The 51,156-nt window shown below is 43.5% G+C and overlaps 1 protein-coding gene and 2 pseudogenes across 1 annotated transcript; 2 read left to right on the top strand and 1 right to left on the bottom strand.

The window, feature by feature from the left end:
* Positions 1-12,941: 12,941 nt before the first annotated feature.
* Positions 12,942-33,330, bottom strand: KCNS3 (potassium voltage-gated channel modifier subfamily S member 3). Its single transcript, XM_077750951.1, has 3 exons — positions 33,234-33,330; positions 26,461-26,652; positions 12,942-14,954 (listed from the first exon to the last, which is right to left on the bottom strand). Exon 3 carries the CDS (start codon positions 14,893-14,895, stop codon positions 13,420-13,422), a length of 1,476 nt encoding a protein of 491 aa, XP_077607077.1. The 5' UTR covers positions 14,896-14,954; positions 26,461-26,652; positions 33,234-33,330; the 3' UTR covers positions 12,942-13,419.
* A 7,819-nt stretch (positions 33,331-41,149) lies between these two features.
* LOC144220719 (10 kDa heat shock protein, mitochondrial pseudogene) lies at positions 41,150-41,459 on the top strand (annotated as a pseudogene).
* A 1,290-nt stretch (positions 41,460-42,749) lies between these two features.
* LOC144220715 (10 kDa heat shock protein, mitochondrial pseudogene) lies at positions 42,750-43,059 on the top strand (annotated as a pseudogene).
* Positions 43,060-51,156: the final 8,097 nt, after the last annotated feature.

Genomic DNA, 51,156 nt, shown 5'->3' with positions numbered 1-51,156 from the left:
TTTTTTTTTTTTTTAGAAGCCTTTTCTTGGGAACTTTTATTTTTATTTTTATTTATTTATTTATTTATTTATTTATTTATTTTAACAAATAGTTTATTGTAAGAATTCATTCTTATCTTCTCATGTTTCTCATCTTTCTTTCAGAGAGTTCTGATCAAAATTAGTGGCTGGGGTCAGAGCATGTTCTCTGTATGCTTCCCCAATATTTTGGTGGGGGATGAGGTGGGGTGTTACTAAATAAGTAAACAAATAAATAAATGGATATGACCTGTATCTATACTAACAATCGATACCATTTACAGAGCACTTGCTGTTCACTAGGTAAGGTGCCTAGTGCTTTTCACGTAACCCTCCCAATAACTAAATTGGATGGACTTCATCATCCCCATGTGACTGATGGGGAAACTGAAAGTGGACGTAGTTACACAGGTCACTCAGCTAGTACGTGATCTGAATCCAGGATTACAAAACCCCGTCCCCACCAAATTCTGGCTTTTTCCTAGAACATGCAAAATGTGTACCTGTGTGCCTACAGACACTCTATAGAATAGCAAAAAGTAGAAAACACCAGAATGTGACAGCAATTGTAACCAGTTGCCCTGACTTCTTCAGGGAAGTCCTCGTGTTCAAAGTCTCCTTCCTGGAACTCAGGCATGGGAAAAATGGCTTTCTGCTGCTCCATGGCCCATCTCAAGGCCATTTCCCAGCTCAGAACCACCAATTGACTGAATTGCACATCTCTTGAGAATTCACAGACAGAAATGATGAATGCCCACAGAGACCTCAAACACACTTCATGCCTCAGAAAGGGGTGGCAGTCACACCTCATGTCCTTCCAGACTTCAGACTCATGAAAACTAAGCCACCACGGGAAAATAAACTTGTCTATAGCCTTCTCTGGTAATGCTTGTTTTCTCAAAACTGGCCCACAGTTTGGATGTATGGGTCATTTTCCTTCATCATGACCGTGAAAGCTGGCTGAGACTATCAGCAAGCAGAAACCACTTTCATGCCAATAGACAGAACAGAGAGGGATGGCACTGTGGTGCGCAGATACTATGTGCTTCTCTGGCCAACTGCCTGCAGTCCCACAATCCAGGATTCTTTCAGGGAAGGAGTTCTCAAGCCTCTTGGGTCTTTGTGAGGCTTCTCTGAAAATCAAAATGCCCTTGGAAGGACAGAAGGTTAGGCTGAGCAGGATTCATCCCTGCCCCCATTTTCCTTTAATCCTAATTTTTAGCTTTGACTAATCTCCTATGAGAAAGGGGTAAATGATAGGATGGGAAGTGTGCCAGATGATAAGATAGGGAGGAGTTGGAGGAGACAGTCTGTGCCCAGAGCCAGTCCCACCTTCTGCCCTCTTATTCAAGCCCGCGTGCAGTAGAGATGATGAGGCCATGATCTGCTGAGCACTCACCATCAGGGTCCTGACATAGAGATCCAAAGATTCCTTTGTTCATAGAATCAATTGTTTTCCTTCACTCGTTGGACAAATATCCACTGAGGACCTATTATCCACTCTTTAAAAACCCACAGTCTAGTGGAGAAAGAGACACTTACATACACATTTTATAATGTGATGGGAGTAAATACAGCAAGATATAGATAAATGATAGATGATGGATGAGAGGGAAGAAGAAATCCATTTAGGAGCATTAAGTTTAGTTCTTTTATTTTCAAGGATGAGGACGTTAATTCTTGAGCTGAATCATAAAGGATGAATAGGAGTAAACCAGTAAGATGTTGGGAGAGAAATCTTTCCAGAGAGAGAGAGGAGTGTTAAGCAAAGACATGGAAAGTCAGTACTCTGTGTGTGAGTGTGTGTGTGTGTGTGTGTGTGTGTGTGTGTGTGTGTGAACATCATTTTTAGTGGGAAGGTGAAGCGGAAGTGGCAGAAGTCATGTGAGTAGAGTTATGGAGTCAGAACTTCACTCTTGGACAAAGGGTACAAGCTATGGACTGAGAGCGATAGCGACACCAACAAAGAGAGGAAAGTCAGTGCGGACCGCGAGAAGGAAGATGAGAAGCCTGTCATGATGGTACAGATAGGAGATGTCAACAATTATTCAACAAACCTGGATAAACTGTGGCCACATCACCAATTTTCTTCAAAACAAAATCCACTCATGTTCTCAACTCTCCATTAAGTGTGTAAGTAAGCAACGTCTCTCCATTTTTTACTATGATATTGACTGAAATTCTGATCTCTACATCTGCAGGTCATAAGTATTCATACCCTAAGGAAATGGAGAGGAAAAATCAATAAACAATAACCAGACAGTTTGGAGAGTTGCCTGTGGCACATGACTAGTAAACAACTGAGCCATGATTGGAACCCAGACTGTATAGCAAGTCAGTGCCATTTATGGTGGAGGACCTCACCTCAGCTCTGACACAGCATAAAATGTTCACCCTTATTTCACTCTTCAATGACTTCTGACTTAGAGAAATCTCTCCTGATCCAAAAGGACTTCTATACCCACCCCCCCAGCTCGCAGTGACTTTTCTTTCCAAGAGGCCCTTTATATTTGCAGTCCAGACTATGCGATCCCCATATATTAGTCTGATATTATTTCATGACTGTTATGCATAACCCCACATTGAAATTCTAGATTCGTGAGAGTACAGAGACCTTTTGGGAGACAATTCATGCTCCCAAGATAAGAAACACAAGAAACCCAGGAGTTATCTTCATTCTGAACTACTTTTTCAAGGATGTTTGTAGAGCAAACAGCCTTGGAAGATAGAGTGTCCCCAGATATTGCTTTCCAGAACAAGGGGCAGAACGCTTACTGTTCAGTATAATAAAGGTCATATCAGCCTCTAGAGTGAAGGACAGATATGCTTGCTTCCCATTATAAAAGATCAGTGTTCCCTCAGCTCAGGTGTCCCCTTCAGGCCCATTTTGCATCACCATATGGTGAAAGGCTCAGGGAGGAGGTATAAAAGCCGATTATCAAGTTATTACCATTGCTGCGACTGATAACTGCCCTTTGTCTCCGGCCCAGGAATCACGTGTCCTCAGCTAGCATCCATGAATATACGGCAGACTAACTTGTTACCATGCAAGCAGCGTAAATTTCAGACCCTTCACAATTGTCAACATGATCATGTGGAAAAGTTCTCCAGTCTTCTCCCGGATACACAAGTGTCTTCATCGCAGAGCAGGGCCCCAACGATAACAGCAATGTTGAGAAATAAGAAGCAAACAATTCTCGGCACTCAAATTTGGAAGTCATACTGTTGTATGTTTTTAAATTCAGCCACTTGAGATCCTCAAAATCTTGTCAGTTAAATTTCTAAATAACTATTAGTCATGGGACTTAAATTAGTCATGAGTCAGTGTACTATAGTCATTGAGAGCATGAATTCTGAGGTCAAACCAGGTGCCTGGATTCAAATCCTAGCTCCCTACTTATTAGCTGTGTGACTTTGGGCACGACTTAGAACCCCTCTGTTTTTTAGTTTTCTCAATGGTAAAATGAGGATGATAGCAGCACCCTACCTCATGGGGTTGTCGTAAAGATTAAGTGGGTGAATTCATATAAGGCACCAATGCCAAGCACATGTGTAATATTATCATTGTACAGCTGCCATTCCAAATACAGCAGCATTTTTCAATGGCAGCTAAACATCTTTTAAAACTCCAGCTTTATTAGATCAGCTGATTGTACACATTTCCTGAGACAGGCTGAAACATTTAACCATCAGAAATGAAGGACACACTGGTACAGCTCTATTGTAGAAGTCTGATGCTCAGTGAGGGATAGAAACCTTTGCCAAAACTTTCATGGACCATGGTGATGACTGTCAGCACTCAAATACTGCATTCATGAAACAGTTATTTTAGGTCCATATTGTTGTTAGAATCCCCCGTTGTTTGCAGACAATATTGGATTCACGAAGGTCAAGTTGCTTAAAATCTCCCAAGGCTCAGGTGTCTCCTGCCTCGTGATGCATATGATCAACAGAGAAAGATGAAAAGGTCTGTACCAGCAATCAGTCAGGGACTCAAGAGGCTGATCTTGACCTCAGAGCGGCATTGGCATTTAATATCACACTGATGGACCACTATGAGTTTATTATCAGGCAAAGCACAAGGTGGAGAGCAAGGAGATTGTACATCTGAATCATCTGGTTTACTATTCATGCTACTCAGATTCACTAAATAGTTATCAAGGCTTTGGTTCATCTTATATAATGAACACTTAGCCAAGAGTGCCATATTAGGGAACAGAAAGAGGAGGAAACTAATTTACTGAGCACCTACTATGTGTCCTTAATGTGCATTATCTCAACCTGTTTGGGCTGTATTAGCCCTCTTTGAATAGTTGAGAAAAGAGAGGTTTCAGAGAGGTTAAGTAACCTGACCATAATCAAAGAGAAGTAGATGGTGAGGACAGCCCCTGAACCAGGCTCTGTACTCCAAGGCCTATGCTCTTTCCCTACCCTCTCTTGGGCACCCTAGCCCCAGATGTCCATTCTATCACACCATGAGTTTCCTGTGTGAGCAAGAGAGCTGTGTCCTTTCCACCCATATATCTCCGATACACATATATCTCAATATGCCTTTAAGAATTTTTTTGTTGAAAAAAAGAAATTGGACATCTGGAAAAATCATAATAAAAAATCGGGTTTCTGGAGGGAAATTACCATGAGTAAGTGCTCAGGGATCTTTTCTATCATGCTGGGAAGCTGCCACAAATATAAGGGGCTTCATGGACTTGTGTAGAGTCCACAAAGTCCTTTGTAGACAAGTATCTGATCAGGAGGGAGGGCATTTATACTGGAGGAACCAAGAATGCACAAAAGAAGGTGGTCTGTTTAGAGTCCTGTTATACACCATGCAACCTAGCCCATATCTTAGGTTTGACATGGGCTCCCAGTGCTAGCTGAGAACTCTCGCTATGAGATCTGGAATGAAGTCCGATCAGGCCTACATTGATCACCCAAGCTCATGGACTTCAACAGTCTGAAATGTCCAGGGGTCTCCTTGCAGGGCTTGGAGCAGGTGGGGTTGAACCAGATGGCTGGTGTTTGGGGTTGCCCTAAGAGGTTGGTGGGGATAGACATTAAACATGGTCTGAAATGAGGAGACACATAGACTGAGGGTGTGAGGGTAAACTGGAGTAAACAACAGAGAGATCATTTGCCGAGACCCAAGGGCAGATGGTGGACAAAAGTGAAAGCTGAGAATCAGCAGCCAGATCATACCCAGACCAACTGGAAGTTGGAAGGGAGCAGTGAAGAGGACCTGGGTCCCTGGTTGCCAACACCATGAAGGGCTGGGAACTCACTTCAATGGCCGGGGGAGGTGGTCAATCTCTCTCAGAGGTAAAGAGTATAGCCAGTATGAACCTTTCTTGCCTCCATCTCCAACAAAGCCAAGCTACCCCCTTGAGAGTCTAGAAAGGACTCAAAAGTGCTGATCTCTACAGCACCCCCAGCAGCTGGGGGAAGACATGCTTGAGATGGCTCTGAATGCTCTCTCTGGCAAGGCAGTAGGAGAGATCAAAGTGAGAACTGAGGGTCCTAAGCTCATCTTCCATGTGACACCATGCGCCGGATACCTGGACACCTGGACTCTCCCTTGGCTTCTGGAATCTGCTGGGGTTGGCCAGGGATGGATAGGCCAAGCATCTGACCCAGAGCATTATACTCTGTTCAGTGCATGATTAGCAGTGCACGTGCTAGAGTCATCACCATCTACGGAGAGAATCCCTCGTGGCAACAGATTTGCTGACAGAATTTATGAATCCATCATTAGCTGTTCAGAACCGATGCGGCTATTTCTTGCCAGCACTCAGGAATGAATGCATGTGCTGTGCATGCTGACAAACAGCTTTTACAGTTTATAAATACCATAGCACGTGCTCCCTACTCCAATGGGAATATATCCGGTTTGGCTGCTGCAGACAAGGCACAATTTCATCGGATAATTACTACTGGAAAAGGAGCCCTGTATGTGCTTCATACATCTGGCCTTACAGCACCATGGAACTTTTCCATAAAATGTATATTCACGTTGGTACTTGGCAGGATTCATTTAGAAAGAAAGCTGTGTTCAAATAAAGCTACACAGCGCTTCAGGAACCAAATGTTCTGTTCATTGATTTTCTTTTAATGATGCAGTAAAACTCATCGTAGACACGAGGGTCGTTGCTTCTTCTCTTTGTCTTTCCTCTCAAGGAAAGAGGGCCTCATGATAGCTTCTTCCTATGAAGTGTTTCTAGAACATATGCGAAGCAGTTTTATATCCTCACAACTATGATCTTGCTGTTCTCTTTTCATACACTGAGACCCTGAGGCTTAGAGAAGTCAGATGGCTTCCCCAAGCCCATTCAGAGAGAAATACACAGATCTGGGATGCAGACAAAGATATTCTGCCTCCAGGTCCTGTGCTGTTGCCTCTCTTTAAATCCGTTGCGTCGCAGTGATGTTTTCTATTTTCTGGAAACGTTTGCAATCCACTTAAAAGTTGCTCTCACATTAAATGTGATTCTTCTATTTTAGATTTATATTTCTTAATTTTGAATTAGCTTCATGTCTTTTCACACAATAATACTTCATAAATTACCCTTCTCCTAACACCTGTAAATATCTTGACAGTCATCAAATTCTGTCTACTTTCACTAGTGTATTGCAATCAGACAGAAAAATACTTGGTCCTACATGAGTACTACCTGAGATAAGCCTAAAGGAATCTTGCATTACAATTACATATGGAAGACCATTCATGGAGTGTGTACGGTATGCCAGGCGCGGCACCAGACATTGTACAGAGAGAGCCAATTTAATCCTTACACTATCCCTGTAAGAAGGTCGTTTTCAACCCCAAATACGGATGACAAGACTGAGGGTCAGAGAGATTAAAGAGCTTGTCTATGATCACAGACAAAGCTAGGATTAGAATTCAATTCTGTTTGACGCCAAAACCCATGTTCTTATCCACTCTTCCTTTTTCCCAATCAATTCGATGCATTTGTATTAGCATGCCGTTAAAATTAAGGCTTCTTAGTAGCTGTGTGCCCTTGGTGAAGGAAGATGAATATTGATCCCTGAAGATATCCAGGTCCTAAACCCTGGAACCTGTGAAAGTCACCTTATATGGCAAAAGAGACTTTGCAGATATGATAAAATTGGAGATCTTGACCTGGGGACATTAACCTGGATCTTAAATGTAATCACAAGTGCCTTTAGAGGGAGGCAGAGAGAAGTGTGACACAGAAGAGAAGGAGGCAATGTGACCACGGATGCAGGGACAGGAATGATGTGTCCGTAAGCCAAGAAATGTAGGCAGAGGCTGGAAGAAGCATGGGACGGACACTATCCCCCAGAGCCTCCAGAAGTACAGAGTCCAACAGCACCTTATTTCAGCCCCTGGAACTCAGTTCAAACTTCTGCCTCCAGAACTGAGACAATAAACCGCTGTTGTCCCAAGCCACTGGGGGTTTGTGACACTATCTCAGTAGCCATAGGAAACTAATACTCAAGAATGTCATTTAAACCCTCTACTAAAACACCTACCTCACTTGGATGTTAGTAAACTTGGGTAACACCTAATAAATATCTTCCTTGCTTTCCTGGGAAAAACAAAAAGCAAATACAGGTCTCAAAGCTGGGATTCTTCAGAGCAAGAGAAGAGAGTACAGAATGGAAACCCACAGGTTTGAGGAGCACAGACATCCCTTGTTCTGGGGCAGTTGGCAACTGCTTCTACCTTCTGTGAGCATGGTGAGAAGACAAATGAATTTTTAAGCACCGTTGGCAACACTTCGCTTAAAAGTAAACTGTAAGGTGTGTTCTCTCAGCCTCCAGAGATCTTTAAAAACTGAGGAAATAGTATTCTGTCTCAGCAAATTTGAGGGTCTCAGCAGAAATCATTTCCATTACTCCTTGAGGCTCCCTGCTTGTCTGTGAAGCTTTAATACATAATTTGTGGAATTCTTTTTACCTGAACTGGATGTTCAGAAATGCCAAGTAACTGGAGCATAGCAATTACGCAACAGCTTCTGAGACTAGATATTTGATACTATTAAGAAATTTCTGGGGTGCATGGGTGGCTCAGTCGGTTAAGCGTCCAATTTCAGCTCAGCTCATGATCTCACAGTTTGTAGGTTCGAGCTCCACATTGGGCTCTGTGCTGACAGTTCAGGGCCTGGAACCTCCTTCGGGTTCTGTGTCTCCCTCTCTGTCCGTCCCCCCCTCCCCACACTCATACTCTATCTCTCTCTTTCAAAAATAAACATTACAAAAAATATTTTAAAAGAAATTGTTAATTTGGGGCCACCTGGATGGCTGTTGGTAGAGCATACGACTCTTGATCTCGGGGTTATAATTTCAAACCCCATGTTGGGCAGAGTTTACTTAAAAAAAAATCTTGGGACACCTGGGTGGCTCAGTCAGTTAAGCTTCCGACTTCGGCTCAGGTCATGATCTCACAGCTCATGTCAGCTATGCTGACAGCTCAGAGCCTGGAGTCTGCTTCAGATTCTGTGTCTCCTCTCTCTGCCCCTCCCCTGCTCATGTTCTGTCTCTCTTTCTCAACAATAAATAAACCTTTAAAAAAAAAAAAACTTCAAAAAAGATCATTAAACATCGTTAGTTTAATTAATGGTATTGGATTTGTGTTTAGAAGGATTTTTTTTTTTAAAGATGCTTACTGGACTACTTCTAGATTAAATGATACACCAGACATTTGCTTGCAAAATAAACTGGAGAGGAAATGAGTTGAGCAAGAGAGGAAATGAGCTTCTAATGAGTTGAAAATGTTCACATGTGACAGGCACGTGTAGTTCCGTGATGCTATGCTTGTAACTTTTGTATATGTTTGAAATATTTCTAATAAAATGTAGGCAGGGAAGGAGGCAGGGAGGGAGGAATGCACTGGGCTTGTGGTCCAGCCTGGCTTTAGTCTCTCTCTCTATGCCTCTAGCTGCATGGCCTTGGGTGAGTCACTCCTCTTTCTTACTTGTTAAGTGGGGAGGTGGACCAGATGACCTCCCAGGTGCTTCTGAGCTGTCACACTCCTGGCTTTAAGCAGTGCTTAGCCATCCTGCGTGATTTCTCTCTCTCCTTTCACTCCTCCATTCCCCCGTGTTCCTAAATGCTTTGGCATTCTTCCTGAGAAGGGCAAATTAACAGATGCCAAAAATGACCAAACGTTAAGCCACTGGGTAATTTTTAAGCAAATCAATTTCACGGATCTACTGATGTCCAAGAGAACTTTTACCCACTTCACCGTCCAGCGATTTTAGGGGCTTTTACTCCTCATCACCAGATAAAGCGAAAGAAATTACTCTGTAAATGTCTTTAATAACCTGAATTTTAGAGCAAGCCAATTCCCTGTGACCTCAACAACAATAAAACCTCATTGGCTAGGACTCCACTGACAGAGAAGAAGACCAATTCATTGGCAGGTTAAAATCTGATTTTGCTATGTAAATTTACAACGTAAACAAAGTTAGAGGGGAACTAGCCAATTTGCAGAAAGAAAGTAGATTATATAAATGTCAGCGATAGAAAGGATTCTGGTGATTATTACACTTAAATCCAACCTAAGAAAAGAAGCTCAGAGAATGGCCAAGCTGCCTGGCCTCCTGACCATGCAGCTCATTAGCCCTGACGCTGATACCGAATCCCCAAGCTTCCTGATGCCCACTTCCTTAAAGCAGACATGCAGAGACAACCAGTCACAAATTTGCCTAAGAACGTAAGAAATACCTTTTTGCTAACATAAGGCAAACCCTCAATATCACATTGAATCATATGGAAGCTGCTATTATTCTACAGTTTTTTAAAAAAATGATAGAATAATGACAATGTCATATGGTACAAATCATCCTTTTCTGAATGTTAGGAAAAGCTTTTCCAATATTAACCAGAGCACAGAAACCCCAAGACAATGGCACAGCAAGACCCTCTAGATGGGGACAGTACCAACTGCCCCCCAAATTCTAAGTTAAATGTAAAATCAACACATGGGGACAAGCTCAGGCATATACAAAAGCAACTGTGAGTAACACAGGCATGGTTAAGCCTCCACAGGAGAGAAAGGNGTGGGAGGGGAGGGAGGGGGAGAAGAAGCCCCAAAGGCAGAGATTAGCCCTGTCTGTTGCTGGGACTCATCTAGTAGCAGTGAGTGAAGGTTTTTTTCTTAAAACTGAACCAAACTCACCAGGATCTCAGACTTATGTTCCCAAACAGCTCAGGTATCACCTCCTTCAGGAAGCCCTCCCTCTCGCACACACATACACGTACATGGTAGCTGTAGCCCAAAGTCTCCCTGAAGGAGAGACTTTTCTTTTACTCCCGGTGCCCGCCCTGAGCACATGTCCCAGTAAGAACTCAGGGAATGCCAAGTGTTAGCATGGGCAAGTTGAGACAGTAAAACAAATCTGGGGACATGGAAGAGACAAGGGATTTGAAAGAATTAAAAGACAAAACTCTCTCAAAGTGGCCTGGTATCACTCAAAGGGACGCCAACGCCCAGGACTGATCACACAGCGACAGGCAGTGCCAGAGGTAGGTCGATCGGGTTGACTGGCTCCCTCCTCCGCCCTTCAGTCCCCACTCACTGGCCAGCAAACCTGTGCAGTGGCTGTTTAGCGGCCAACTCAACCCTGCGGCAAGAAGGAACCCGCCATCTCACCACCCGAGATGAAAACAGGTGACCTGTATGGACTGTGGGAACACTAAGAGGCACAGACCCGAAAACGCACTGCAGCTTTGTGTCTCTAGAGGCCCAGTGACAAGGCAGGGGTTTTGACTGAAGAGTGTGGCAGGAACTGAGGTGAGAAGGTTCCGGGAGAGAGGCTTCCAGCCAGTGAGCCCAGAGGGAGGCTGCTATCACCACTCACGGCACACGCTGCTGACTGCCCCGGTAAGCCACCATCAGGGAATTAATTCGAGTTATAGGCAGAAACACAACTCCTATTCTGCTCTGACCAGAAAAGCTCAGGTAGAAAGGTAGAAGATTCTAGCTCTCCTTCAGTACCTATCAGCTAAGACATTCCTGAACTCTTGTGCAACCACGGGCTTCCTGCCTGCCAATCAGGCCCAGGGAGCACCCTCGCTGTCTGCTCCGGCTTCAAGGACATTCTAGAAAACTCTGCTCTGCAAACAAATGTGCCTGCTCTGTGGGTCAGGAGAGGACAGGTACATAGCCAGCATTTTCCCCTTTCGACTCACATACTCAGAAAAAGCGGAGTCTGACAGTCTGTGGCTTTGTCTCTTCAGATGAACTCTGTCTTGATGTGTCCTTAAATCTACTCCCCGACACAGTGGAGCCAGAGGCAGTATGGTGCAGTGTTCAAAACACAGGCCCTGGGGTGGCTGGGGGGCTCAGTTGGTTAAGGGTCCGACTTCGGCTCAGGTCATGATCTCACCGTTCGTGGGTTTGAGCCCCGCATCGGGCTCTGTGCTGACAGCCAGCTCAGGGCCTGGAGCCTGTTTCAGATTCTGTGTTTCCCTCTCTCTCTGACCCTCCCCTGCTCCTGCTCTCACTCTCTCTCTCTCCCTCTCAGAAATAAATAAAACATTAAAAAAATAAAAAAATAAAGAAATAACACAGGCCCTGGAAACTTCCTCAGCACAACTCCATTATTCACTGTGTGCGCTGTGCTTTTCTTGCAAACCTTGGTTTCCTCATCTTAAAATGCAGACAGAAATAAACCCTTGCTGATAGCGATGTAAGCAATCAGTGAGATTATACAGGCGGGGCGCTTACGTAACAGCTGGTTATCATTATTGCTATTATTACTATTATCATTACCATTACCAATGCCATTGCTGTTACTATTACTATCATTACTAGTACTATTGCTGTTACCATTACTAATTACTATTACTATTACTATACAAGCAGCCTTCAGCTACTTCACCACTAATTGGGAAATCTTTAATAAAACCGGATCCCAAATTCTATTGCTATACTTCAAAACTATATTTATGCCAACATCAAAAGGCATTTTGGGGAAAAGAAAGATTTTTCAAACGGGCAGGGGTGACACACATAAATGAATAAACCTCCAGATTCAAAAGTGGCTGTAAACCCTGCTCAGTTATATCTGTCTCAGAAGCCACAGCAACGTTAAGAGAAGGGATGAGTCAGAGTTATCTTCATCAGATAACCTACAGGCAACGTCCTTCTTTCAATGAAATGTGTCTACAGACAGGAAGTAGGATAATAAATCCAGGCGGCTTTTCCATTCAAAAAGATCTCAGGGAAAGGACTCTGTCTGACAGCATGAGTTAGAGTCACCATATATCTCCAAAATTAAGATTTTCACTAAATTCTCTCCACATGGGACGGAATTGCTCTGTCGCTGCTCTGGAAATGAGTATGTACGCCTTCCTTCATTGTGAGGGGCTTTTACAGAAGATGCAGACAGTACCGTCTCGAAGGCTATTTTTAAATGGTGGTTCATTTTATAGCTCCTGGCGTAGCTTTTTCCGGTGATTAAGGTTTCACCCCTCAGGCCATAATGAATCACATCCGTGTGTGTGGGTACCATTTCTCCTTTCTTCCTCTCATGGAATGTATCTCTGCCTGTGAATGTGGAGGTTTACTCTGCTCTGCATAATTTTCGGGTGATGAGGTTTTATCTGAACAGGAGAAATTATAAAATACAAAATATACACTGGAACGTATCTGTAAGGGCACATGCTTCATTATATATGCCAACTTGAGGATGTCCCAAATCTGTACACATTTCAGGAATATTCACTGGACGGCACGGTCTCATCATGGACATGATCCTTCTGCCTGCCACCTACCATCAATGTACTGAACAAAAGAACTAGCCCAGTGTAGATGTATATCCAACATTCAGAAACTAACAGAAAGGACTCTTGATCTCCAAAAAGAGCAGTTCCCTTCCAAACCAAGTTTGAACATCCTGCAATACATTTACTTGACATAAAAACATACAACCAAGACATTCTCCATACTGAATTAGGCAAGTTTATTAGGCTCCTAATTTCCATGTCTAGAACATGAACATGGATTTACATGCATTGTCTCGTTTTGTGGATCTTACATGCATGTAGTCTTCAGTCAGCTGGGCCTCTGATTCTACTTGTCAGTAATTTACAGTTAGCTCAATGTGAGTAGATGACAAACACAGGATGATACATAAGCCGTAGCAATAAATCCCACCCAATCCCATTTACCTTTTTTTTTTTCCAAAATCATATCACAACTTTCTCTTGTAAAAAATAAATTTCAGAACAAGGCATTTAATTCACTTTACTGAGAAAAATAAAGAAGATTCTATCATTTGGAGCAATGAATGTCCAACTATGGCTGAAAGGTACACCCTGAGAATTAAATTATTTTAACGAACCCATTGAGGTTTATAAAGCTGTGTTAACCTAACATCAGGAAGGGACACAAGATACAGGCACAAATGTCCCTGCTCATTTTGCGCTGCAATTCTCTAAGGACGCCGTGTTATAAACATCCTCGTTGTCTTCAATGCTTGACGCATCTGTAGAATCGGGATCGCTCACCACAATTCCCACAGAAGATAGACTGGTAATGAAGGCGTGCATCCGCTGGGCATAAATATCCCTAATGTTAAAGTAAGGTAGCTCATGACACTTCTCTGGTGGGTCTTCACTGCACTGGTCTACATCAATGTCCTTCTGCTTCTGGTAGTACTTGGAAAACTTGTTGAAGATAATGGTGATAGGGAGGGCCACCACCAAGATGCCACAGATGATGCACGTGCTGGCGATAAGCTTCCCGGCCAAGGTGACTGGGTGCGTGTCTCCATAGCCCACAGTAGTCATGCTGATGGTGGCCCACCACCAGCAGATGGGGATGCTGGTCAGGCTGGACGTGTGCTCGTCTTTCTCCACAGAGTAGATAAGCACAGAAAAGATGGAAATGCCCACAGAGAGAAAGAGAAGCAGCAGCCCAACTTCATGATAGCTGTGTCTCAGGGTGGCACCTAGGGACCGAAGTCCTACTGAGTGCCGGGCAAGCTTGAGGATTCGGAAAATCCTCATAAGCCTGAGGATCTGGACCACCTTGCCCATGTTCTCAATGTCCTCACTCTCTTCCTCCTTGGTGTCTACAGCCAAGGTGGCATAGAAGGGGATAATGGAGACGAAGTCAATTATGTTCAGAGGGTTCTTCCAGAATTTCTTTTGACAGGGAGCAGCAACCAGCCGGATGGCAAGCTCGCCAGTGAACCAAGCAATGCACGCGATCTCCACACCTTCCAGCACAGGGTCATCCACCTCCCCCTCCTCGTTCTGGAACTCCGACATGCTGTGCACACACATGGCCACAATGGAGGCCAGCACCACGCTCAAGGACGAGATGGCAATGAGCTTGGCAGACAGGCAGTAGGCTGGGTTTTCCATTCGAATCCAGATCTTCTTCCGGAGCTGACCAAATCGTAGCTTGTCAAACTTCTCCAGCTCCTTCTCAAACAGGGACGACTCTTCAAAGGAGGTGTCGGTACTCACGTCATTGCTCTTCTGGTCCCAGTCTTTCTCATGGTTTTCCTCCTTGCGTTCCTGGTAGCGATTACTGCAGCAGGAATCGATGAAGAGCTCATTAATACCCCAGTACTCGATCTCCTGGCAGAACGAGAATATGCACAGTTCCTCCATGACATGCAGCTTCCCCGTGTAATAAAAATTCAGAACATATCTGAACAAAGAGGGGTTCCGATCAAAGTAGTACTCCTTATCGGCCACACTATAGTCATCGCACAGCTCCAGGATGGCCTCTTCCGAGTGGCAGGTGAGCAGTTTTCCGAGTCTGGTGTGAGGAAACCGCAGGAGGGTGCTTTGGTCGACGGACTGCTTAAAGCCCCCCACGTTCAAGTTGACAAGTTCCTCATCTTGTCCAGGGCGATGGAAAAACTCACCAAACACCATGGTGGATACAGGAGGCAGGGAGCTGGATGGGAAGGGAGATGAGGAAGTTCACGCTGCACCTGGAAAGAGCACAAGACGGCATTAGCGCTGCCCCGTCGTGCCGTGCCAAGCTTATTTTTAATCTGCCCTTTCCAGGATGATGGGCTACGTGAAGAGCAAAGCAGGAAATGGAATAAAAAGGAATACAGCATTATGCATTTTAACTAGAAGAAAATGAACACAAAACAGATTATTCTCCAAAAAATACAGTTAATAGATCCATTTTTTGGGAAAAAGAAGACTGACGTCTAATTTTGATGAAACTTCGTTCCTATTTCTCTATTTTTTTTTTTTTTAGGATCCAAAATTCAGCTACCAGCCCCCAAAAAGCAACGCATTGTGGATCACTTACACAATACAAGCAACTCCAGCCTCAACCACGAGGCTCCCGCATTTGGCAATGCTCAGTTCAGACGCGATAGGCTGGCTGTAGTTCACCTCTTCCTGTGCCCAGGTCTCCGTCACACATCCTCACAAACAGTTCTCTCCTCTGCAATGACCCTCGCCCCCAACCCACACAAGACTGGGGGCTCGGCTCAGCTATTACAAAAGATGTAGCTTTCCCATCCTGCTCCCATGTTTCACTCCTTTAAGAGAAAGCCCCATCCCTACGTTTGGATGTGGACAATCAAGAGGATATAATTATCTTCCTGTCCTTAAGTTGTCCTTAAGTACCCTACATCTTAAAGATATAGTTACACTTCATGGGATAATGTTTCAGGTATATCCACAAGGAAGAAAGTGACTTGGGGAAACCTCTCTAGTTAATTGAACTATCAGTTTCCTGATACAAAAACACTCCTCTCTCGCCCCTGCTCCTTCCCCTCAGAGACAATTTCCCACACACTCCCAATCGCCCCCTACATACCCAGTCTATACTGGCCCAGCACGTACTGCCTGTTTCTAGTTCTGACACTAATAAGGATGCACCAGGTCCATTTCTCAGGGAGAAAATAATAGATTTTGACTATCACCCAATACAATGATGCTTCTTCAGAGCAAACGGTGCAGATGAAAGAAAGGTAGGAGATTGTCATAAACTAAGTTCCTATGGGGCATTATTAGATGCTTTGATAGAAATGATGCCATTTAATCCTTCTAACACTTTACAGAAGATGTATAGAAAAATGGATATGCAGAGAGGTTGAGTCAAAGATCACAGAATAGGTAAATGGTAGAGCCAGGATTTAAACCCAGATTATATTAACCCAACTCCATGCTACTTCTACTATATATACCCTCTCCCTCACTTTCTTCCCAATTAAAATCCAATAATGCAATGTGGAAAATGCTATAACAGAAACGAGTCAAGCATCGTTGGGCTTATTGAGAAAAGAACAATGACCCTTGTCATTGGTTACATTTGGCTCAAACGTTAAAGGTTCAAGCAGAGTTGACCAGACAAGGAGAATGGGCATTCCCAACAGTGGGCACCGAGGGTTGAGCATAAGCAAGATTGGGAAGAATCTTGTATATCAGTCTACAGAGTCTGGACTTTACCTGTAAGCAACACCACAAAACAATCTCTTTTAAATTTATTTAATTTATTATTTTATTAAGGTTTATTTATTTTGAGAGAGAGAAAGAGAGAGAATCCCAAGCAGGCTCTGCACTGTCAGCACACAGCTTGATGCGGGGCTCAAACCCCACAAACCATGAGATCATGACCTGAGCTGATATCAAGAGTCAGACACTTAACCAACTGAGCCACCTACATGCCCCTAAACAATCAGAATCAATGATTGGACATGGATGTCTTTGCCAGCGGTGACTTAGAAAGACCCCACTAACAGCAGCGTAGGAGTCTGCTTGGGGGGAATGTTCAGGGCCAAGGAGACAGGGCTGCTACAGAACAGGGGAGAGGAAGGGAGAAGACCCCAACTCACAAAGTGGGGGTGTGTGTAAAGAGGAAAGGAGAAAAATCAAAGGAGGTGTTGAATCAGCAGTACTTGGTGATTAGTTTGAAAAAAGAAAAGGAGGGGAAAGTTGAAAAGCAGAAAGAGGAGCGCCTGGGTGGCTCAGTCGGTCAAGCGTCCGACTTTGGCTCAGGTCATGATCTAATGGTTTGTAGGTTCGAGCCCTGCAACAGGTTCTGTGCTGACAGGTCAGAGCCTGGAGCCTGCTTCGGATTCTGTGTCTCCCTCTCTCTCTGACCCTCCCCTGCTCACACCGTCTCTCTCTCTCTCTCAGAAATAAATAAAAAACATTAAAATTTTTTTTAAAAAAAAGCAGAAAGAGAATGTGTCTTCTCCTCTGCAATAAGTGGGTGACATGGGGACAGTATTAGAGGAGGTTAAAAGCTCAGGAAGGAATTTCTTGCCCCTTATGTTTATGAAAAGCCAAGGCTGGGGGGGAGACACGGGACTCGTCCTTTGAAAAGGATGCACTGGAGAACACAGCCTTAAAGTCCGGCCCCTGTCCCCCAGGAGGAAGCCTACAGTCACAAAACATGCATGTACATTTGCTCTCGAGAAGCTAACCGAATGTGCTCTNGAAATAAAAAACATTAAAATTTTTTTTAAAAAAAAGCAGAAAGAGAATGTGTCTTCTCCTCTGCAATAAGTGGGTGACATGGGGACAGTATTAGAGGAGGTTAAAAGCTCAGGAAGGAATTTCTTGCCCCTTATGTTTATGAAAAGCCAAGGCTGGGGGGGAGACACGGGACTCGTCCTTTGAAANTTTCCAGCATCTATTTAACAGCCATTCATTTACTCCTATCCAGAACACATTCACCAGATCGAAGGTATATTTACACATATCTATGTACATTTATGATTATATAGTTATACACTTATAATTTATACATGTAAATATATACATTTATTTATAGATGTAGACATATACACATTTATATATGTATTTATAAATATATAATTAAACTTTAAATACATTAAACACATTAAAGCATTTTCTTTATGCNGACCTATGGTCCGAAAATTAGACTGCATCCTCTGTTAATGAGTCTGTGGGAAAGCAGTTGGGGGGGCAAAGCAGAATGAAGGAGAACCCTTTTGGAGGAGAATTTGACAAGATGTAGCAAAACTTTATAGACATTTACCCTTTGCCCCAGCAATCTCTCTTCCAGAAATCTCTCCCAAAGAGAGACAGACAAAAATTAAAAACACTTGCATAACTTGAAACAATCCAAACAGCCACGAATAGAAGATTGGCCAAATATATATATAGATATTTGCATATATATATATATATATATATGCAATGGAGTGACTTTGAGGATATTACTTAAGTAAAGGGAAAATATGTGTGTGTTCATACATATACATGCATATACATGTGAACACACACACACGCATGCATACATGCTTATGTAAAGCAAAAGTAACAGCCGAAGGATAAACCAAGAATGAACAAAGTGCCTCCCTAGATGAGGAGAGAGGGAACAGGAGATAGGGGACAGTGTTGGAAGCTGGACTTGGGAACTATGTAAATGTTACACATAATTATGAAACAAAAGTAAATTAAAAAAAAAGACCATCCTTAAAAATTTAAACTTACTCTATGTCAAATTGGTCATTAACCTCAGAGATATATTATTCCAAGGGTTTTATTTATTTATTTACACCTCAGAGATATATTATTCCAAGGGTTTTATTTATTTATTTATTTATTTATTTACTTTTGACAGGAAGAGAGCAAGGGACGGACAGAGAGGGGGGACAGAGGATCCGAGGCGGGCTCTGTGCTGAGAGGATGACAGCAGAGAGCCTAATGTGGGGCTTGAAATCATCAACTGCAAGATCACAACCTGAGCCAAAGTCAGATGTTCAACCAACTGAGCCATCCACATGCCCCTGAAGGGTTTTTAAATTTAATTTAATTTCAAAAATCTGACTGTACATCCGTAGGGGTATATACCATAGGACACAGTACAGGAATCTTTAAATATTTTTAGTGTTCATATTGAAATAATTATTCTGAGGGGCTCCTGGGTGGCTTAGTCGGTTAAGCGTCCGACTTTCGCTTAGGTCATGATCTCGCGGTTCGTGGGTTCGAGCCCCGCGTCGGGCTCTGTGCTGACTGCCAGCTCAGAGCCTGGAACCTGTTTCAGTCTGTGATTCCCTCTCTCTCTGACCCTCCCCTGCTCACGCTGTCTCTCTCTCTCCTAGAAATAAAAAAAAAACATTAAAAAAAAAAAGAAATAATTATTCTGAAACTTTTATGCACACATACATGGATTAAAGCAAATAAATGATTACATTAATGTCATCAAGAACCCCCAAGATTTTGAGGGCAAAATAAAAGAAATACAAATATAAAATCAAAGAAATTTAATAAAAACCCAATGATCCTAAATCTGAACTGGAAATATCATTATGGACTGATAATTTAATTTTTCTTAAAAGACAATCTTATTTCAAAAAAAAAAAAAAGACAATCTTATTTCTACTGAAAAAACCTAGAACAGAATGACTAACTCTAGTGGATGCTGTGAAGCATCACTTATATTTCCCCTTTAGAATTGAAACACTCATTCTCACACCTGCTGGAAGCATTAATAGCTAAGGGCTCTCAGTTAAGTCCCTTTTTGGGAATCACCCTCAGCCAAAGAAAGCTTCCTTGCCCAAGGTCACACTCTTTCCCCAGGCAAGTTCACATCCAGTGGCTTGTGTATGGGGGAGCTACAAAAATCCAACATCTTTTTCTCAAGGTGAGGATCCCAGTTCCTGAGTTCCCATAGGATCAGCTAAGATTTCCGCCACAACTCCATCACAGTTCAACTCCCTCCTTGCCCAATCCTACTTCCTTCTATCCCTACTGGTATTGGTCCCAAGGGAGCCTCCCAACAAACTTCCTGCACATAAATCTCTGTCTCAGTCTATTTCCCTGGAACCCAACTGAAGACACCAAATCAAGAGCAAAGCACATCTCGAGTTTGTGCAGATTGAGGCATCAAAATACAACTTCTCACTAAAAGAACAAGGGCTCCTTAGAGAAGTAGCCAATCCCAGGTCTGGGGTAAGAAATACACTAAATAAGCCTGGACTATCTTGTTACATTAGAAAGCAAGGAAGGGAAGGACAAGGGAAGATTCTGGCCAAAGATCTGTATATCAAAAAGAAAAAATCTCCAGTGAACTGAATCACATCAAGTATTAAAATCCTTGAGTTCATAATACTGTTTTTTAAGAAAGAAAGAATACGTTGCTCACCATTGAAGGGTACTAAAGTACCAACTCATTACTCTGGAATGTGAGAAAAAAAAGAAAATCAAACATTTATCTTCTTTTTCTGCATGAATTATACCTTAGGAGAACCAGATAGTAATTAAAGACAGATATTTTTCTTTATAAAAATATTCCAATAATTCAAAAACAATTGTAATAGAAACAAAATAGGACACTAAAAAATATTTATTTAGATTGAAAAACACAGTTTGAAAGTAAAAGCATGAAAACAGTCACCCAAAGAAAGCAGGAATGGCTATCCTGATAACCACACAAAATAAAAATTTTAAGACAAAAATTGTTACCAAAGGAGCATTTTATAAAAATAAAAGTCAATTGATCAAGAAAACATAAAAATGATAAATATAGATGTACCCAGCAATAGAGCGCAAGAATACTATTTCTACTTGTAGATGACATGATCATGTATTTAGAAAATCTTATGGAATATACACAAAAAATGTTATTAGAACTAATAAATTCAGCAATGTTGCAGAATATGAAATCAATATACAAAAATCCATTGTATTTCTGTACACTGGCAATGAGTAAACAGAAATATGAAATTTAAAGAATAATTCCATTTATAGTTGCACCAAAAAGTTATTATTTAGGAATAACTTTAACAAAAGTGGTACAAATTTGTGCCAAAACTACAAAATATTGTTGAAAGAAATTAAAGGAAACATAAATAAATGTATAGACACCCCCAGATAGCAGTACTCCCCAAATTAATCTATAGATTCAACACAATTCCTCTCAAAATATTAGCAGCTGTTTTTTTTCAGAAATTGACAAGCGGATTCTAAAATTCATATGGAAGTGCAAGAGACCCAGAATAGACAAACAATCTTGAAAAAGAAGAACAAAGTCAGGAAACTCATACTTCATGATTTCAAAAGTTGTGACAAAGCTACAGTAATCGAGACAGGGTAAAATTGGCATAGGATAGAGAGGGAGATCAAGGGAACAGAATTAAGAATCCAGATACACTACTGTCAACTGATTTTCAACAAGGATGTCAAGAGAATTCAATGGGGGAAAAAACACTCTTTTCAATAAGTGTTATTGGGACAATTGGATAGTCACGTGCAAAAGAATACAATTGGGATGCCTACCTCACACTACTATATACAAAAGTTAATTTATCAGTGGATCAGAGACCTAAATATAGGTGCCAAAACTATAAAACACTCATAAGAAAATGCAGATATAAATCTTTGTGAGCTTGGACTAAAGTGGCTTCTTAGCTATGACACCAAAATCATAATAAAATAAGAGGAAAAATAGATAAACTGACTTCAAAAGTAACAATTGTGTGCCTCAAAGGGCACTATCAAGTCAAAGGACAAGAATCAAGAAAATGAAAAGACAACCTACATGATGTGAAAATACATTCATAAATAAATTATCAATAATGGTCTAGTATCCAGAATAAAGAACTCTTTCAACTTGATAATAAAAAGTCAAATAACCCACTTCCAAACAGGCAAAGGGTTTCTTCAACAGACATTTCTCTGAAGATATACAACATTTCTCTGAAGATATACAAATGGCCAAAACGTCCATGAAAAGATGGAACGTTGTTCGGCATTAGCGAAATGCCAATCAAAACCAAAAAATAACACTTCACACTACAAGGATGGCCAAAATCAAAAAATAATAATAACATAAGCATTTTAGCATAATGCAAGTGTTAGTGAGATGTGGAGAAATGGAACCCGTAATGTAAAACGGTGCAGCCATTTTGGAAAAGAGTTTAGCACATTTCTGAAAAAGTTAAACACAGAATTACCATATGATTCAACAATTCCACTCCTAAGTATATTTCCAAGAGAACTGAAAACATATGTACAAAGGATACACACTAATGCCCATAGCAGCCTTTATTGATAAAAGCCAAAGAGGGAAAACTACCCAAATGTCCAGGTCCGTTAATTGATGAATGGATAAACAAAATGGTCTATCCATTCAATGGAATATTTGGCCATAAAAAGGAACGAATTACTGATATGACAACATTTTTCATTGTAGATAACAATGTTTTGAAAAGATTATTCTAATGAAGAAGCCAGACCAACACAGGCCACACATTGTATGATTCCATTTATATGAAATTACCCAGAGGAGGCGAACCCGTAGAGACAGAAAGTAGATTCGTGGTTTCCAGGGACGGGGAGAAGACTGGTAGGATGTGACTGCTAACAGGTATGTGTTTCTTTTGGGGATAATAACAATGTTCTAGAATTAGATGACTGTACAACCTTTAGAATATACTAAGAAGACCCCAATCGCGCATTTTTAAAAAGGTAAATTGTATCGTAAACGAAGTATATCTCAATAAAACTGTTCTTAAAAATAGGATTCCAGCTAATAGAGAAGGAATGATAGAATTAAAATGTCCCTATTTTGCAAGTCATCATGAAATGACAGATCTAGGTTGCTAACAACCCAGGTAAAAAGCTGATGGGAAACTTCACAACAGCTACATCAGAATAGCAATACCTGAGCTCACGGAACAAGCCTGCAGTAACAGAGAGAAACAAGACATAATACGCCTCTTGGTGGAAGTAAATACACAACTCCGCAGCATTTCGACAACAGCAACAACAACAAATCAGGCCTGAGTTTTACTGAGAGGCTAGATCTGCCACTTGAATCAAATGGAGATTTCATAGGAACATGTGCAGTGAGTGACACAGCAAAATCCAGACTGTGGGAAACTGTGCGGGACAAACGGCACAGACCAGATAAGTGACATATCAAATAGATCCAATGTGTGGGCTTTGTATGACTCCTGATTTTAACAGGCCAAATGCTTAAAAACATATGAAAAACAGTGACATCTGAGTACCAACCTGATACGTGACAATATAAAAGAATGACTGTTACATTTTCAATGTGCTGATGGTATTGTAAGTATGCTTTTTAAAAGAATCCTTATCTTTTGCAAATATATACTAAAATTTTATGGATAAAATTATACATTTGGGATTCAGTTCAAAGTAATCCATGGGGAGCGACAGAGTTGGGAGGTGGGGGATGGGGATGGGGGAGGTGTATCTTGCTCATACAAGAGATGGCCATGAACTGATCATTGTTGCAGTTCATGAACTGATCATTGTTGCAGTTGTGTGGCGGGTACAGGAGTTGAATGTACTATTCTCCCTATTTTCGTACATGTTAAAATTCTCCATCAAAAGTGTTTCAAGAAAAATTTACCAAGCACCTTTTTGGGCCATGTATTGTGTAGTAAGTGCTTTCATACACACCATTGGTTACCCTGGAATTCCCAGCAACCCATGCAGTAGGAGGCAATGAGGAACCACCAGTGAAGAATCTCCTTTAATTCTCTAACAGTCCTTAGTGGTAGATCTTATACCCCATGTTGCAAAGAGGGACACCTAAGGTGCAAGTTTGGTCAACATTACCCAGCTTTTATGTGGCCGACTCTTTTCACTATGCCTCAAACTATGAGTATTTAAGTGGGAGGCAGGAGGGACTGGCTGATCTTTAAATTCACATAGTTTTTCAACATCCTCATTAAAGAATGCTGTAGTCTTTAGCAGGGGATTTGGTATACGCATGCCGAGGACACGTGCAATCTCCAATCCAACACATCTGGGAGTACAAAAGGCATTTGGCTGCAAAGTTGAAAAATCAACTGCTATTTTTGTTCTCTTTCTCAAGAAGAGCATCGGCTCGCCAAATCGCTCCCCCAGCCTACTATCAACCCAAATTACTCATGGCGAGAACACTATCTACTGTATTTGGCTACCTTGTGCCTCTTGGTGTTTACAAGATTGAAAAGAAAGAAAAAGATGTCAAAAATCCAAGATATTCACCGGCAGCTTAAAAGAGAAACTGCATTGATCTTCTCTCCAAGTGGCACCCTGTAAAAGGCTTTCCAAAGCCATTAACCTCTTACTCACCTCTTCTTAGTCCACTTCCCTCTCTTTTTGCTTTATGCTCTCAAACTCACTTAAAAATACTCTCAGAGCAGTGTCTTTTCAAGGCTGACAAACACATACGCACACAAGTGAGCATGAGTGGCTCTGATAATGCTCTTGTTTGGCTCAGAAAAATAACAAAAGCAGAACAAACCCAAGTCGCTACTTTTATGGGGCAGAACCACTTTTTTCAATCAATTCCACAAATGTAAATAAACACCTAGATTCCTTCTGCCCTCTTACTTGCCCAAAATCCACCTTAATCCTCCTATCAAATTAAAACAAGGCATTTTTCAGAATTAATACTGCCATCTCTTTGGAACATTCTTCTAAGAGCTGCATTTTATCCCATTAAATATAAAAGAAAAATCACTAATTTTTAAAAATGTTTTTATTTATTTATTTATTTTGAGAGAGACAGAGAGAGCAGGGAAGGGGCAGAGAGAGAGGAAAAGGGAGAATCCCGAGCCGGCTCCGAACTTTCAGCGCAGAGCCGGATGTGGGGCTTGAGCTCACAAACCGTGAGATCATGACCTGAGCCAAAATCAACAGGCGGACACTTAAATGACTGAGCCACCCAGAAGCCCCAAAAATCACTACTGTTTCTTAAAAGCTTAGGTCACACTAACTCATATTTCTGCCCGTGGCATGTGAGAATATTCCAAATAAAACCAAGCAGATGTAAGCAGAATTAGAAATCTAAAGTCAATCCACACCCATGAATGGAGGCACCTTCCCTGACCTTCTCTCACAGCAAGCTCCCCATGCACTGGTGTGGGTAACGTGTAAGGAAAAGACAATCGGTACTGACGATGGGCCAGAGAAGACAAGAAGGCGGGGGGAAATGTCAGGGGCACCGCACAGCGCACCCTGTGTGGAACTGGGAATGGAGATGCCAGCGTTCCTTGGTTCAGGCCCTCGTGACGCGGCGTTATCAGAGCCGGCAAAATAGTGCACTTCTGAGAAACAAATAGCTACTTCTGAGACACCTAGAAGGTCATGCCCAGAGCCAGCGTATAGAATACATGAAATTTCAAAGAGCTTTCTGGAAGAGAGGTGGCTCCCTCCACCTGAACAGTCCTATCAGAACTGTGTTCGTTCCCTCCGGACCTCTAGTTAGTGTGGCTGCTCCTCTCCAGGGACCCTGTAATTCGTACAGCTCGTCTCCAAGCAGAGGCCGCTCAGAAGGCTGAGTGATTTAGTGAGACACGTGGCCAGAGATCTGTCCTGTTTGTAAAAAGCAAAGAATCACAGGCGAAAGATTTTCCACCTGGACTGGGAAAAACGTGGGTCGGCAACAAGACGAGAGCCTACCACGAGGCACGTTATGTGGAGGAGCCCACACGTTAGTGGTTGCGCTGGGGGGGGTTCTGGAGTCCAGGGGAGGGGGTTTTAGAGAATCTGAACGCACCTGAGCCAAATTGATAGGTCCCCTCCACCCACTTCCTCACCCCCTCACCTCCTAACAGCCCGCGGTGCACTGTTATCTTAGCATCCACCGTAAGACAGTATAATGCTTTCCCAGCTCTCCTCACCGCCACAGGCCTGACCAGGGCTGTCACTAGCCCCTAAGCCCTTCCAGGGAAGGAACCACGCATTGCTACCTCTACAGTCTCAGCCGTTTCTGCTCATTTCTGCCCATGGTCTAGTGAAAGATACTCGTTTATGGGGAAGAAATAAAGGGCTATCACTGTTTTTGTCAAAGAGCTAGCAGAATGATCTAGACCAGACAAGGTGAAATGAAATGCTTCCAGCCGCCAAACAAGTAAGTTAAACAAATCAAGTGGGCTGGCTGGGACTCTGGTGAACTCTCCAGAGACAGAGACTACTGAGCACCAGAATCCTTTGTGGGAACAGAGGGCCAGGCTCCAGAAGAACCCGGAAATCCTGATTTTTATGTGGGATAGCTCGTTTAATTAGAGTTGATCCAGCATGTTCTCAACGTTACTTGGCTCCAACAACATGTGCCTCCATGCCAGCTCCTTCCGATAAGCCCCCAATCTGTGGCCTGAGCCAGACGTATCAACCCAGCTCCACAGCCAATTTTAAACCAGACTGACTTAAATGGACACAAATGGAATCTTATCATAATAACAGTAGTGCTACTTTCTCAAGTCTGAACTATCAATGACAAGAGGGGAGGTGGGCAATGTGGGCTACAGATTCTTCCAGAGCTGGCTTGATGCATCCCCCAAAAGAATCCAACCTATGTCTTCCCAGGCTGGCTCTCTCCCTTCCTCCTTCAGTCATGTGCCCCAGCTGCCAGTGAATTTGAGTCAGAATCGCCTCCCCGGTGTCTGACCTTCATTTCTGTCACTACACTGTAAGGCTCATTCTCCCCTCCCTTTGATAAGTAATGGGGCCAGAGAAAAGATCGGTGGCAGCTCTTACCTTTGTGGTGTCGATGTCACACTCTCTGCCCTCATCCTGTCCAGTGGAATGTCCATCATCATCCAAGAAGCTCCGCCCTTCTTCCCTCGCAGGAATGTGTGGTGTACATAGGCATTTAGTGGCCAAAAAGAAAGGAAGAATCCTGTTCTCTGGTTGTATGGGCCAAAGCAATCACTGGGAAATCACTCTCACCTGCCGAAGAAACCATAGGTCAAGTTTTAGTTCCAAGGAAGAAACACACCAACATGTTCTATCTCAAACTCAGCAATCTGGGCATTTCACTGATTAGACCCATATCTTAGAGGCTCATCTCATCTTAGGAAGTGGGCGGTCTTCTCCCAGCCATGGGACCATCATCATTCCCACTGGACACATGGAGAGAGAGGCGTCTTAGTCCCAGGACCAGACTCACAATTGCTCTCAGGCTCACAGACTCTCAGGTCTTGACTCTAGTGGACACTTGGGTTTCTTCACAGACCTCAAAACCAGTAAAATCTCCAAGGATAAAATGAGCCACTAGAGTTAGGGCTGCAGTCATTCACTCCCACACATAATTTCTTCTAGGAGCGTTATTTTCCTAGCTAATTCATCAAGGATATACTTATAAGCTTCTAAATGAATATATTTCAGCGACCAAGTTCTGAGTGTGACTGCCCTAATAGAATTAACAGTGCTGCTCTAATTTGAAATCAATTTCAAAGGCTGGCCAAATTTGATTTTGCTTTATTCGTCCATTGTTATATTTCACAGATCAGAAATGACTACACAAACTAGATCAGAGTCCTCTGGTTAAAATGTGTGTGTGCATGTGAGTGTGAGTGTGTGTGTGTGTGTAGGGGTGTTCTGTATCAAAACAAAAGGACAAATTTACATTTCTCTCTCTGAATAAATTAAGGAAACCACAAAAATTTCCAGTTCCCCACAAGGTAAACTGTGTCTCATGCTGATGCATTCCCACAGATTGATACTAGTATCTAAGCACCCACCATTGATTTTCATGTTTTCAGATCAATGCTACTTCCTACAGGGGGCCAGAGGTGGGGTGGGGAGGAAGAAGAAAAGATGGAGTCCAAGCTCCAGAAAGAAAATGAAAGAAGTGCCTCCAGCTACGTCAGTCATTAAACAAACATTCATTATAGTTTAAGATCTGCCTGGAATTATCCTAGGCATTGGGATTATGAACAAGACGCAGTGCCTGCCCTCTTCTCCCCGGCCCCTAGGAGCTCCCAGGCCCAGAACCAAATGTAATAAACAAGTAATGGTGTCCTACCAACATTAAAAGGGCAATGGTGAGGGAGCAAAGTAGGAGCACACCAGTCCCCACAATGGCCAGAGCAACTCTTCAGTGTGTTTCTACCTCTAATAAAGATAACAAGGAAAGACCCAGAAAAAAAAATGCAGCTCTACCCACAGTGAATCTCTGAGATGGGACTGTTAGCAGAAGAGGTCAAGAAATCTCAACTGGGAGGGGCGCCTGTGTGNAAAAAAAAAAAAGAAAGAAATCTCAACTGGGATGAGTAAAATCAATTCAGGAGCTAAAATCTCTCCTCCTCCTCCTCCATATCCTCTCAGCAACACATCATTGGGTCAACCTTAGATACTTGTGTTCCACTAAAATGCAGAAATGGGTCTCTGCCTTTTCTAGAGGGTACAGCACACACATATAGTCTTTCCTTTGCCTACCAGATGACTTTCCAAATGTAGCACATTTTAAGGGGAGGTAAGATTAATCTGGCTGGGAGATAATTAATTAACTGCAAACAGCTTTGACACGACTATATTAATTACTGAAGAGAAAAAAATTAACAAAGTACTTAAGCTATTCAGCACTTCTAAAAAACCCCAAGCACTGCTGGGCTTTGGCTCATCACAGAAGGGCTGGCCCAGGGACAGACTGTGAGGTGAGCCAAGTGTATCTTTCTTACAGAAACTGGTACCTAGTGGGCCCTCCATCAATGTCTGATGAATTACTAACATCCCAGGCTGCCTTTCTCTTTCCTTCCCCGAACTCAGAATTCTAGTGTCCTGCCTCATTTCCCATCACTATGACTCCTGTACCCCACCCTCCAAAAAACTGAATTTTTGGGAAAGATATACCAGAATACCTCTCGGTGTGAATTTATGCCAATTCACCCTCCTCCTAGGGCATTCACATTCTAAGGGTGACCTTTCCCTTGTAAAATGATAACCAGCACTTTCTGAGTCCCTACAACATGCCAGGAACTTTCCAGGAGTTTCACATACATATCACTTCTACCTTCAACCACCGTAAATGTTAACTGTTGTTACTCCCTTTTTATAGGTGGGACATCGAGGCTCAGGGAAGCTATTTGTCCAAAGTCCAGTGAATGCCAGAGCTTCAGCTAAGTCTGCCTGATGTCAATCAGCACAGAAAATCAAGATCCACATTCAGTGGTCAGGGAAAACCAAGGAGTGGGAGAAGTGGGCAAAACATGGCCCAGACCACCAGAATTTGGGAAAGAAAAATGTGTGCACCCAACACATTCTCCCCTTCCTGCATACCAGTCCCACCCAATGGTTCTACTCTCCACGCTCCTACCATCTCTGTCAGAGTGTAACTGTTCAAAAGAAGAGAGTATCGTTTGTGATTTAGCACTGAAGCAGGTTTCTGACTTTGCTGAGTGATTCAGCAGGATTCTGGCAAAACACATCGAGCTCATTGAGGTATTGCTGGCCTCTGTAGAACCCTCTTCACAGTACAAAGGGAGATCTTCTCCAGCATCCTTGCGATAGACCCTCCAGCTCACCTATATTTCCTGGTGGGTTGACCACAGCGTTCAAAAATGTACAAAATGACTTCCTCCATTATTGAGAGGGAAAGGGTGAAGATCAGGTGGCAGACTGGACTCTTCTATCATCCCGATTGCTGACATCCATTCTTGGAACACAATGAGGAAGACCACATGGACAAGCAGACAATACACAGCAGTAATAATAACTCCCTATGCTCTTTTCTTAACACTCAAGTTAAACTGTAAAACCAGTGCCTGAGAGAATAAAGCAGGCATTCCGGGTGTCACTGCTGCATAGGCCTGTGTCTTATGCACTTGCACAGAATCCTGAATGTACCTGTCACTGCCCTGCTCACATTCTTCTGAAATATTGGCACCTCCGTGCTACCCACTAGCCTGAGAAGCCTCCAGTTAAGGACAGTGTTAAAATATCAATCTTCATATTAATTATCCCTGTTATACAATGGTGCTTGACACATTTTTATTGAACCATTGCGTGGCAATGAGACTAAACAGTAAATTAACTAAAAGAATCAATACAGATAATGAAAGGCAGTTGGTCAGCAAAGGAAGTAGAGGAGGAAAGTGTGAAAGATTAAAGTTGGTTGCCAAGACCCATCCCAGCACTTTCTAAAAGAAGTATAATCCTGAAGATGTGGCAGGTTCCAGCCCTGATGGACACATCTCAGGTGGATTTTTAAGCGTCTAGACCTAGAGTTCCAGGTATCATCAGATACCTACCTCCCCTTGTTCCGATTCTAGGCTCCCTGAGGCACCTCCTGGCAAGTTCAGTTCCCAGGCACCTCGCTATGTCCACCCTCTCTGCTAGTTTTATTTATTAGTAGAACATAATAAGATGAGAAGAGGTTTATTCACTCAGTCTTCTGTGAGTTCCTATGAGAGTCAATCTGCTAGAGTCTGGTACTCTGAAAGTGAGTTTCTGAAGTTGCCGGGCTGAGCGAGAGCTTGACCTTGACCTGTGATAAGGTCACCAGGTAGATGGCACCACGAAGCACCATCCTGACAGCCAGCCGGCTTTCCTTGGAGACACCCTGACCTTGCAAATTTCTACACGGAGTTTCTTCACCTTTCACACGACTGACAGCTTGAGGCCAGGGGATCCTCTCGTGGGGGGCTGTGCGATGCACTGTATGATGTATTGCAGCATCTCTGGCCTCTACCCGCTAGACACCAGGACCACATCTCTCTTCCCCCTAAGGTTGTGACACCCAAAATTGTCAAACGTCCCCCAGAAAGCAAACCCATTGCCAGTTGTGAACCACTGCTCTGAAGTAGACCTCAGGCACCCCTCCGGGAGCTGAGAGTTCAGAAAGCTCGGAATGGCAGATGGTACTAATACGTCGTCCGCTGACAGGGGCCGGGGAGAGTCCCCCAGACACTTGTTATTTTAGAATTCAGTCATGGCATTCCTGGTGTCAGACAAGCGAAACTGTGCAAGTGAGGAAAGATAAAAGGAAGGTTAACCTTTTGTTGAAACTCGAAGCATGCTTCGAGCAATTTGAGTCTAGAGTAAGGGTAAGTGATTTTCCTTGAAAATCTATCTGATATTTGCTCACATTTTCGATGGCAGAATTGACACACAGCGCAATGCATTAATACGGCTGGAAAGATGGCTTACTACAGCTCTCCACAGGTACAGGCCCGCCTGCTGACCAGACCCACTCTTTTCTCTTTTTATAATGTTTGTTTATTTTTGAGAGAGAGAGAGAGGGAGAGAGAGAGAGAGAAAGAGATCAAGCACAGGAGAGGCAGAGAGGGCGGCAGGGGTTCGGAGCAGGCTCTGTGCTGACAACGAGAAGGGCGAGATCTCATGAAGGGCAAGATCATGACCGAGCCAAAGCTCGAAGCTGAACCAACTGACTCCCCCAGGCGCCCGTGACCAAACCCATCCCTGACCAAAGCTCCAATCTTGGAAACTCACTGATGTCCCAGGAAAAATGCAAGCATATGCCAGTTTTATAGTCTTGCCACTATTTATCAATCAAAGACTACTTTTCAATAAAATCTAAAAGTGATGAAATAATAGGAATAATAACAAAAGGTGAAATTTGACCCTACTTCTATCTTGATTAGCTAATGAGAGTTGTGGTATGGGGTTTCGCTTAAATAAAATTAAGACATCACAATCAGTCTAAAATTGGATTTAGTGTCCCAGAAAAATGGTAGTTATATTTAAATCCTATAATCCAAAGCAATCAGAATCATACAATACTTGCCAGTTGATTCAGACAGGAGATTACTAAGAATATCCCTGAGTTACTTAGTTTTTCCAAATTATCAAAATTTAAAATGTACATTAATATAAGAAATCCTTGAATTAACAAACACTTTTTAAAAATTTCACTGCGTCCCAGGAAGAGAATGAACACTCCTCAGGATCTAATACATTCAGGGATTAAAAGTAAATTTATGAAACATAATAATAAAGATAAATTTATTGACGTTCTAGTCTTCAGGGAGGAAACCAGTAAGCACCTTCCAAAGCAAAGACTCTAAATTATATTTGAAAAGTTGATATAAGTTATATTTTCTTGGCCATCAAGAAAGAGTAAATGCAATACCATCTCCAGCAATCCCTAAGGCTTGAAGCACGGGTAACTAAATACCACTTTCCTCTTCTTGGGCTCTCTGTTCCTAGACAACCCTCCCTGGGGGACAGAGGGAGACAGCAGGCTGCTGCTGAGTCACCGAGTCACCTCCAAAGGCAATCTGCAGAAAGGAGAGCAAGGAAAAGTCCTGTGGAAGGGTGTGCACCTCACAAGAGGGAGAGAAACCTCATGGTCACTGATCCCAGCAGGGTCATCCCCGTGTGTTAACAGGGCTCTGGGACCACCCTGAGTGGCCCATAAGGCTGCCACAATTCCACCAGTCCCAGAAAGGAACTGCCCTGCACCCCACACTTGCAGAAACCCCCTAAAGCATGACTGGCTGAAAACTGGGACTCAGGAAACAGGCAGGCAAATCAGCCCCCCCAGGGGCTTTGAACCCTGTGCTCTGTCTCATCAGTCCCCATGTTCTCGACAGTTGATGTATCAAGTGTCTGCACTAACACAGTGATAAAAAGAGCAACCGAAAGCAAACAGTTTTGTAGAGTAGAGGGGGAGGAACAGAGCATGCCAGGCTAATGGTGACTGGAAACCAGTAAAAGGAAACCTTCTGGAGGGCACTGGAGCAATGTGTATCACAAAATTGTCGTTCCACCTCTGAGAATGTATCCTGAGAGAATGGATTAGACAAGTGTGCAAGGATGGGTATCCAAGGATGTTTACTGCTTCCGCAGTTACTCAAAAGAGTAAAAAGTCAAAGGCCAGCTAAATGTCCATCAACAGGGAAATACTCAGATTAGGAGGTAGCCATGTAATGGAATACTGTGTGGCCATTAAAAACACTAAAATAATAATAATAGTAAGAGCTCCCATGTACCGAATCAGGTGTTTCAATACCTCTGAGTGTTTGCACGTCTCAACCCATTTAGTCCTCACAACACTTGAACAGGTGGTATTTTTACTGGATTTATTTCACAGATGGAGAAACTGGTAAATAGAGAAATTAACTAACTCTCCAGGGTCAACAGCTAAGTGATAGCCTCATGGATTGGATTTGAACAATAATGCTCTAAAGCCATCTGCTTAACCACAATGCTCTACTACCTGTAGATTCATGAAAAGATCATCCCAATATGCTAAGCAAAATGAGAAAATAATTATAATACAATATATGGCATGCTCTGATCCTTATAAAATATGTCTAACTTTATAAAGTGGGAAAAAAAATCTATAAGAATATACACTGAAATGTTAAATGCATTCTCTCTGGATGATAGAAGCCGGGTCGATTTTTGCTTTCTACTCCATACCTCTCAACCTTGTGTTACTTTCCTTGCAAGCATTAAGAAACACTCGTGTAAACAATCATTTCTATTTGGAAAAATAAACAGTCAAAAGTCGGCTCAGCCAGGGCTTGGGGAAAGGAGGGGGAATGGACATGAAGCGAACATACAGACTTGCGTGAGATGGGATGCTTTCCCGACGGGCTCCTTTGTCATCTGGAGAATCACAAGCTTCTGCGGTTGGTCGACGTCTGCTTTGTGGCAGGCACTGTCCCAGAACTGCGGAAATCAAAGGACAACATGAGTCCTGCCCTCAGGGCTTATAGTTGCAGAGAAGGGGTTATAGGAAGGTATGTAGGTAAACAAATAAGTGTAGTACAAGGCGGGAAGTGTCAGGTACCCTGAGGAGAGGCGCCGAGAGAGTGCCGTGGAAATTCGGAGGAGGTAATGGGTCCCTCAGGGATCCCGAAGTAGGGACAACGACCGGAACAGGAGGCATGTGAGTTGAGCCTTGAGGGTCGGGTCGGACATAAACAAGTAAAGAAGAGAAGTAAGTAAGAAGGCCGTTCTCCAAGGAGGGGAAGGGACACACAAAGCCGTGGGGACCAGCAAGTCTGTGTTACGCACAGAGAGCAGAAAACAGTCGAGTCCGGCTGATGGAGCCCTATGACCTAGAGGTATTCATATAGAATATAAAGAACTCCACCTGCGTTATCCACACCTTTGTGAGCCAGGAATAACCGAGGTGAGTGATATCCCTTAGGAAAGAAGAACAGATTACAGGTGGCCATTCGAACAATCTGCTGAAGCAGGGACCATAACTCAGGCTCCTGAACTATTTAGCCACAAGAAACCAGTCAGAAAGACATTAAAAAAAAAAACAAAACCAAAAAAACACCTCTTGGAGTTATTGTTGTTCCCAGAACATCTCGAAAATGAGAGGCCAGTGTTGGGTAGAGCAACCCACCAGGAACTGCGGCGAGCAAAGGTGGCCAACAGTGAACCCCAGTAGTGTCTACAGAAGCGCAGACTGACAAGGCCAGAAACGTGGGCAATAGCCCATGAATTCACCCCACTATTCTTCTGCACGTCCACCTAACAGAGCAGGAAAGTAGGGGTCAGGAGGGAGAATTCGGGAGGTCCTTGGACTTAGACCGGGGCGAGGGGCCTAATCTCTAAATGAAGTTAGTAATCCACCCCCCTTAAAAATGCAGGCAGTGTCCCAGGGCAATAAGAGCAGTACCAGGGACTGTATTCCACTAGAAATTCCAGATAAGTTTATTATATCATACCAGAATTGTTGCAGGTCTCAGAAAATAGTTCATTGTTTCTTTGAAATCACAGTAGTTACTCTACTACTGTGAATAGATCGCCCTTAAGGAGTTGATAAAGCAGCTCACATATTGCTAAGTCATAAGTTGGTTTAACTATTTTGGTAACTACACATTTCCATACAATTGGGTTCCTTTATATTCTGTGCCTCTTATTTTTTGTATCTGAAAGCACTATTCTGAAAAGCGGTCCCTAGGCTCCCAGACTGCCAAAGGGGTCCCTGGCGCAAAAACGATTAAGATCCATTAGCTAGAGATCTTTTAAAATGTAAGTCGCACCATCTACTCCTATGTTTAACTCTTCAGTGACTTCCATTTCACTCAGAGGAAAAGCTCCCTTCCTCCCATTTTATTTATCTGATTTCCTCTCCTTCTCCTTTCTTTCTTTCATTCCCATCTGGCATACTGGTGTCCATGCTATTCTTTAATCATTCCCACCTCAGGGCCTTTGCACTGGTTGATCTCTGTCTCTGGAACGCTCTGTCCACAGGGGATTGTATGGCTTGCTTCGCCACTCTCTTCAGGCCTGGACACAAATATCTTCCAAATAAGCCCCTCCTTGGTTACCCTACCTAAAATAGCCCCCAATGAGATTCCTATCCCCCCACTCCTTGCTTTATTTTTTCTCCTTAGGATTTATCACTCCCAAAAATAGACTTAAAGACTTAAAGTATATACTCTATTTCTTTATCATATTTATTATTTATTCCCACACTCAGATATGAGCTCAGTGAAAGCACAAATTTTTCTCTCTCTTAAGTACCACTGTAGCCTAATTGCTTATAAACGCATCTGAAACATAGTAGCCTCTTCAAAATGATTTGCTGAATTCACTAGTTAATATCTGTCACATAGCTTGGCTACTGGCTGCTTCCATTCTATGTCACATTTTAAAGTCTGTCTGTCTAGTGTGTTATTGGGAGAAAAGAAAAATCACAGCAAATGTGCTTCTGAAATTGTGGTCACCACAGAAGAAAGGCAGCTGATTTCTCAGGCACTGCAGAAGGAGATGCATTTTCTTCCTTAATAAAAAGAGTTTTCATCAAAGGGGAGATAGACAAGCTCACACACACACACACACACACACACACACACACAGTTATTATAGCAAATTATATCATAAAACAAATATAAAAAAGGAAATGGGGAAATCGGCATATAGCATACAACCAACCAAAGGCCCATGAACCCAAGCTGCAATAGAAGTGATGCTAGTTGATAAGAGCATCTCATAGATTCCACCTGGCAAATGGCAAAAGGAAATGGATGGAATACAAACACATGAGGACATGCGGGTAGTAAGTCACCACACCGACACTGCTCAACTTAGCCTGCTCTGCTGAAATGCACAGGGGCCCATTTTAGGGCACTGTTACTCAGACTAGCAAAAATGCACATAACACTGGGAAGATCTGAGTTGGCAGCGCGGCCTTCAGAGGCACACGAAGAACCTCATTCCGTTCTATACCCTGGAGCACTCTGTTTTAATAAGAACAACGAAAGCAAAGACGGGATTCCTTGTAGTTACAAAATGTGAGTCAAGGACAAAGAAAGTACTATTTTATATCACATACATCCTTAGACAGGTATGCTCACATCACTCACATCTCCCAACCCCAACTGCTCTTCACAACACAGCTTCTTAGAATCATTGTTCACACTCACCCTTCCTTCCTCTTGTGCAATTCTTTCCCTAACACACCGCTAAGTGTTTCTGCTAAGGGTGCCTGAGGATGACTTCTGCACCAGACCTACTGTTTGTCACCGTCCACCTCCCAGCCCCTGGGGTTCGCTGATGCCACTTGTCTGACCACTCATTCTTGGTTTCCTGTGGCACACTGCTTCATCTTGCCAAACCTTCAGTCTGGGGTCACATAATAAACTACCTGCGGGGGCCAGGCAAGTGCCTGAAATGAAACAAAGAAGACATCCAGCCACTGTGACAAGCTGCAGAGCACCGGCCCTGCTGAAAGGGGACACATGTCCCTTATTTGTGCACATCAGGTGGTTGGATCGACCAATTTGGCAAGAACACCCACAAATCTTGTTTTTATATTAACTTTCCCAATTTTCTAAACGTTGGCAACTATTGGTTTCAATGTTTAACTACTTACTGTGAGCCAAATCAAACAAATCTGTAACCTGGGTACAATCTGCAGGCCTCAGATCTGGGTCACTGCAGCCCAGGGGCTCCTCTGAACCCTCTGCTCCTCCCCCTGGGAGGTTCGTGATCTCCAGCCCGGTCTCCCTGCTACATTTCAGATTCCTCTAACTGCCTACTGGACATGACCATTTGAATGTCCCACTGGGACCTTAAAATAAACATGTCCACACTTTCCCTTCATCCTCTATTCCCCAACATTTCTCAAATTCCTTTCCTGTCCTGCCTCTGCTTTAATTCAGACACTCAGTACTTTTCCATGGTTTCTTACAATACACTTCTAAGCGTCTTCCCTGCCTTAGACCTAGCCCCATCCCCTACCTTTCTGTCCATGCCAAGTTCATGCCACCTTCTAAAATGTGCAGGCTTAAAGTCCTCTGGTAGCTCCCTTGCCCTTCAGGATAAACTCTGAATCCAGACTGCTTGAGTCTGAATCCCAGCTTCAACACTACTAGCTGTGTGACCTTGGGCTACTCACTAAAGGTCTCTGAGCCTCTGTTTTTTCATTTGTATAACATGGATACTAAGTATCACATACCACATAATGCTGTCATGAAGGTTTAAAATGAGAATAAGGGTGCCTGGGTTGCTCCGTTGGTTAAGCATCTGACTTCACCTCAGGTTATGATCTCACGGTTCATGGGCTCGAGCCCTGCATCGGGCTTTGTGCTGACAGCACAGAACCTGCTTTGGATTCTCTGCCTCCCTTCCCGGCTCATGCGTGCGTGCATGCTCTCTCTTTCTCTCTCTCTCAAAAATAAATACATATTTAAAAAAAGAAAGAAAATCTTTAAAAACAAGATAATAAAAATAAAGTTGTCTGTGCTTACACATAGTAAATGCTGAGACAAATGTTAGCTGTCATTATTATGTTTTCTCATCCATTATCTTCACATTCCACAACCCAACTCAAACTCTAGGACTATCAAGAATTACCTGAAATTCTCCAAAAGTACCTCTCACTATCTGCTCAAAACGCCCTTCAAGACCTATATTCTCTACCCTGACCCCAGACCTCTCCCTACCCTAAAACCAGCCCCTCCGCCATTGCCTGCCTCCATCGAGTATTTAACTTGCTAAACTGCAGTAGAACAATTTCCCAGAAGCCTCCACCACAGCACTGTGAACCCCACAAAGTCAGGATCTATTTTTTCTTAACCTCTGTATCCTTCATGCCTAGCAAGGAACAATGAATGAGTGAATGAACTTCTTTAATCCCCAAACCAATCCAGAAAGGCAGGCATTATCATGATCCGCCATTTCTGGATAAGGTTCATGTTTAGCACACAGGAGGGGTAGTGAGCCCAGGGCCCAAGCCCGGCTTTCCCAGGGAGGCCCGTGTCAGGGAAGCTGCTCACGGTTTGCTCCTCTTGGCTGGGCTTTGCTGGCCATCTTTACACCCTAGGCTCATGTCCTTAAAACTAACTGTACTTGTATCTTATCTCCCTAAATGAGTGTGGGACAACATATATGTGTTTTCATCAACTCATGCTCTTTCCACAAAGAGCTTCAAAATATCTACAAAGTCCTTGTAGATAATGAGCAATCAATAAAAGAGTCAAAATGTTTTTCTCTGCTTACCTCTATAAAGTATGTACACTCAGCCTTCTTTAGAGTGTCCATTACAAAAATAATCTCTAGTAAGCCCTTATATGCTGCTTACTTTGTATCAGGCACTGCTTTAAATACTGTTATCTCCCTTCAGGTAGATGCTATTATTATCCCCACTCAGCAGATGGAGCAACTGAGGCCAGAAAGGTTAAAATAACTTTCCCACGGTAAGGGGCAGAGCTGAGATTCAAATTTGTGGGAAAGAGCAGATTCTGTGCCTGGCCTGCCAGGATTTGAATCTCAGTCCCGCCAACTTCTAGTTATATACTTGGATAAATTATTAAAATCTCTCAGATGTCTCCTTGTCTGTTGATTGATTGATAGATACATGATAGATACTTGATAATAGATAGATGATAGATAGATGATTGATAACAGATAGATAATAGTTAGATTGATAGATGATAGGTAGATAGATGATTGATTATGGATAGATAATAGGTGATAGATAAGATAGATGATAGACAAATAGATTATTGGTAGGTAGAGATGATATAGATAGATCAAGAAATATAATTTCACTTAGGATAAAATGATAATGCCTACCTTAAATTGCTATGAAACAAGCTAACATGTATACCACATTTAGAACAATGCTCAGCCACAATGCAAGTGCTACGTATTTACTATTATGACGATTGTCATGTAAGAACCAGAACTCTGCGTACACAGAAATTCTCCTGTCCATTCGATGCTCTTTTGACTTTGCCAGGCGGACCCAGCAGAACCACTTGCAACACAGGGAAGCCGGCGAAGGGCCCGGCTACAGGGTTGGTCTCCAGTGCCCCTTTCAGTATACCCTTGGCTCCATTTCAGCAAACGCCATCCTTGCATTCATCCCCCACCCAACTCCCCGTTCAAAACCAGCAGAAAAGGCTACAAGCTTAGTCTTTACACTCGGGTGTGAAATAAGGCCTTGGGCTGTTTCCCACATCTAGGGGGCAGGAGATAGTGGTGTTGGCTCCCTAAACAAACACGATTCTTGTCAGAAGGCAATCTGTGGCTCTCAGGGTCAAAGAGAAGTCTGAAAAGACACTGGAAACAAGCAGGAGCCAGGGATCTTCTGACCGTCTGCAAGCAGAAGAGGTCTGGTCAGGGAGCCACTCCAGAAGGGACACACTCAGCGGCCTCTCCCAACCGGGAGCGCCAGACACATTAGGGCTTTTCCAAAGTATTGTACAAAAGCGCTCTTTGCCGCTGGAAGTAGCAGAGTGCTTCTGGCAAATCATACATGCTCAGCACATTCACAGCAAACCCAGAGAGCCAGGGTCTACTGCTGTCGTACGCTGCCACAGTGGCTGTTTCATGGGGTGAGAAAAGAAAAGTGCATTTAACATTTTAAAAGATATAATCAAATAAATATGCTAGTTCCTATAACACCTAATCCATTATTTGGGAGGGAGAAAAAAATGTTTCACAAACATCCACATCCAGCTCCTAGAAACCATCCTGGGAAGTTTTTTTTTTTCTTTTTTTTAATGTTTTCCGCAGGCCTATCTGCTGTGACTAATTCCTACTTCAACAACATGAAAAAAAATTATAAAGTAATGAGATTCCCCAGACAATGCAAGCCAAAAAGATTTGATTTGACTTATTAAAATTAGATTTCACACCTCTCTTTTTTCCAGTTTGTTTCCTAAGCGCAATCTCCTCCCTGAGTTTTCAAGTTCTCTATACAAGGAAGAGTGAGGTGGGGCAGAGGAGGGAGGAGAAGAAGATTCTCTCAAGAGCACCGTATCCTCCAGAGAGCGCAGCTAAGGGCCCAGCCCCAGGAGAGAGCTCTGGGCACCACTCTGGGACAGGTGCGGGCTTTCCCCAGAGAAGCGGAAAGAAAGTCCTCACTCCACAGAAAACAGGAATAACACTTGGAAAAAGCAAATTCTGTGCACCTGGAAGGAAACACTGGCTTTCTTTACCTGATTTTCACACTCAAGATCTTCCATGTCTTGAGTTTCCTCCTCAAGTTCGTTTAGCAAAGGGAATTCAAAGTAGGTACACACTAGACCAATCTGGTAGCTTCTGAAAAAATTAACAATAGACTGGTGCAAACAGGGTTTTTTTGTTGCTTGTTACATAAACAAGAGAAAAATCATGCGTGTTTTTTTTAAGGAACCACTTAGTTCTTTAATTTGAAATCACAGATAGGCAATGCATTGGATTGCTAAAGTTCAAGTTCAGATAACATTTGATGAAGAGGCTAAAACATAGAACATAACAAAAAATTAACTTGGCTACAGAGTTGTTCTAGAGCAGTAGTTCTCTAAGTGTGGTCAGGGGACCCCTGGGTTCCTTAGTCCCTTTAAAGGGTTCATGAGATTAAAAAAAAACTGTTTTCATAATAAACGAAGATGTTATTTTCCTACTCATTCTCTCACATGTAGTCCAGGAGTTTTCTAGGGAATATATAATGCATGAGATCACAGACTAAAGACAGAAGCAAGTCTAAGAATCCTCCTGCCTTCCATTAAACCAGACAATAAATACATCTGTAAAAATATAAAACAATTTTACTCTTGTATTGTAACATCTGTGTTAACATGTAATGAGATTATTGCTATTTTAAATGAATTAATAATTAATATTTTAAATTTTAACCTCTTCAAGATTTTATTTTATTTTAACGTTTTACTTTATTTTTTGAGAGACAGAGACAGAGCACGAGCCGGGGAGGGATAGAGAGAGGGAGACACAGGCTCCAGACTCTGAGCTGTCAGTGCAGAACCCCAAGTGGGCCTGGAACCCACGGACATGAGATCATGACCTGAGCTGAAGTCAGATGCTCAACAAACTGAGCCACCCAGGTGCCCCAAGACTTTATTTTTAAGTAATCTCTATACCCAACAGGGGGTTCGAACTCACAACCCTGAGATCAAGGGTCGCGTGCTCCACTGAACGAACCAGCCAGGTGCTGCTAAGGTGTGACTATTTTAATTTCTAACATATATATTGAGAAATGAGAGTACGCACTGCAGCAGCTGGAGTGATGTCAGAGCAGGCGTTTAGAGAGTTTCTTTCCCTCCTTGACCAACTTTTAGTTGAAAGGAGTGTGTACAAAACTCTAACCAAAGGAGGCATGATGCTTCTAGAAAAATCTCAAGGAAAAAATACTGCAAGCAACAGTAGAAGCTGTTGGATGAAGCTCTAAAGGAAAGGGTGGAGAGATTCACCCAGTTAGAGTGGAAGTCGGACATCAAGTCCTTCTCCCAGAATATGGAGGCACCAAACTAGGTCTAGATGACAAAGACTATTTCTTATTTGGAGATGGTGGCATTCTTGGAAAGTATTTAGACTAAAACACATTACTGAAATGGTATCGGGGCACCCGGGTGGCTCAGTTGGTTAAGCGTCTGACTTCAGCTCAGGTCATGAGCTCACGGTTCATGAGTTTGAGCCCTGTGTCAGGCTCTGTGCTGACAGTGTGGAGCATGCTTGGGATTCTCTGTCTCTGCCCCTGCCCCTGCCCCCACTTGTGCTCGCTAGCTCGCTCTCTCTCTCTCTCCCCAAATTAAAAAAAAAAAAAGGGATTGGCATTATATGAAGCTGCCTATTCACAACTGAAGTTGTGAAATCTTTCATCTTTCATCATGTAAATAATTTCTGTCTCTCTTTTATAATGAACTAATGGTATCAAAAAATACTGATAGATAGATAGATAGATAGATAGATAGATAGATAGATAGATAGATGATAGATAGACAAAACACATTAACAGGAACTTGGGGGGGGGGAGTTCAATAATTTTTAAGCATGTAAAGAATTTGAGACCAAAATATTTGAGAATGCTATTTTTCATAGCATTGGAATCTCAGTTTCTTTTTTTTTTCCTATTTTTTATTGTGAAAAAATACACAGGACATAAAATTTACCACCTTAACCATTTTTAAGGGTGCAGTACAGTGGTATTAACAGCATTCCTAACCTGCAACCATCACTACCCTCTATCTCCCGAGCTCTTTGCATCTTGTCAAACTGAAACTCTACACCCAGTTAGTACTTTTCTGCGGTCTACTTGTGTGCCATCAGCTGAGCCGCCCACACCGGTGAGCGCGCCGTCCCCCGTGGGGCATGTGTGTGTGTGCAGGGTGTGTGGAGCAGGGCCCTATCTCCAGGGGAGAGAACGCGCACCCCTCTTCTACACCTCGCAATCCTGGAGTTCCACAACGCACCTTCTAGCTTCCCACTCTTTGCAACTCACCGCTGCACTTGTGGGCTTTCTGAAACCCACCAGCAGTCTAATGATGCTTAACTAGGATTTATTTCTGAGTTGCGAACACTACCTTATGAAGGAAGGGCTGTGAAACAGGGCTGGCTTGTGTGCTTTTAAATGATGTGGCTGGCAGACAGGAGGGACTGGCCGAAAGCAGCTAAAAGCAAGCCCATTCGTTTAGNGAGCCACCCAGGTGCCCCAAGACTTTATTTTTTAAGTAATCTCTATACCCAACAGGGGGTTCGAACTCACAACCCTGAGATCAAGGGTCGCGTGCTCCACTGAACGAACCAGCCAGGTGCTGCTAAGGTGTGACTATTTTAATTTCTAACATATATATTGAGAAATGAGAGTACGCACTGCAGCAGCTGGAGTGATGTCAGAGCAGGCGTTTAGAGAGTTTCTTTCCCTCCTTGACCAACTTTTAGTTGAAAGGAGTGTGTACAAAACTCTAACCAAAGGAGGCATGATGCTTCTAGAAAAATCTCAAGGAAAAAATACTGCAAGCAACAGTAGAAGCTGTTGGATGAAGCTCTAAAGGAAAGGGTGGAGAGATTCACCCAGTTAGAGTGGAAGTCGGACATCAAGTCCTTCTCCCAGAATATGGAGGCACCAAACTAGGTCTAGATGACAAAGACTATTTCTTATTTGGAGATGGTGACATTCTTGGAAAGTATTTAGACTAAAACACATTACTGAAATGGTATCGGGGCACCCGGGTGGCTCAGTTGGTTAAGCGTCTGACTTCAGCTCAGGTCATGAGCTCACGGTTCATGAGTTTGAGCCCTGTGTCAGGCTCTGTGCTGACAGTGTGGAGCATGCTTGGGATTCTCTGTCTCTGCCCCTGCCCCTGCCCCCACTTGTGCTCGCTAGCTCGCTCGCTCTCTCTCTCTCTCTCCCCAAATTAAAAAAAAAAAAAGGGATTGGCATTATATGAAGCTGCCTATTCACAACTGAAGTTGTGAAATCTTTCATCTTTCATCATGTAAATAATTTCTGTCTCTCTTTTATAATGAACTAATGGTATCAAAAAATACTGATAGATAGATAGATAGATAGATAGATAGATAGATAGATAGATAGATGATAGATAGACAAAACTCACATTAACAGGCACTTGGGGGGGGAGTTCAATAATTTTTAAGCATGTAAAGAATTTGAGACCAAAATATTTGAGAATGCTATTTTTCATAGCATTGGAATCTCAGTTTCTTTTTTTTTTCCTATTTTTTATTGTGAAAAAATACACAGGACATAAAATTTACCACCTTAACCATTTTTAAGGGTGCAGTACAGTGGTATTAACAGCATTCCTAACCTGCAACCATCACTACCCTCTATCTCCCGAGCTCTTTGCATCTTGTCAAACTGAAACTCTACACCCAGTTAGTACTTTTCTGCGGTCTACTTGTGTGCCATCAGCTGAGCCGCCCACACCGGTGAGCGCGCCGTCCCCCGTGGGGCGTGTGTGTGTGTGCAGGGTGTGTGGAGCAGGGCCCTATCTCCAGGGGAGAGAACGCGCACCCCTCTTCTACACCTCGCAATCCTGGAGTTCCACAACGCACCTTCTAGCTTCCCACTCTTTGCAACTCACCGCTGCACTTGTGGGCTTTCTGAAACCCACCAGCAGTCTAATGATGCTTAACTAGGATTTATTTCTGAGTTGCGAACACTACCTTATGAAGGAAGGGCTGTGAAACAGGGCTGGCTTGTGTGCTTTTAAATGATGTGGCTGGCAGACAGGAGGGACTGGCCGAAAGCAGCTAAAAGCAAGCCCATTCGTTTAGCACCACATTGCACAACTGCATCCTGTACTCTCTGCTTCTAAGCCCCATAAAAAAGGACGCCAGATGAGAAGGCAAAGTGCACTCTAGCATCCACACTTTAAGTCTGGGGGGCGCTGGGAGAGGAAAACTCAGTGCCCGTCACCACAGAGATGCACCACACTGACATCTGCTTTCTAATCAGATCAGAAGTCTGGGGAAACGGCATAAAAGGTGAAGTTCTCAGGTATCACATGAACTTCCATGAGGTTCCTATTTTTGCAATTCCAGAGAGCTATCTTGTAGATTTGTGATCTTAGGAGATGATGGGAAGAGATGAAGATATCAATACCCTTTTACTCTTTGACAAAGATGACGGATAGATGATCGATAAGATAGATGATAGATAAATGATAGATAGATAGATAGATAGATAGATAAGATTAGGTAGGTAGGACACTGCCACATAAGGATACTTTTCATTTACACAGTTAGCCTGAAGGAGGAGAAGATTCAACCCTGAAATAGCCCCAGGGCTAAATCATGGCCAGGCATTATCTAATCACCAAAAGGAGAAGGGTAGGCAGAGATTTGAGGTCGGCAGCCTTATGAGGGTACCACACTTAGGAAACTGGGATCTTAAAAACCCACAAGAAAAACCTGGCACAGAAGGTATGATTTATTGACCTCAAAGACAAGAGTGCTGACATAACCTATGGCCAGAACCCAGGCGCCTCCTCTCAATCCAGACCCACCAACCAAGGTCTGTAGCTACCAAGTCCTCCCACCCCTCTGGCTAATTAAATTCTTTACCTTAAGTAAATCCCAGGAAATGCTTTTAGGTTCACCTTGGCATGTCAGTCAGGGCTTAAGAAAGCCAGACCAGTCTACAGCAGAATGAAAGTTAAAAAATGTGGGCATGTTGGGGTGCCTGGGTGTCAATCAGTTGAGCATCTGACTTTGGCTCAGGTTGTGATCTCACGGTTCGTGAGTTCGAGCCCTGCATCGGGCTTGCTGCTGTCGTTCTGTCAGCACAGAGCCCGCTTCAGACCCTTTGTCCTGCTCTCTCTCTCTGATCCTCCCCAGCTCATGCTCTCTCTCTCTAAAAAACAAAAACAAACAAACAAACAAAAAAAGGTGGGTGTGTTCAAACCCAAATTTTAGTCTGTTGGCATTCTTTGATCTCACCACATTAATTATTTCCCAGGAGTGAAGTCAGCATTCCTGAAAGAAGTAGTCAGGAAGCATCAAATGTCTTAACTGATTTTGGGGTAGCTTTCAGTTCTATGGTCCTACCTATACTCTCATTCCACACAGCTACGATTGATCACTTTTTCAAGGCCCCATCAGGCTACCTGTGATGTTCATTCTTGATCTTTAGTCCAGCATATTCTGCTAGACATGGGTCCCCAGATGACAGACCAGATGTACTGCTCTTGCATCTTTTCATAAGATATCCGTAGGTAAGGAGGAAGAGTCCCACGTGATGAAGAAGAGCAGGGGGAAGGGACTCCACTGAGACACAGAAAATTGGCTCAGCCATACCCAGGGCTCCCACCAGGCCTCACCCCCCCCACCCACACCCNGGGGCTGGCATCTCCTTACCATCAGGCTTATCACCGGTATCCCTCCATTTAAGGCAGTTGGAAACCAGCTTACTGGTAATCATCAAAGAGCAAATGCTTAGAATCTCACCATAAATGTTGCACATACCCACTCATACTTCTAGTTCAATTTATAAAAATGATCGAAATTAACACATATGAATGACACTACGGAAGAAAAGTTTCCGTAGACAGATTACCCATATTTTTAAATCATAAAATCACCAGGCTATGAGGAAAACAAGAAGAGAAACAGAAACAGAGAAGGGCAAGAGATAAGCTCCGATTTCCCCAGCTATTAGTGACAAAGCCAGAGCGAGGATTCAAATTACTAATCTTCTAGAAACGCAGGTGTCATAGAACTCCAAGCACAGAGATGTGGGCGTGGTGGTTCACCGAGGAGCCGGGTACCATTCCCTAACCCCAACCAGGGTGGCTTCCACATGCACGGGCATGGCCGCTCACCTCAACCTGTACCTGCTCGGTCTCTCCAATCCCTTTCAGAACCCACCTGCACAAATGTGGCCTCCACTTCCTCCCCTCCCATTCTTTTTCACTCAGTCCCATCTGACTATAGGTCCTAACTCTCCAACACTCCAGTTAATGAGGCGCCCAACTGCCATGTCCAAACCTCTCCGATCTGCTCTTCCTAGGCGATCCTGTAGAAATGTGTATTGGCTCCTGATATTCTCCTCCTACAAACCCACAGGCCCTGGGATAAACTCCGAGGTCCCTAATCTGGCATAAAGGGTGCGGCATGATCTGCTCTTGTCTTCCTCTCTGGCCTCGCCCACCCTACCTAGCTCTCCATCCTCCAAGACTCCGTGTGCATCCTTGCCTTCAAAGCCTCACACCCCTCCGCAGCCCAGAATTCTCTGTCTCCCACTTCTCATTTGATAAACTCCTGCCCATCCCTCAGAATGAAAAGTCTCTTCGTCAGAAAGGTCTTCCCAGCTCCTGCATCTTAACTAGTGCCTTCCCCATCCTTCCTCTCCCCTGGGAAGGGACCTGCCAATCCGTAAATGTCTGTACTTCTTTTTTTGTTCGTTTGTTTGTTTGAGAGAGAGAGAGACAGAGCATGGGCAGGGGAGGGGCAGAGAGAGAGGAAGACACAGAATCCGAAGCAGGTTCCAGGCTGTGAGCTAGCCATCAGCACAGAGCCTGACGCGGGGCTCGAACTCACAAACCACGAGATCATGACCTGAGCCGAAGTCGGATGCTTAACTGACTGAGCCAACCAGGCGCCCCTTGTGTTGCTTTGTCTAATGTCTGTCTCCTCATCTACCTTCCACCCCTACACGTCTGTTTTCTTTACTGCAGCATACTAGCACCTAACAGTGCATACCATTGGGTAAGTACTCCAAGCCTTGTGGAATGAATGCTTATACGTACGTTTATATGTAAAGAGGATATATATGATTAGATAAGTTCATCGTTAAGTCAACATTGATAAGCATCTGCTAGAGGCTCAGTTGAGCCTAGATGATCGGCTCAGGATGATGAGCAAGAGGCTTTCATTCACCAGGGACCTCAGCAAGCACACTGAAGCCAGCTGCTGTCAACATTAACTGCTTATCTGTAACATTATTAGCTAAAAGCAGATGTTAAGCCTTTATCATTCAACACGTGTGCAATTAAAGATAATTTTAAATCATACCCACTTCAAGCAAAACAGGGTGCAAGGCGCTGCAGGATTCCAAGGAGACCAAGACCCCCTTGCCCACAAAGAAATGATAAGAGAAAGAAAAGCGATAAAGGAAGACAGGAATGGAAATTCATCTAAGTCAGATTCTACATTTGATTTCACATTCTCAACATCGTTATTGAATTCATAACTGGGATTTCTCTTCACGTTTCACATACCAGACTCCTGAATGCAAAAATAAAACAACAGCAATAAATATTTTCTCTTCCTTCCCTGCTCCTCCTGACTAGCCAAGAGCAGTGCTCAAAAGCCAGTGTCAGGATGAAATTCACAATCAGCCACCTCCAAAGCCCTCCACATCCACTACCTTACTTGAGATGCAGACAGACGATGGCTTTGGAGTCAGAAGATCCCTTGCTATGGGCAATTCCTAGTGGCTCACTGTGTCTTGTTTTCTTTATCTGCAACATGGGCTTCCAAACCACCACCCTGTTCATTGCTGATCACACTCTGTTACTAGAACTTAAATGAGATAACCCTGTGAAAGTTTCTGCAAACTATATGAGGCTATACAAATGTGACAGTTTGTGACTGTTACCAGGCAAATATTTAGCATCTTGTATTGATTGACCTGTCTAGCGCTTGCTAACCTTGAGTCTCCAGGTCCACTGTGTGTTCAGGCTCAAAGAACACTTCTTTTATTCTGCCAGCCCTTGGGGTCTGCAGTACTGGGCACATGGTACCCACACAGTAAATTCTTGTAGGTTGGTTACTTGTTGGCTTTCTTGATGGATTGGACTCAGAGGACAAAGTGTTCTACGATTTTTCTGGATTTCTCATTGATAAGAAGCACTTTGGAAATAGCCATAATGTTTATGATCAGTCTTCCTTTTTCCCAATTACATTGGAAAGATGACTTTTTTGGCAAAAGCCAAAAGAACACTTCTCTAGTGCAGTTTTCAAGGTTCCTTCTAAGAATGAGATAGAGGCCAAAAAGCCACTGCGTAATGGCAAGTCATATCTACTAAGTGTAGGGCACAGTGTTGAGGCTGTAGGGAGAAACGGAGAGTGCAGACTCTCACAGTGGCTCTGCAGCAAGTATGCCAGGGATAGAACCTGGCTTCACACAGTCCTACTCGTGTGATTTTGCACAAGTCATTTCGTTTCTCTCTCTCTCTCTTTTTTCTCTCATCTACAATAGGGTAATAATTGCTACACCTACCGTGGTGAGCACTGTGTGATGTATGGATTTGTCAAATCACTGTTGTCTATCTGAAACTAATATTGTATGTCAACTACACTGCAAATAAAAATAAACAAATAAAAATTTGAAAACTAAAATACGGTAATAATAGACCCCACCTCCAAAGGTTGCCATCAGGATGAAATGAGTCAATACATCGAGAGCTTTTAGCACAGTGCCTACTATAGGGTAGTAACAAATATTAGACATCTAGATCCTTGTAGCTGAACAGACTGAGACTCAAGAGATGCAAAGTGACTTAAGTCAAGGAGACATAAAGAGATTGGAAACAGGGCTGGATGGCATGTCCTTGTGCGTATTTCACACAAGTGCACTCTGGAGAATCCACCTTCCAGAAACTTGAGAAGCAAGGGACGTAAAGACACCCACCTTCCACTCAGCCTTGAGATACCCTGCGTAGCTGCCGTTGCCTGAGAGTGGGACCCTAAGCCCAGACCCCACTTTTGATCTTTCATGAGACTCCGAATATACCTGGGAACCCCTGTTACACCTACTGCTGGCTCCCCAGAAACACTGTGATGAAGAAGAGAAGTCTCACTCCCTCATGGGGTTGTTCTGAAGATTAAATGAGATAATGCCTGGAAAAGTGCCGAGAAGAGTAGCTGGCATATGGTATGCAGTCAATAAATGTTCTCGATTTTAAAAAAAAAAAAAAAGGAGGAGGAGGAAAACCCTGTGGTGCCTGCTCTCAAGGCTGCACACATTCCAACCCCAAATGCCAGACACAGGGCAGATTGAGATCCCGGGTAGCACAGAGGGACGCAGAGTCCGTGAAGAATTACAGCGAAGGGCAAAATTCACTTAAGGCAGAGGAGGTGTCTGGAGCCCCCACTCTTCCCTGTCTTTCTTTTAAAAAAATAAAATAAAATAAAATAAAGAAGAAGGAAAAATATTTAGCTGGTGCTTTGCAGGCAAACCCAAGTGTCAGAGCATTGAATTTTTAATATTTTAATATTTCTCAACAGAGCGAACACTGCCTCCACCCCACCCCACCCCCCCCATTTGCTTTTATACACTTGACCAGCAAAAGCCTGGCTTTGCCGCACTCATGAATGAGCTTATTCAGGCTGGTTTTCCAGGTAAAGATGGCTCAGACACAGGGCGGAATTAAAACAGATCCCACAAATCCCCTTAGAATATTCACCATCTGCTTTGGATTCAAAGTTCTTAAGCCCTTCAGGATCACCTTCTCCTCCCTAGCCCAACACTGACACTCCATAGTTGTGAAAAAGACAAATTTAGTATTAGATCAGAAGGGAGGAATCTGGTGGAAAAAGGAAAAGGAAGAACAGGACTAGACTGAGAGCAGAGGCTTCATCGAGTGCCTCCCCAGAGCAGAGCCCAGGGCCTAGCCCAGGGGGAGCTGGCTGTAAACACAAAGTGATTGAATCCACGTCCCCACGGAGTTTACCACCCAGGCAAGGAGTGAAACCGACATATTACACCAAATTCAACCACAAGATCAACTCCACCCTCTGTGAGCCTGAACTATGTGAGGAAGAGAAGCAGTAAGGCATCTGCCTTTGGCAAAGGGGCAGGTGCTCAGGAAAATGCTTGCTTCCTGTTTACCTGGGCAAGGTATTTGCAAGTAGTCTGAAAAGGGGGGGGGGGCAAGTTCACGGTTCTGTGCAAATAGTTATGCAAATCACTTAAGCAAATACACGAAAAAGGGAGGGGAAGGTTTCCGACCTGGTCTTCCTCACCTGCCCCACTCTTCAGAGGGTAAGACGAAATACAAAATCCGGGAGCGGGACGAACCGCAAGTCCGCTCTCTCCGAAGCCCAGGCACAACCCCGCGGCACCCGCTCCCGCTGTGGCTTCACACCAGAGCCCCGGGTTATTCAGGCGGGTGGAGCTGGCTCTTGCCTGGTCCTCCGCCCCTGCCGCGGGCTGCCCGAGTTACACTACCGGCTCAGTCTCCCTGGTGGAAACGTGTGTGACAGCAAGGACGCAAAAGGTGCTCTTCTCCCAAAAAGGGATGGGGAGCGCCAGAGCGGGGAAGGCAGGGGGAGGGGGGCCGGGCGGCGAGACCGAGCGCTGCAATGCGAAAGGCGCCCGGCTTCCGCGGCCCCTGCCGTAAGGTCTGGCTTGCTCGCCAGCCCGTTCACATCTAGAGGTCCGGCAGCCACCCCGAGGGGCGCGGGAAAGGGAAGTTCNTCTCCAGAAGTCGCGACCCAAGCGACACTCTGTAAAATGTGCCGGGATTCCCTTAGGAAGTACCGAGGCCCCAACTTGTTTTAAAACAAAGTGCGAAGGGGAAAAACGGCCCCGATCCTGCCTGTTTACCACCAGCCCCGCGGCCCGGAGACTCGTGCACGATGCAGAACAGGATGGTTTCACGCGCCCCGTTCCTCGACTTACCTACCAAGTCACATGCACTGCGCGGAAGGGGGACGAGTCGGATCTCCTTCCCGAAGGATGGAAGAGAGGTCAGAGGGGGATGCCTTCGGCCGAGGTTGAGGAACAGAGGCGGGCGTCAGCGAGGCCGGCGTGTGGTCCGGAAGGCG

The sequence above is a fragment of the Crocuta crocuta genome, unplaced genomic scaffold (assembly GCF_008692635.1).
Source record: "Crocuta crocuta isolate KB4526 unplaced genomic scaffold, BGI_CrCroc_1.0 scaffold129, whole genome shotgun sequence".
NCBI lineage: Eukaryota > Metazoa > Chordata > Mammalia > Carnivora > Hyaenidae > Crocuta > Crocuta crocuta.
This window is presented reverse-complemented; position numbering and strand designations above follow the sequence as displayed.

Excerpts from the sequence above, each read along its gene's own strand:
- KCNS3 (XM_077750951.1), bottom strand. The coding sequence starts at position 14,895 with ATGGTGTTTGGTGAGTTTTTCCATCGCCCTGGACAAGATGAGGAACTT.